General features: G+C 34.8%; 1 non-coding gene across 1 annotated transcript; it reads left to right on the top strand.

The window, feature by feature from the left end:
• The first annotated feature begins 39,148 nt into the window (after window positions 1–39,148).
• LOC131178940 (small nucleolar RNA R71) lies at window positions 39,149–39,255 on the top strand. Its single transcript, XR_009147947.1, has one exon. It is a non-coding gene; the product is annotated as a small nucleolar RNA R71 (small nucleolar RNA).
• The last annotated feature ends 32,834 nt before the right edge of the window (window positions 39,256–72,089 follow it).

Genomic DNA, 72,089 nt, shown 5'->3' with positions numbered 1-72,089 from the left:
TATCAAACTATGCATAATTTAAAGGGCGTTGCCAACAATTCACACAGTTGAACCCATGACCCAAAATTCAAATAGATGTCGTGTTGTACACCACGGCATTTCACACTCTCCCAATAACCGAGGCTAAAAGAGAGGAATAAAGACTAGCTAGTATATATGAGTACTCATTCAAACTCTTCCCCAACTGGCAAGCCAGAGAGGAAGGAACTCGCCCCATCTAGTGGAGGAGATATCTCACTAGACAAGCTAATGAGAATTCACAACAAATTTTGTCATGTCGACTGTGGTTTCAAATCATATTCAAAACAATTTCTATTTACAAAGTATTTACAAATCATCGACATATTTAATCATCATAAATTCATGCTCAAGGTTGGCAATACATCAAACTTAAAATTTACAATCCTCAAAACCATGAAATAAATCCTTAAATGCATAAGAAAATTTACATTTAATTTATACAATTTCATGCAACAAACTATAATTCTCAACACATCAAAATTTATAAATCATAAAATAAACTTGTTCAAATCGATTTAGAAGTAAAAATATAACAAAAGAGTTAGTTGTGCACAAACCTTAAGCGAGTTGCCTCTTGGCCTTGACTCGATTCCTCGGGTTCTTTCCCGGTGTTCTTTTTCACTAAAACACACAGTTTCATAGTGTTTTAGTATCATAACTTAGCATAAATCCAAAAATAAATTTACATTCACTTATACCTAGCTCTAATGTGCTAAACTTGATATTTTTTAAATTTTGTGTTTTGGGGTTACTATTCACTATACTATTCAAGTTAATTTGTTGACTTTCTAAGGTTTAATAGGTATGGGAATTCCAACTTCACCCACATACCACATTTTGGTCATTAAATTTGTTGGTTTTGGTTGTTTACTCAAATTCTAAGTCTTTTAGACAAATTTGCAAATTTTCAGTTTTGGTGTCTTAAGTTACACTGTTCCATTGGTCATTTTTCTGTTAGAATTTGGCAAAACTTCCTTCACAGAAAATGTTCCCTATTGTCTTAAGTTTATTCTACTTTTTGACGCACTCCAATTGGAGTTTTGTAGCTTAAGTTATAACCATTTGAATCATGGCTTCTGGATTGGACTTAACCCAGATTTTCTGGGCAAATTTTGGTTCTGGCAATTTTAGGTCACCAACTTTGGGTGGCCAAATGACTTGGTTAATGGCATAATTTGGGTTTGTGTTCTTCATTAAAGTTTTAGGTCTATATCTCATCTGTCCACTGGTAAAAGTTCAGGTCATTTAGACTTGCCTAGCTCATGTTATGGCCAAATGAACGAACACTGTTCATTTGGTTAGTTTGTACAGGGCAGACTGAGAATTTCCGGATTTGGTCAATTTGTTCACTAGGTTTTGGTCACTTTTTGGGCATGGTTCCTGAATGAAAATTGTGTCATTTAGTGTATATTTTCATTCCCAATTGGTCTCACACCAATTGGACTTGTAAATTTTCAGTTTTGGTCCCTCAAAGGGACCTTGGTCCTGCTACTAGCAGGTTGCCCATAACCAATCCGAATTCAAGCCTAATTTTAACACTTCCAATATACCTCAATTGGTTACTAATGACCATTTTTCACCTCAAACAAGGTCAAACACACCATTTGACCATTCTTCCAATTTTTGGCTTCCAAAACCATCGGTGCCAAACCCTAGTTCACATTTATGTCACATTTACTTGATTCAAAGTATACCAACATCATTCCTCAACACAAGTAAGCTTCTTAACATATTTAATTCAATCAAAACACATGCATTTCCATCACAAACCCTAGCTGCCAGAATTTCTATCTAGTCCTCCAAATAAGTTTTCTTTTCATTTTATTTTAATTTCTAGGTTTATTCAACTATAAACACAATTAATTCAACTAGAAAATCAAATCTAGTTTACTAACCTTAGTGCAGAATTTTCTTTCCCTTCAAACCTCTTCCTTTCTTCTTCTTTTTGTTGTCAAGTTCTCTATCAAAGCTTGAAATCAAGATTTAATGTTGGAGGTTTCACTTTCTATGGTGGGATTTAGCGTTTGCTTAAGCTCAAAATGAGCTTTAATAGAGGTTTTGGTGAGGGAGAGGGAGAGAGAGATGGTTCACGTTTTTGGGAGAAGATGAAGTCTTTTTTTTCTTTCTTTCTTTTATGAATTTATCCTTTAGGAAGACCATAAATTAAATTAATTAAATTTTAATTATAATATTTATTGCATCATGCATGAGGTCATGCATGATGTCATCACTTTTTACTTTTTCTTTTTTTCTTTTTTTTATTTATTTTTCTATTAGTTCTTTAATTTAATTTTCGATCTTGAAATTTTCTTTTCTCCAATTTTATTTGACAGTTAGGTTAGGAGTCAGCTCTCGGAGTCAATTGCCCCTCGCCGGTTCAACCCGGTTTGCAAATAATTCAATATTTCTTCTGGCTCTCTGACCTAATTATTTGACTGGCTTAACAATTCTTTTTTGTGATTTTCTCTCTTCCACTGTGTTCGCAATAGTTCTAAGGACCGCGGTGTCACATTTTACAGTTCGAAATTTGAGTTTAAATCGACTTCGCAATCCTTCCTGAGAAGGTCACCCATCGCTGTGACTCACGTCTCATTTAACTTCTTATGTTCTGTTTTTCTTATTTATACTTAACTAATTGACAATTACTAATTATTTGTGTTTATGACTTATCTAGTTGTCTTAAGTGTGGTTCTAATCCCCTTAATTGTCCGGACTGACTCCGGTCACCGGAATAGTGAAATATACCAGGCTATACAAATAGGGGTGTTACAGACAATGCATTGACAAGAGTAAACTCCATGTGCTTGTGTTTCGCCTGGTTTTACAATCCCGCAAGTGCACGGATTGCTAACAAGTAATAAAGTGATAAGTAGAGTATCGTTCCCACGAGGAATTTTGTTTAGCAAGTACCAATCTACACAGTAATTTTGACTGTTTAGGTTATCGAATGCTTAGGGAATGAAGCCTGTTAACTTTAAACACTAAAATGGTAAACTTAAAACGAAATGGTGTATTTTGAAACAATTCTGGAATTAAGATTTCCTGCTTGAATCTTACTAGGGATGTTATCTCCTTTATTTACTGAATTGAGGAATCATTTTCCTTGATGAAAATCAGTCCTAAGTTATCCTAAATCCTCTCTCAAGGCACCTAGGGTGTATTCTAATTAACTCAAACCCTACTTTCGTGGTGATTAAATTAATTAAAATCCTTTAAGATTTTTGACCAATTTTGAAATTCCACAAAGGTATTAGCCTATGTCTAGGTCAGAATTCCTAGGTTCAAGATCTTGATTTTCTGATGTTATTCTTCACTTTTCAGTCCTTCAATTAACATCTACAATCATAGCTAAGTGGGTACCAGCACATAACTTGCATTAAGATCACAAGAAATTAAATCAAGAAACGAATATCAAATCCAATAAATAAAGCTTAGCGTTCATCCATAATAATAATTATAAGCATTACTCTCCCAAATCCATAATAAGAAAACTACTCACTCATGGTGAGTTCAGCAAACATCATGTTAAAAGGTAAAAACAGTAAAAAGAAAATCATGTAAAAGAAATAAAACAATAAAAATCTGTCTAGGGAGATGAAACGAAGGAACCGAAAAGAGTTGCAGCTTTGATCTTGTGGAGCTTTAACTGGAAAACCTCTTTTGGCACTGATGTTTCTCTCCTCGAGACGGCTGGATTTCTCCCCTTTCAAAAACTCCTCAAAAGTGCTGTCAAAAGATAAAAGAGAGACAGAGCCAGCCACCAAACCAATCTTAACAAAAAACCACTTTTTCTGATGTTTTCTTTTCTATTTATAGTTGTTGCTCTAGGGTTAGGTCATTTGTGAGTCCAAAAGGCTTTAGGAGTCTCGTTTGAATCTGGAAACAAGAGCGGGAATTCGAGTCAAAAACTGGCTGCTGCATAGTACATGGCCTGTGTGTCACTACACGGGTCTCGGCACGTCTGGCCGTGTAACTTGTTGGAGTGGGATTGCAGAGTCTTGCTTTGGCACGGAGAGTAAAACAGGTCTGCACCAACTACATAGGCCGTGTACTATTGTTCCTATAAGGTTCTTTAAGCTTTTACATGACTCGTGTACTTATGTTTCTCCATTGATTCTCTTGGCTTTCTTCTGGCAGAGAGTTACACGGGTCTGGGGCTTGGTTTAACACAACTCGTGTACTTTGTAAGCAGTAGCAATTCTGTCTCTTGACTTCTCCAAGCTTTCCTTTGCACTCATATGCTCTGAGGCTTCACCCAAACACCTGAAATGATACAGAAAACATGGATCTAAGGGCTTGATAATAGAAATTACAAAAACTAATGAAATCAACTACTATACATGAAAATACTTGCCTAAATGCTATGAGATAGTATGCAAATGTGCTTTAAAACATCTATATAATTCAAGTGTATCAAATACCCCCAAACTCGAACTTTTGCTTGTCCTCAAGCAAAGCAAAACTCTGTTTTAAAACACATTTCAGGGGATACTTAGGAATATAACCAATCAATTTAATAAGCATAGAATTGAACTCCTCCAACCTTCACACCAATTTCCCTCTTTCAAGGCATAAGGGTTCTAATAGCTGCCTGTTTAGAACTTCACCTCCTTTCATGGAGCTTCAACAAATTATTCCTCTATACAAGACTATTAATAAGCCACAAATAACCTGTTTTATCAAGAAAGATTTGAGAAACACTAACTCCCCCAAATTTGCCTCTTTTGTGAGTAATTGTGAAGAAGTAATTCAATTCCAACTCCATAGGCATATCTGAATTTTCTATCTCCACTAATATAGCATGCACTTTTCAAAAGATCAAAAGGTCTTTAAAAGAGTTGTAATGGGGCTAAAGGGATAATGACTTGGCTGTCAATGAAAGGTTTTTAGGGAATGCAAATATGAGGATAGCATGCATGCATAAAATCCAAGTGTACTAAGTTCGTTTCTACATATTTTGCATGGAGAAAAGGGGCTTTTGGCTTTTTATAGTGCCAAGCATGCTTCCATGATACTTATCTTGGGACTTCTTCTCTTTTTCCTTTTTGTCCTCTCCCCCAAACTCATTGCTTTTGTTGGGTTGGAAAGGTAAATTTTTCTTTGATTTCAATTGCACACTTGCATTCTTTCTTGAGTTCCACATCCTCTCTTCATTTTCCTTATGCATTTTGCTTCCTCAAAAGGGTATGGTAGGTGTTTTAGGCTAGGGGCTAGGTAAATAACATGGGTAAGCAATAAATTCTAAGGGATAAACATAGGCTTCAAGTTGGCTACAAGGGATATACTTTTTAATTAGGGATGGCTAAGGCTTAGTGAGGCTATATCAAAAAATGTCTTAATCATTTCTTTATCAAGCATATGCTAGGATTTCGCCTTGATAGGTCCAAGAGATATGTTCTAGAGCCAGTGAGGCATTTTTAGGTTTGCTTATATTTCAAAAATTGTTCTCCTAATTTTACAAGTTCAATGTGATAAATTAATAGTTATGAAAATGTTTAACTAGTCTAGTTCCATTAAAGAGATTAGTTTCTTCACAAGCAATATATTAGAATCCCTTTTTGCCTATCTAGATACGTTCATTCCTCTATCCTGTGGAGTCCAATTATTAGCTTACTAAAATTTGGTTATAGTGCTAAGTTTCATAATTTAAAGTCCAAAATTTTTCAAAAATTTTTAAGAATTTTCATACACAAGAATAATGTAGCTGAATTTAAACAATGTAATGATGTGGATGGAATGATATGTAATGCACTTGTATTCCCCCCACGCCCCCCCCCCCCCAAAAAAAAAAAAAAAAAAAAAACTCAAACCAAACATTGTCCTTAATGTTAAAATAATATGCAAAAGCAGAGAAAATGTATGAAGATTATGAGGAAGCATATTATTTATTAAGTATGGAAAATTTTTGGACATAAAGGAAATAAAAGAGACCTATTATTGCAGTTTAGGACTAAGGCATGTAAGATATTACAATAAAGATCCTATCCTATAGTCCTATCTCTAAAAGGTCTCTGATGATGATGATGGTGATGATGGTGATGCTGGCTCCTCTTCCTCTTCATCTAGCTTCTCCATTAGCATCTCCAATTTGTTGTGTGCTTCCTGGAGGCTGTCCTTGATAGCTTGCATCCTGTTGTTGATTGTGGTCTCCATGCGCTGTAGGTATGCGAGTATCGGATCTGTCGGTGGTGGTGTGTATGGAGGCACTTGAGAGGGGGATTCCTGAAACATTGGCTCTTGGCCTTCTTCTTGAAGCTGCGAAGTCTCGCCAGGTCCTTCGCGTGCTTCGTCTCTCCGAGGGATGGCGTTTCCTTCGGCATCTAGCACGTAGCATTTGTTACCCACCTTCTTACATATCCCCATTGATATGCAGATAGTGTGGTCTATTCTTGACATTCCAGTGACAAAGCGTAGTTTGTGATGTCCTGGAATGAAGCCGAAGTGGAGGGCAACTATTGTGACGAGGCCACCAAGCACGATATGCCCGGTAGACTGTTGACAGAGGCGTCGGAGATGGTTGCATAAAAAGAAGCCGGTGTTGCACCGCTATCTGGTGACCATACACCACAAGAAGAAGAGCTCGCTGGCGTTGAAAATGCCAAGGCTATCGCCATGGCCCATGATGGTGTGGGCAGCATGAAGGAGCGAAAGCATGAAAAACACAAGTTTAGATCATTGAAATTCAAAATTTTTCTTCTAGGGTCACATGCATCATGCAAGATTTATTTTTATCTATTTGATTTCAATGATAAACAGCATATTAAAACTCTTTTAATATATTTTTGGATCTACATTTGCCATTTAAGATTTTAGAATTAATAAATTAATTCATTAGAACCCTAGATTAGATCAAAAACAAGTGCACTAACCTGTTTGATGCACTGCAGTGTGTTTAGCACTTTTGGGATGCGCCTAGTACACCAGATGTTGTCCCTCTAGCTTGTCCACACCAAGATCACCAATGGTAGCCCTTTGAACAGCTTTTAAAGCTTTTCCAATCAATTAGAAAATCAGGTTTTGCCTTTTGAGAGATTACAGATGTAAACAGGATACTAGAAACGATTTCTAGTATTTTTAATTCAAGAGATTGCTGGGAAATCTCTTTGAATTGATGAGAGATAAAGAAGATGAAAGGAAGAGGTACTTTGGGGCGGTACCAATGAAACAAATGGCAGCTAGGTGTTTTTCTTTTCATCCTTTCCCCTATATAGCTAGGTCACCACTTAAAACCCTTGCCACATGTTACCTTCTGATTGGCTCTGGGTTTAATAGACCCAATCACATTGTGCCAAATGTTAAACCTATATTTAATCTTGACTTTAATCATCTTACATGATTAAAAGACATATGGAAAGCTTATATGTATCGCCATTTGTCACCATCTCATGGTGCCACATGTTACCCTGTGAAATGACCAAACTACTCCTGTGTCTTAATTTTGAGTTCTCAACCCAAAATAATTATTTCTCTTCTTCTAACCAATTTATATCAAATATAAATAAATTAATTAATCTCTATTAATTAATTTCTCATTAATTAAATTCATATTTAAACACTTTAAATATAAATTTAACTTATACTATACATCCAATAACCTAGATTTGGTTTCAAGCTATTCTAGGGACTTTGCAATCTAATTGTAAATCAAACCTATTTAATTAATTAATTAAACTCTTTAATTAATTAATTAAATCATATTTAATCTGGTGATTACTTGTGTATGTGTATGACTTACTAGGCTCATCACTAATTGGCAATGAGACACAATATCAACTCTTAATATCATCAGAACTCTTTCTTACCATAAATGATTTCTCTAAATCATTTTATGTACCTCATAGACCATGGTTAACACCTAGCATAGCATGCCATGGCCACCCAATCAGTAATAAGGTTTACCTTAAATGAACCTATAATCATATGTTACCATGCACTAGAATCTCTCTGTTACAAAATCTCAACTCAAGCTGGAGTCATGGCTTATGTCAAACCCCATTTGCTATGAATATTATGTTCTCTTTTAATTCTAGTTCTTGATTAAAAAGATTTTCTCATTAGAAACTCTTTTCTGAATAAATCTATGAGAAACTCTTTTCTGAATAAATCTATCTGTCTTGGCCAGGAACTTGAAACATCAAGAACAATTAAATAAACATAGGATTTTATCCCTATTTACTTAGAGGAATAGATTCCATCTTGATCAAAACCTACCTCCATATATAACTAGTAGGAGCCAACACATACCCATATACCCATACACAGTACAGGTATGAAAGCAGTATCAAACTTAAACCACCTATATACAAGATAACTATGCTATCTCAGATCTAAAGATTATATGCACTGATATGATTTATGACAATACATTGACAAGAGTAAACTTCATGTGCTTGTCATAAATGTCACTGGTTCGACCTACTTATCATGTATAAGTGACTATCATATTTGTTATATGGCATGAGACTCACCATTCCATCTTATTTACATTTCATATAAATAACTTGGGAACAAACATGATTACAATCTTTCTGGATAAGTCATGTTCTTATTGTGAAGTATCCTCGATTGTGAACCTATTTATGATACTTTGTGCTAGAAATACTGTCACTCATATTCTTAACAACTTAAGAATAGAATTTCTAACAAAATATCAATGGATCTTTTCTATTACACATAAATATATTATGTAAACGGAAAAGTGAAAATGCCTTTTATTAATAAAAACATGTACAAGATACATACTAAATAAAATGCTCTAGGGCATACTACTAACACAGCGAACCAATGCATATATTGCAGGGCTAGACTAGTGATGCCCGTGGATTTGGATTTGCTGGAGTTATATGGCTCTGTGCTCGGGGCAATGGAACTCCAGAAGTTGATGTTGTTGTAAAGCATGCAGTTCCTTGGGATCTCTTGGTGATCGGCGCTGTTAAAGCCAAAGATGGCATTGAACTCGTCTATGTTCATTACCCGGTCGACACCAAGGAGGCAAAATTCAATCTTGCTCTTGTCCTCCCTATCGGTAAGCCATAAGGTGGCCTTGAAACTGCCCAAAAATTCCAGCGTAGTGTCCTTGTATGCTGGAAATTGGAGTTGGGCAAACCTTGTCCACCCAATGCTATCAAGTAGGCCATTGATTTCATCTTGCAACTCGATTTTCTCTAACAGTGGAAAATTCATGTATTTGGTGGAGCTTATTTTTCGAGCATGAAGCCGAGTGCACATTGCCTTGTGGGCATTATCACAAAATCCCCAAGGAATGGAGATTTCAGGTTGTGGAGCGGGTTGTGCCTATGGTTGCGGTGGAGGCTGGGCTTATTGAGATGGTTGGGGAGTGGCTACCCTTGTTCTTGGGCGTTGGGGTGGAGGCTGAGGTGGAGAAGGTGAGGATTCTCCTCTTTGCCTTAAAGATAAGCTGATCTTTCCTGCAGATCTCTTTGCAGGAGCCATGGATGAGTTTTTAGGAAGGAGAAGAGTAGGGTTTTGGTGAAGGGAAATGAGATTTGAGAGGTTTTTATAGGCTAGGAAGGGAGGAGACGAAAGGTTTTGTGTTTAAAGGGTTTTAATGCTAGAGGTGCATTTAAAGAGTAGTTAGGACTCTTCATTTCGTGCATTTTGCACCCTAGGAGTTGCATCTGTGATGAAGTACAAGAGTCGTGTATCACTACACGGGTCCCAACATGTAGGGCCGTGTAAATTTCTACCCAAAAATTTCAAATTCTGTAGTAATACACGGCCCGTGTAAATGAGCTCTGGGACCCATGTAACTTTTTGTCTCTCGAATTTCTTTACTGGATATGTTACAAGGCCCATGTCAAATACTAGGAGACCCGTGTAAATTTATGGCTTTAAGTTATTCTGCTAGAGACATTACACGGCTCGTGTAAATTTGGCTATGGACCCGTGTAACTTTCTGTCTCTCTCAGAGTTAAAAATGTAAGAAATTTATGGACTTCTTGAAAGTTACACGGGGCGTGTAAAATGGTACATGGCCCGTGTAATATTCTGATTTTTCAAATTTTTGTCAAATGAAAAATTATTATTACCACAACACATGAAATGGATGTAGAGTTTTGCAATAGAGCTACTTCCCTGGTTTAGTCCAATTTTCCCTTTTGTGGTTTTGACTTGGTGTTTCCTTTCCTCTCTTGATCTCTATTCCCCTTTTCAAAAATCCTACAAGATGAAATGCTAATGAGTACAAAACAAAAAATCAATATGAAAGAAAAAGAAAAGAAGAAAAGTTCAGAAAAAAAACTTTGAGTTGCCTCCCAAAAAGCGCTTGTTTATAGTCTTTAGCTAGACTTTGCTTGTTTATGGTCTGTCGGTAGGATGTTCGAGAGTGCAATTGACTCCCGTTTCTATGGGTTCTCCCTGAAAGTAAGGCTTCAGCCTCTGCCCATTGACCTTAAATGCACCTGAGGTTTTGTTCCACACTTCTACTGCTCCATGTGGGAAGACTAGGGTGACCTTGAAAGGTCCAGACCATCTTGATTTCAGCTTCCCTGGAAAGAGTTTCAATCTAGAGTTAAATAATAGGACAAGATCTCCTTCTTTTATCTCTTCCTTGCTATGCGTTTGTCATGCCATCTTTTGGTTTTATCCTTGAAGATTTTGGCATTTTCATGTGCATCCTGTCGGATTTCTTCCAACTCATTCAGTTGTAGGAGCCTTTTTTCACCAGCAGCTTTAAGGTCAAAGTTTAGGATCTGAATTGCCCAGTAAGCTTTATGCTTAAGTTCAACAGGGAGATGGCATGATTTTCCATAAACCAATCAGAAGGGTGTTGTGCCAATTGGGGTTTTATATGCAGTGCGGTATACCCATAGTGCATCATCTAACTTCATGAACCAGTCTTTCCTGGATCTATTTACAGTTTTCTACAGAATCTGCTTCATTTCCCTGTTTGAGATTTCTACTTGACCACTAGTTTGAGGATGATAAGGTGTGGCTACCTTATGAGTCACTCCATACTTTTTTAGTTTTGAATTGTTGGTTACAGAAGTGACTTCCTCCATCACTAATTATTGCTCATGGTGTGCCAAATCTTGTGAAGATGTTCTTTTTAAGGAACCTTGTGACCACTCTAGCATCATTGGTTAGTATTGTAATTGCTTCTACCCATTTTGATACATAATCAACTCTAACCAGAATATATTGTTTCCATGGGAAGAGGGAAATGGGCCCATGAAGTCTATTCCCCATAAATCAAATAATTCTATCTCAAGTATACCATGCAGTGGCATTTCATTCCCTAAACAAATGTGGCCAGTAAAACCTGTTCTTTGGCATTGATCACAACCTAGCACAAATGATCTTACATCCTTAAACAAATGTGGCTAGTAAAACTTTGCTTGCAAAATTTTTGCTGCGGTTTTTGAGGTGCCAAAATGTCCTCCATATAGCGATGAATGGCAGTGATAAATGATACTTTCCATATCTTCCTCTGGTATGCATCTTCTTATCAGCCCATCATTACATCTCTTGTATAGTAGAGGTTCCTCTCATAAGTAATATCTCACATCATGTAGGAATTTCTTCCTTTGCTATAAGTCATGTTTGGAGGCAGTACCCTGCATACAAGAAAATTAACAAAGTCAACGTACCATGGAGCTTTAGAGAATGCAAGTAATTGTTCATCAGGAAATGAATCATCAATCGACAAATCTTTGAAGTCCTCCTTGTACTCCAATTTTAGTCTGGAAAAATGGTCAGCTACTACATTTTTGGATCCTTTCTTGTCCTTGATTTCATGGTCAAATTCTTGTAGGAGTAGAATCCATCGAATCAGCCTTGGTTTTGCTTCCTTCTTGTTCAAAAGGTATCGGATTGCAGCATGATCTGTGAATACAATGACTTTTAACCCAATGAGGTAAGATCTGAACTTGTCCATTGCAAACACCACTGCTAGGAATTCCTTCTCTATGGTGGCATAATTGATTTGCCCATTATCGAGTGTCTTGCTAGCATAATAAATAGCATGGAGCTTTTTTTTTTTTTTGCCCGAGTACTGCTCCAACTGTAAAGTCACTCACGTCGCACATCACCTCAAATGGTAGCTCCCAATTTGGTGGCTGCATTATTGGTGCTGATATCAGGGCTTCTTTGATCCTATTAAAGGAGACAAGGCAATTTTCATCGAAATCAAAGGGAACATCTTGACTTAATAAGTTAGTAAGTGGCTTAGCTATTTTGGAAAAGTCCTTGATGAATCTTCAGTAGAATCCTGCATGTCCCAAAAAACTTCGCACTCCCTTGACTGATGTTGGTGGTGGCATGTTTTCAATGATCTCAATTTTTGCTTTATCAACTTCAATTCCTCTTTCTGATATCAAATGTCCCAGAACTATGCCTTCCCTTACCATGAAATGGCATTTTTCACAATTTAGGACCAGGTTTGATTCTTCACATCTTTGTAACACTTTAGATAAATTAGCTAGGCAATCATCAAAACTAGTTCATAGATAGAAAAATCATCCATAAAAACTTCCATGATATCTTCAATATAATCAGAAAAGATAGCCATCATGCATCTTTGAAAGGTAGCAGGGGCATTACAAAGACCAAAAGGCATTCTTCTATATGAAAATGTTCCATAGGGATAAGTGAATGTTGTCTTTTCTTGGTCTTCTGGGTGGATAAGAATTTGAAAGAATCTCGAATACCCATCTAGATAACAGAAATAAGAGTGTTTCACTAACCTTTCTAACATTTGGTCGATGAAGGGGAGAGGGAAATGGTCTTTTCTGGTAGCACTGTTTAATTTCCTATAGTCTATGCACATTCGCCAACTAGTGACTACTCTAGTAGGGATTAGTTCATTGCTTGCATTTTGGATAACAGTTGTCCCACCTTTCTTAGGAACTACATGTATTGGACTAACCCATTTGCTATCAGAAATTGGGTATATGATATCTGCATCTAATAGTTTTAAGATTTCTTTCTTGACTACTTCTTTCATGTTTGGGTTAAGTCTTCTTTGATGTTCGATCGTGGGTTTACTATTTTCTTCCATGGGTATCCTATGCATGCAAATCGAAGGGTTGATTCCCTTTAGGTCTTCTATTTTATACCCTATGGCTTTGCTATGGATCCTAAGTTCTCTTAACAATTTTTCCTCTTCTAACGTAGACAGGCTAGCATTGATTATAATAGGATATTTAGAATTTGAGTCCAGAAATGCATACCTTAGTGAGGATGGGAGAGGTTTAAGCTCTACCTGTTTAGCATTTTCTTGGAGCTTACCTTTGGTTTGTTCCTCTTTTAACTTCTCCATCTCAGAAGCCTTAGCTAAGGGTAGGGGTGGATGAGCTGCTAACTGTTGTGCACAGGCTGCTATTTCTCTATTTTCATCATCCACTGTGTGTCTGTGCACAATACATGCTTCAAGAGGATCTTTAGGATGGGTCTTATGAAATTCCTTTTTAACATGTGCGTCAATTGTGTCAACCTTGAAGCATTCATCTGAAGGAGGAAAAGCATAAAAAACATAAGTTTAGATCATTGAATTCAAAAATTTTTCTTCTAGGGTCACATGCATCATGCAAGATTCATTTTTATCTATTTGATTTCAATGATAAACAGCATATTAAAACGCTTTTAATATATTTTTGGATCTACATTTGCCATTTAAGTTTTTAGAATTAACAGATTAATTCAATAAAACCCTAGATTAGATCAAGAAAAAGTGCACTAACCTTTTGATGCACTGCAATTGTGTTTGGCACCTTTAGGATGTGCCTAGGACACCACATATTGTCCCTCTAGCTTGTCCACATCAAGATTACCAATGGCAGCCCCTTGTACAGCTTCTCAAGCCTTTCCAATCAATTAGAAATTTAGGTTTTTTCTTTAGAGAGATTACAGATGCATACTGAAGGAACGGAAGCGTGAAAAACACAAGTTTATACCATTGAATTCAAAAATTTTCACCTAGGGTCACATGCATCATGCAAGATTTATTTTTATCTATTTGATTTCAATGATAAACAACATATTAAAACTCTTTTAATATGTTTTTGGATCTGTATTTGCCATTTAAGATTTTAAAATTAATCAGATTAATTTTAGAACCCTAGAATAAATCAAGAACGATTACACTAACCTCTTGATGCACTGCAGCGTGTCTGCGCTTTTGAGATTCATCTTCAAGACACCAGATGTTGTCCCTCTAACTTGTCCACACCAAGAACACCTATGGCAGCCCTTGAACAGCTTCTAAAGCCTTTTCTATTAATTAGAAATTCAAGTTCTGCCTTTTAAGAGATTAGAGATGTAAATAGGACACTAGAAACAATTCCTAGTGTTCTTAATTCAAGAGATTGATGGCTAATCTCTTTGAATTGATAAGAGATGAAGAAGAAGAGATAAAAACCCTCAAAGTGGCGTGACAAAGGAGTGTGGCTGCTGGTTGTGTTTTATTTTCTCATAACAACACTTAAATAGCTAGGTTAACACATTAAACCCTTGCCACATGTCACACTTTGATTAGCTCTAGGTTTAAGTGACCCAATCACATTGTGCCAAGTGTCAAACCTATATTTAATCTTGATTTTAATCATCTTACATGATTAAAAAACATTTGGCAAGCTTATGTGTTATGCCATGTGTCACCATCTCATGGTGCCACGTGTCACACTGCAAAATGACCAAAATGCCCCGGTGTCTTAATTTTGAGTTCTTAACCCAAAATAATTATTTTCTTCTTCTAATTAATTTATATCAAATATAAATTAATTAATTAATATCTATTAATTAATTTCTCATTAATTAAATTCATATTTAAACACTTTAAATATAAATTTAACTTATATTATACATCCAATAATCTAGATTTGGTTTCAAACCTATTTAATTAATGAATTTAAACTCTTTAATTAATTAATTAAATCATATTTAATTAGGTGATAACTTGTGTATGTGTGTGACTTACTAGGCTCATCACTAATTGGCAATGAGACATGATATCAACTCTTAATATCATCAGAACTCTTTCTTACCATAAATGATTTCTCTAAATCATTTTATGAACCTCATAGACCATGGTTAACACCTAGCATAGCATGCCATAGCCACCCAATTAGTAATAAGGTTTACCTTAAATGAACCTATAATCATATGTTACCATGCACTAGAATCTCTCTACATAAAATCCCAACTCAAGTTGGAGTCATGGTTTATGTCAAACTCCATTTGCTATGAATATTATGTTCTCTTTTAATTCCAGTTCTTGATTAAAAGATTTTCTCATCGAAACTCTTTTCGAATAAATCTATCTGTCTGCCAAGAACTTGAAACATCAAGAACAATTAAATGAACATAGGATTTTATCTCTATTTACTTAGAGGAACATATTCCATCTTGATCAACACCTACCTCCATATATAACTAGTAGGAGCCAACACATGCCCATATACCCAACACAAGTACAAGTATGAAAGCAGATCAAACTCAAACTACCTATATACAAGATAACTGTGCTATCTCGTGTCTAAAGATTATATGCACTGATATGATTTATGACAAAACATTGACAAGAATAAACTCCATGTGCTTGTCATAAGTGTCACCGGTTCGGCCTACTTATCATTTATAAGTGCCTATCATGTTTGTTATATGGCATGAGACTCACCATTCCATCTTATTTATATCTCATATATATAACTTGGGAACAAACATGAATACAATCTTTCCGATAAGTCATGTCCTTATTATGAAGTATCCTCGATTGTGAACCTATTTATGATACTTCGTGCTAGAAATATTGTCACTCATATTCTTAACAACTTAAGAATAATATTTCTAACAAAATATCAATGGACCTTTTCTATTACACATAAATATATTATGTAAATTGAAAAGTGGAAATGCCTTTTATTAATAAAATATGTACAAGATACATACTAAATGATATGCTCTAGGGCATACTACTAACAATCTCCCACTAGCACTAGAGCCATTCATTACAATATCTTAGACCTATCTTCTCAAGATGTCGGTCTAATTGAGTCTGTGACATAGGCTTAGTGAATGGATCAGCTGGATTTTTAGCTGATGCTATTTTCTACATGGCTACATCGCCGCCCAACTATTTCTCCGATAATGTGGTAGCGCTTTCTATGTGTTTGGATTTCGGTGAGACCTTGGTTCCTTAGCTGTATGATCGCTCCATTATTGTCACGTTGTAGTGGAACTGGCCGACTCAATGGAAGGAACTACTGTAAGTTCTCACACGAAGTTCTTTATCCAACAGCTTCTTTTGCAAAGATTCGATGCAAAGAATATACTCACTTTTGTAGTGAATCTGCAATCGTGCTCGCTTGGAACTCTTCCAACCGATTGCACCTCCATTACAAATGAACACATATCCAGAGGTAGACTTTCTATCATCGATATCCGATTGGAAATCGAATCGTGATAACCATCCAATTGCAAGTCTCCTCCTCCATAAATCAAGAATAAATCCTTAGTTCTTTTCAAGTACTTAAGGATATTCTTGACAGTTATCAGGTGTTCCAAACCTGGATTGGATTGATACCTGCTAGTCAAACTAACAGCATATGCGATATCCGGCCTAGTACACAACATTGCATACATTAAACTTCCAATAGCCGAAGCATATGGAATCCTGGCCATCTTATCTCTTTCTTCAGGTGTCTTTGGAGACATCTCTTTAGAAAGATGGATACCATGTCTCACTGGTAACAATCCTCTCTTGGAGTCAAGCATGTTAAACCTCTTTAACACCTTTTCCAAGTATAGACTTTGGGATAAACAAATTATTCTTTTCGCTCTATCTCTATAGATGCGAATCCCAAGAATATAGGTTGCCTCCCCTAAGTCTTTCATGGAGAATGTATTTGACAACCATACCTTTATAGTCGTCAACATACCTGTGTCATTACCCATCAACAGTATGTCATCCACATATAAGACAAGGAAAGTGATAGCACTGTCACTAACCTTCTTATATACACATGGCTCATCCTCATTTTTGATAAAACCAAAGGATTTAATGGCTTCATCAAAATGAATGTTCCAACTCCTCGAAGCTTGTTTCAACCCATAAATGGATCGCTTTAGCTTGCATACCTTGGAACCATCTTGGGATTCAAATCCCTTAGGTTGTTCCATGAAAATGTTTTCTTCAATGTATCCATTGAGAAAAGCTGTTTTGACATCCATCTGCCAAATCTCATAATCATAGTACTCAGCTATTGCTAATAAAATCCTAATTGATTTAAGCATGCAACAGGCGAGAAAGTCTCCTCATAGTCGATTCCTTGCCTTTGGCGAAACCCTTTCGCTACTAGCCTTGCCTTATAGGTCTCTACCTTTCCATCAGAACCAATTTTCTTCTTGAAAACCCATTTGTTCCCTATAGGTATAATACCTTGTGTGGGTCAACAAGATCCCAAACTTGATTCTTATACATGGAATCAATCTCGGATTTCATAACATCAATCCATTTTGAAGAGTCTATATCTGATATAGCTTCTTCATAGGTAAGTGGATCATCTCCATGATCTACTTCTTCATGAGTAGACAACTCTTGTTCTTCTTCATGAAGAAAACCATATCTCACTGGTGGGTGAGATACCCTGGTTGTTCTACGAGGAACAGCTGTAGATGTTTCATCAACGGGTATTGGTTGACTAGATGGATCTATATCCATCTGATGCATTGGTTGGTCGAATTCTCCAATTCTAACTCTATTTGCCTTCCTTTGCCTCCTTCTTGAACAAACCGTTGTTCAAGAAATGGGGCATCTCTACTTCTCCCACCCGTTTGTGAAGTAGGCAAATAAAAATAATATCCAAAACTATCTTTTGGATATCCAACAAATCGACCTTTTTCTGATCTGGTCTCCAATTTATCAGTGTTCAGCTTTTTGATATAAGCTGGACAACCCCAAATCTTAACATGCTTAAGACTTGGTTTTCTTCCATGCCATATCTCATAAGGTGGAAGAAACTGATTTTGATGGAATCCTATTCAGAATATACAAAGTTGATTCTAATGCAAATCCCCAAAAGGAGATTGGCATATCAGTATAGCTCATCATACTACGTACCATATCCAATAGGGTACGATTTCTCCTTTCAGATACACCATTCAGCTGTGGCGTTCCTGGAGGAGTCAGCTGAGAAACAATGCCATGCTCTCTCAAGTATTCATCAAATTCAGTACTCAAATATTCACCTCCACGATCTGATCGAAGAGCTTTAATATTCTTTCCTGTTTGATTTTCTACTTCAGATTTAAATTCTTTGAACTTTTCAAAAGATTCATGTTTGTATTTCATCAAATACAAATACCCAAACCTTGATTTATCATCAGTACAGGTAATAAAATAATGAAAACCCCTCTAGCCATTTCTTTAAATGGACCACATACATCACTATGTTTTAGCTCCAAATTATTTTCACTCTTAGCCTGTCCAACAAAGGGTGATCTAGTCATTTTGCCTCAAGGTAAGATTCACAAGTTGGACTAGTCTCAGAACCCAATGAGCATAGAATCCCCATTTTCTCCGCTTTGCAATCCTATCTTCTGCAACATGACATAACCTTAAGTGCCAAATATATTTTGAACTTGAGTTGGTTTTCACCATGGCATTGCATTCTTTTAGATCACTTGCATTCAATTTGTGTTTGTCATTATTATCCAAATAATAAAGACCATCATTCATATAACTCGAACCAACATATTTATTTCCAAAATAAATATTGCAAACATCATCTATGAATTGAAATTCATAGCCATTTCTAGTCAAACTAGATATAGAAATGATGTTCTTAAAAGCATCAGGTACATATAAAATATTATCCAAACACAAAACATGTCCAAACATGTAAAAAGATTTAGATCCTATGGCTAAAGCTTCAACAGTTGAGCCATTGCCAATCCGGACTCTAACATCTTGAGAACGCAAGCTGCTACTATTTGCTAGTTCCTGCATATCATTAGAAATGTGAGAACTGGCACCAGTATCTAAAACCCAAGCTGTAGATGAACTATGAGTATCATCAGAATCTAAATAACAAGATATGGACATACCTTCTGAAGGTGTATCCTTCTTGTCCTTCAGAGAAGCAAGATACTGCAGGCGCCTTTTCTAGTGCCCATCCTTTTGGCAGTGGAAACACTTTCCTTTGCCACCATCAGCTTTAGTCTTCCTTTTCTGTTTAGCTATTTTCTTGGAAGGACCAGGAATCTGAGGTTTCTTTTTCTTATTGCCCTTCTTCTTGTTGGACTTTCCAGTAGAAGAAGATGCAACCAAAGCTACCTCTTTTCCTTTATTGCCTGGCATATTCTTTTGGGCAATAACCAGCATGTTGAGTAAACCAGCTAAGGTGCATTCCTGTTTAGTCATATGGAAATTTGTCACAAAATTCCCAAAAGACTCAGGAAGGGACTGAAGGATCAAATCCGTTTGTAGTTGGAAATCCATGTTAAAGTCAAGATGTTCCAACTGCTCAATCAGCCGAATCATCTTGTGGACATGATCCCCAATATTCTGTCCCTCAGACATCCTCATACGGAATAGCTGTCTAGATATCTCATACCTAGCATTCCTGCTGTGCTCACCATACAACTCTTGTAGGTGAAGGAGGATCTCACTCGCACTCTGTATGTTCTCATGTTGCTTCTGTAACTCATTACTCATGGAAGCAAGCATGTAACACTTAGCTCTCATATCATGCTCCTTCCACTTGTCCAAAGTTTCATGTTCCTCTTGTGTGGCCTCTGGAGGTAAGGGACCAGGAACATTTGAATCTAGAACATATCCTATATGTTCAAGGTTCAGACAAGTTTCAAATTTCTTAGCCAATCGATAGATTAGGTCCTGTCAACCTATTGTGATCAAGTATGCTTGCAAGGATATTGGATGGTGGTGGTTGTTTTGTGCTCATTTTTATCGTAAAATTAATCGCAGAAAATAACCAGATTAATTAGTAAATGTATCATGTAATTAACCAAAATGATTATGGTCTTTTAATCAAATTGGTCCTCCCACTAACTTAGCGAATCCTACACTTCCAAAGTAGAAAACGGAAATCCTAGTTGGATGGATTTCTAATGGGTGATTGAATTCTTATAATTCTATTGATCATCCTCAGGTACATCCATTATTGGAATTACAATAAACTATAAGTGAGCAACTCTTTTCCCATCACATCTCATGTGAGGTTCAATCCTTTACCTAGCCCCTAATGCTCAAAATCTCAGGTACATCCATTATTGACTTATCTTGCATTAGTTAAGTTGATCCCATTGAGCCAGTAATTATGCAAATAATTTTAATGTCCTCAGGTACATCCAATATTGGCCACTAAACCATTTACATATTTACAACATCTCATGCTTAACAATTATTCTTAAGAAAATCTCTTAAATAAATTGCATCTTATGCAACTATTTAAAATTTCTTAAAATAATTGCCCCAATGGAGGGCCTATGTTATAATTACTTTAATTATAGCATTTCCAACTTAATCATTTGTTTGGAAGATTTTATGGTCATTCTATTTACTATTAAGGTCTCACTTTGCACATTATCCATTTAGCATGCATATATCATACAATTGCATACATTCCCATACATCTCATGCATTCATGGATAAGCAGTAAATATGGTATGATCATGGACTTTCTAAGGGATTGAATTCTGAGCCACCAAGAATTGAATCAGGGCATTCCTAGGTGCATTTCATTCATTCATTTTACAAGAGTTTCTGAAGGAGTACATAATCAACACTTGATCTTGAATTCCTCCCACTGGTCCCACCAATGCTCTTGACCTCCTTGAACTTCTTGCAATCCAATATTATATAGTAATCCTTGGCATACCAAGGCGAATTTACAAGAACTTAAATAAATGAAATTACAACCCAAAAATTATTACAAACTTAATAATACATGCCCAAAATAAATTAAAATAAATTAATTAATTTACAATCCCAAAGAAACATAAAAGAAATAAATCCAATCACATTGGTCTTTTATAGTCCATGATCATCCATCATGCATATCACTATTTAACAATTAAATAAAACATACATACTTAAATTAAATTGAATATCTCATATTCAACTTAAAAATCCAGATTTGAATATGATTCAAATAAATTTAAAAATTCAGATTTGAATCTCATTCAAACAAATTTAAAAATTCAGATTTGAATCACATTCAAACAACTTCAAAAATTCAGATTTGAATCACATTCAAACATTTTTTTAAAAAATCAGATTTGAATCACATTCAAACATTTTTTAAAAAATCAGATCTGAATTTAATTCAATCAATTTTAAAAAATCAGATTTAAATATGATTCAAACAACTTTAAAAATTCAGATTTGAATCACATTCAAACAACTTTTAAAATTCAGATTTGAATCATAATTTAATTGTGTGATAAGAACTACTAATTAAACACTTTAATTAGTCAAAGAATAGGCCTTAGATCATACAACAATTGCAGAATTAAAAGCCAAACCTTAAACCACCCATGGAAGCCAAACCATGCGCACCATTGATGGTGTTTTTCAAGTATGCCACCAACTTGCTTTGCAACCAGCAATGAACTCTTGATCTCATGATCAAACACACAATTAAATCATATAATCAACAATCTAAATGGCAAATATAGTGGCTCTGATACCAATTGAAGGAAGCGTGAAAAACACAAGTTTATACCATTGAATTCAAAAATTTTCACCTAGGGTCACATGCATCATGCAAGATTTATTTTTATCTATTTGATTTCAATGATAAACAACATATTAAAACTCTTTTAATATGTTTTTGGATCTGTATTTGCCATTTAAGATTTTAAAATTAATCAGATTAATTTTAGAACCCTAGATTAAATCAAGAACGATTACACTAACCTCTTGATGCACTGCAGCGTATGTCTGCGCTTTGAGATTCGTCTTGAGGACACGGATGTTGTCCCTCTAGCTTGTCCACACCAAGAACACCTATGGCAGCCCTTGAACAGCTTCTAAAGCCTTTTCTATTAATTAGAAATTCAAGTTCTGCCTTTTAAGAGATTAGAGATGTAAATAGGACACTAGAAACAATTCCTAGTGTTCTTAATTCAAGAGATTGATGGCTAATCTCTTTGAATTGATAAGAGATGAAGAAGAAGAGATAAAAACCCTCAAAGTGGCGTGACAAAGGAGTGTGGTTGCTGGTTGTGTTTTATTTTCTCATAACAACACTTAAATAGCTAGGTTAACACATTAAACCCTTGCCACATGTCACACTTTGATTAGCTCTAGGTTTAAGTGACCCAATCACATTGTGCCAAGTGTCAAACCTATATTTAATCTTGATTTTAATCATCTTACATGATTAAAAAACATTTGGCAAGCTTATGTGTTATGCCATGTGTCACCATCTCATGGTGCCACGTGTCACACTGCAAAATGACCAAAATGCCCCTGTGTCTTAATTTTGAGTTCTTAACCCAAAATAATTATTCTCTTCTTCTAATTAATTTATATCAAATATAAATTAATTAATTAATCTCTATTAATTAATTTCTCATTAATTAAATTCATATTTAAACACTTTAAATATAAATTTAACTTATATTATACATCCAATAATCTAGATTTGGTTTCAAGTCATGCTAGGGACTTTGCAATCTAATTGCAAACCAAACCTATTTAATTAATGAATTTAAACTCTTTAATTAATTAATTAAATCATATTTAATTAGGTGATAACTTGTGTATGTGTGTGACTTACTAGGCTCATCACTAATTGGCAATGAGACATGATATCAACTCTTAATATCATCAGAACTCTTTCTTACCATAAATGATTTCTCTAAATCATTTTATGAACCTCATAGACCATGGTTAACACCTAGCATAGCATGCCATAGCCACCCAATTAGTAATAAGGTTTACCTTAAATGAACCTATAATCATATGTTACCATGCACTAGAATCTCTCTGTTACAAAATCCCAACTCAAGCTGGAGTCATGGTTTATGTCAAACTCCATTTGCTATGAATATTATGTTCTCTTTTAATTCCAGTTCTTAATTAAAAAGATTTTCTCATCAGAAACTCTTTTCTGAATAAATCTATCTGTCCTGGCCAGGAACTTGAAACATCAAGAACAATTAAATGAACATAGGATTTTATCTCTATTTACTTAGAGGAACATATTCCATCTTGATCAACACCTACCTCCATATATAACTAGTAGGAGCCAACACATGCCCATATACCCATACACAGTACAAGTATGAAAGCAGTATCAAACTCAAACTACCTATATACAAGATAATTGTGCTATCTCAGTCTAAAGATTATATGCCTCGATATGATTTATGACAAAACATTGACAAGAATAAACTCCATGTGCTTGTCATAAGTGTCACTGGTTCGGCCTACTTATCATTTATAAGTGCCTATCATGTTTGTTATATGGCATGAGACTCACCATTCCATCTTATTTATATCTCATATATATAACTTGGGAACAAACATGAATACAATCTTTCTGGATAAGTCATGTCCTTATTATGAAGTATCCTCGATTGTGAACCTATTTATGATACTTCGTGCTAGAAATATTGTCACTCATATTCTTAACAACTTAAGAATAATATTTCTAACAAAATATCAATGGACCTTTTCTATTACACATAAATATATTATGTAAACGGAAAAGTGAAAATGCCTTTTATTAATAAAAATATGTACAAGATACATACTAAATGATATGCTCTAGGGCATACTACTAACACATACAGGACACTAGAAATGATTTCTAGTATTTTTAATTCAAGAGAATGTTGGCAATTCTCTTTGAATTGATAAGAGAAGAAGAATAAGAGAGGAAGTGCACTCCAAGGGTGGCAGCACATATGAAAGAAGTGGCAGTTTTTATTTTGTTCTTTCATCCTTTCCCTTATATAGCTAGGTCATCACTCAAAACATTTGCCACATGTCACCTTCCGATTGGCTCTAGGTTTGATTGACCCAATCACTTTGTGCCAAGTGTCAAACCTATATTTAATCTTGATTTTAATCATCTTACATGATTAAAAGACATATGGCAAGCTTATGTGTAGTGTAATGTGTCACCATCTCATGGTGCCACATGTCACCCTGTGAAATGACCAAAATACCCCTGTGTCTTAATTTTGAGTTCTCAACCCAAAATAATTATTTCTCTTCTTCTAATGAATTTATATCAAATATAAATTAATTAATTAATCTCTATTAATTAATTTCTCATTAATTAAATTCATATTTAAACACTTTAAATATAAATTTAACTTATACTATACATCCAATAACCTAGATTTGATTTCAAGCCATGCTAGGGACTTTGCAATCTAATTGTAAATCAAACCTATTTAATTAATCAATTAAACTCTTTAAATAATTAATTAAATCATATTTAATTTAGTGATTACTTGTGTATGTGTGTGACTTACTAGGCTCATCACTAATTGGCAATGAGACACGATATCAACTCTTAATATCATCAGAACTCTTTCTTACTATAAATGATTTCTCTAAATCATTTTATGCACCTCATAAACCATGGTTAACACCTAGCACAGTATGCTATGGCCACTTAATTAGTAATAAGGTTTACCTTAAATGAACCTATAATCATATGTTACCATGCAATAGAATCTCTCTGTTATAAAATCCCAATTCGAGCTGGTGTCATGGTTTATGTCAAACCCCATTTGCTATGAATATTATGTTTTCTTTTAATTCCAGTTCTTGATTAAAAGATTTTCTCATCAGAGACTCTTTTCTGATTAAATCTATCTGTCCTGGCCAGGAACTTGAAACATCAAGAATAATTAAATGAACATAGGATTTTATCCCTATTTACTTAGGGGAACAGATTCCATCTTGATCAACACCTACCTCCATATATAACTAGTAGGAGCCAACACATATGCATAGACCCATATACAATACAAGTATGAAAGCAGTATCAAACTCAAACCACCTATATACAAGTTAACTATGATATCTCAAGTCTAAAGATTATATGCACTGATATGATTTATGACAATGCATTGATAAGAGTAAACTCCATGTGCTTATCATAAATGTCACTGGTTTGGCCTACTTATCATGTATAAGTGCCTATCACGTTTGTTATATTGCATGAGACTTACCATTCCATCTTATTTACATCTTAAATAAATAATTTGGGAACAAACATGATTATAATGTTTCTGGATAAGTCATGTCGTTATTGTGAAGTATCTTCGATTGTGAACTTATTTATGATACTTTGTGCTAGAAATACTGTCACTCATATTCTTAACAACTTAAGAATAATATTTCTAACAAAATATCAATGGACCTTTTCTATTACACATAAATATATTATGTAAACGAAAAAGTGAAAATGCCTTTTATTAATAAAATATATACACGATACATACTAAATGATATGCTCTAGGGCATACTACTAACAATCTCCCACTAGCACTAGACCCATCTGCTTAAGATGTTGGTCTAACTGAGCTTGTGACAAAGGCTTAGTGAATGGATCAGCTGGATTTTCAATTGATGCTATTTTCTGCATGGCTGTATCGTCTTGCCCAACTATTTTTCTTATAATGTGGTAGTGCCTTTCTATGTGTTTGGATTTCTAGTGAGACCGAGGTTCCTTATATCCAAACAGTTTCCTTTATAGCATCTGATGCAGCAATATACTCAGCCTCGATAGTGGAATATGCAGTCGTACTCTGTTTGGAACTCTTCCAACTGACTGCACCTCCATTACAAATGAACACATACCCAGAGGTAGTCTTTCTATCATCAATATCTGATTGGAAATCAGAATCAGTATAACCATCCAATTACAAGTCACCATTTCCATAAATCAAGAATAAATCCTTTTAGTTCTTCTCAAGTACATAAAGATGTTCTTGACAGCTATCCAGTGTTCCAAACCTAGAATGGATTAATACCTGCTAGTCAAACTAATAGCATATGCAATATCCGGCCTAGTACACAACATACATTAAACTTCCAATAGTCGAAGCATATGGAATCCTGACCATTTTGTCTCTTTCTTCAAGTGTCTTTGGAGACATCTCTTTAGAAAGGTGGATACCATGTCTCACTGGTAACAATCCTCTCTTAGAATCAAGCATGTTAAACCTCTTTAACACCTTTTTCAAGTATAGACTTTGGGATAAACCAATTATTCTTTTCGCTCTATCTCTATAGATGCGAATCCCAAGAATATAGGTTGCCTCCCCTAAGTCTTTCATGGAGAATGTATTTGACAACCATATCTTCATAGTTGTCAACATACCTGTGTCATTACCTATCAACAGAATATTATCTATATATAAGACAAGGAAAGTGACAACCCTATCACTAACCTTCTTATATAGACATGGCTCATCCTCATTTTTGACAAAACCAAATTACTTACTGGCTTTATCAAAACTAATGTTCCAACTCCTTGAAGCTTGTTTTAACTCATAAATGGATCGCTTTAGCTTGCGCACTTTGGAACCATCTTGGGATTCAAAAACCCGTAGGTTATTCCATAAAAATGTTTTCTTCAATGTATCCATTGAGAAAAGCTGTTTTGACATCCATCTGCCAAATCTCATAATCATAGTATGCAGCTATTGCTAATAGAATCCTAATTGATTTAAGCATGACAATAGGCGAGAAAGTCTCCTCATAGTCGATTCCTTACCTTTGGCGAAACCCTTTCGCTACTAGCCTTACTTTATAGGTCTCTACCTTTCCATCAGAACCAATTTTCTTCTTGAAAACCCATTTGTTCCCTATAGATACAATACCTTCAGGTGGGTCAACAAGATCCCAAACTTGATTCTTATACATGGAATCAATCTCGGATTTCATAGCATCAATCCATTTTGAAGAGTCTATATTTGATATAGCTTCTTCATAGGTAATTGGATCATCTCCATGATCTACTTCTTCATGAGTAGACAACTCTTGTTCTTCTTCATGAAGGAAACCATATCTCACTGGTGGGTAAGATACCCTGGTTGTTCTACGAGGAACAGCTGTAGATGTTTCATCAATAGGTGTAGGTTGACTAGATATATCTATATCCATCTGATCTATTGGTTGGTCAGAATTCTCCAATTGCAACTCTATTTGCCTTCCTTTGCCTCCTTCTTGAACAAACTATTGTTCAAGAAATATGGCATCTCTAGTCACCACAACCTTTTGTGATGTAGGCAAATAAAAATAATATCCAAAACTATCTTTTAGATATTTAACAAATTGACCCTTTTCTGATCTGGTCTCTAATTTATAAGTGTTCAGCTTTTTGATATAAGCTGGACAATCCCAAAGACATGCTTAAGACTTAGTTTTCTTCCATACCATATCTCATAAGGTGTGGAAGATACTGATTTTAATGGAATCCTATTCAGAATATAAAAAGTCGATTCTAATGCAAATCCCCAAAAGGAGATTGGCATATCAGTATAGCTCATCACACTATGTACCGTATCCAATAGGGTACAATTTCTCCTTTCAGATACCCCATTTAGTTGTGGTGTTCCTGGAGGAGTCAACTGAGAAACAATACATGCTCTCTCAAATATTCATCAAATTTAGTACTTAACTATTCACCTCCACGATCTGATCGATGAGCTTTAATACTTTTTCCAGTTTGATTTTCAACTTCAAATTTAAATTCTTTGAACTTTTCAAAGCATTCATGTTTGTATTTCATCAAATGCAAATACCCAAAACTTGATTTATCATCAGTAAAGGTAATAAAATAATGAAAATCGCCTCTAGCCATTTCTTTAAATGGACCACATACATCACTATGTATTAGCTCCAAAATATTTTTAGCTCCTAGTCCTTGTCCAACAAAGGGTGATCTTGTCATTTTGCTTTGAAGGCAGGATTCACAAGTTGGAGTAGATCCAAAACCTAATGAGGATAAAATTCTCATTTTCTCCAGCTTTGCAATCCTATCTCTTGTAATATGACATAACCTTAAGTGCCAAATATATTTTGAACTTGAGTTGATTTTCATCATGGAATTGCATTCTTTTAGATTGCTTGCATTAGATTTGTATTTAACATTATTATCTAGATAATAAAGTCCATCATGCATATAACATGAACCAACATATTTATTTCCAAAATAAATATTGCTAACATTATTTATGAACTGAAATTCATAACCATCTCTAATTAAACTAGATATAGAAATGATGTTATTAAAAGGCATCAAGTACATGCAAAACCTTATTTAAATACAAAACATGTCCACACATGTATAAAGACTTAGATCCTATGGCTAAGGCTTCAACAGTTGAGCCATTGCCAACCTGGAGACTAATATCTTGTTACTGCAAGTTGGTACTACTTGCTATACTCTGGGCAGTTCTTGTTACTGTGCCCATTCTTCTGGCAGTAGAAACACTTTCCTTTGCCTCCATCAGCTTTAGTCTTCCCTTTCTGTTTAGCTATTTTCTTGGAAGGACCAAGAATTTGAGGTTTCTTTTTCTTATTGTCTTTCTTCTTATTGGACTTTCCAGCAGAAGAAGATGCAATCAAAGCTACTTCTTTTCCTTTATTGCCCGGTATATTCTTTTGGGCAATAACCAGCATGTTGAGCAAACCAGCCAAGGTACATTCCTACTTAGTCATATGGAAATTTGTCACAAAATTCCCAAAAGACTTAGGAAGGGACTAAAGGATCAAATTCGTCTGCAGTTGGAAATCTATGTTAAAGTCAAGATGTTACAACTACTCAATCAGCCGAATCTTTTTATGGACATGACCCCCAACATTCTATCCCTCAGACATCCTCATGCGGAATAGTTGTATAGATATCTCTTACCTAGTATTCCTGCTGTGCTCACCATACAACTCTTGTAGGTGAAGGAGGATCTCACTCGCACTTTGCATGTTCTCATGCTGCTTCTGTAACTCATTACTCATGGAAGCAAGCATGTAACACTTAGCTCTCATATCATGCTCCTTCCACTTGTCCAAAGTTTCATGTTCCTCTTAAGTAGCCTCTGGAGGTAAGGGACCAAGAACATTTGAGTCTAGAACATATCCTACATGTTCAAAGTTCAGGACAAGTTTCAAATTTCTTAGCCAATCAGACAGATTAGGTCCTGTCAACCTATTGTAATCAAGTATGCTTGCAAGGATATTGGATGGTGGTGGTTGTTCTGTGGTCATTATTATCAGAAAATTAATTTCAAAAAATAACCAGATTAATTAGTAAATGTATCATGTAATTAACCAAAATAATTATGGTCTTTTAATCAAATTGGTCCTCCCACTAACTTAGCGAATCCTATACTTCCAAAGTAGAAAACGAAAATCCCTGTTGGATGGATTTCTAGTGGGTGATTGAATTCTTATAATTCTATTGATCATCCTTAGGTACATCCATTATTGGAATTACAATAAACTATAAGTGAGCAATTCTTTGCCCATCACATCTTATGTGAGGTTCAATCCTTTACCTAGCCCCTAATGCTCAAAATCTCAAGTACATCCATTATTGACTTATCTTGCATTAGTTAAGTTGATCCCATTGAGCCAATAATTATGCAAATAATTTTAATGTCCTCAGGTACATCCAATATTGGGTACCAAACTGTTTACATATTTATAACATCTCATGCTTAATGATTATTCTTAAGAAAATCTCTTAAATTAATAGCATCATATGCAACTATTTAAAATTTTTTAAAATAATTGCCCCAATGGAGGGCCCATGTTATAATTACTTTAATTATATCATATCCAACTTAATTATTTGTTTGGAAGATTTTATGGTCATCCTAATTACTGTTAAGGTCTCACTTTGCACATTATCCAATTAGCATGCATATATCATATAATTGCATACATTCCCATACATCTCATGCATTCATGGATAATAATTAAATATGGTATGATCATGGACTTTTCTAAGGGATTCAATTCTGAGCCACCAAGAATTGAATCAGGGCATTCCTAGGTGCATTTCATTTATTCATTTTACAAGAGTTGCTGAAGGAGTACATAATCAACACTTGATCTTGAATTCCTCCCACTGGTCCCACTAATGCTCTTGACCTCCTTGATCTTATTGCAATCCAATTACAAAGTAAGCCTTGGCATACCAAGGCGAATTTACAAGAACTAAATGAATGAAATTATAACCCAAAAATTATTACAACCTTAATAATACATGCCCAAAATAAATTAAAATAAATTAATTAATTTACAACCCAAAGAAACATAAAAAAAATAAATTCAATCACATTGGTCTTTTATAGTCTATGATCATCTATCATGCATATCAACTCAACTCAACTAAGCCTTTATCCCAAAAATTTAGGGTCGGCTATATGGATTCGCTTTCTCCACTCTATCATGCATATCACTATTTAACAATTAAATAAAACATATATACTTAAATTAAATTGAATATCTCATTTTCAACTTAAAAATCTAGATTTGAATATGATTCAAACAAATTTAAAAATTCATATTTGAATCACATTCAAACAAATTTAAAAATTCAGATTTGAATCACATTTAAACAACCTTAAAAATTCAGATTTGAATCACATTTAAATAATTTTTAAAATTCAAATTTGAATTACATTCAAACAATTTTAAAAAATTTAAATTTGAATATGATTCAAACAACTTTAAAAATTCAAATTTGAATCACATTCAAACAACTTTAAAAATTCAGATTTGAATCATATTCAAACAACTTTTAAAATTCATATTTGAATCACATTCAAACAATTTTTAAAATTCTGATTTGAATCAAAATTTAATTGTGTGATTAAAACTGTAATTAAATAATTTAATTAGACATAGGATGAGCTTTTAGATCATACAACAATTACAAATTAAAAAACAAACCTTGAACACACCATTGGAGGCCACAAAGTGTGCGCACCAATGGTGTTGGTCACAAAGCCACCACCTTTCATTGCAACCAGCAATGGATCTATCATCTCATGATCATACCACACAATTAAATCATATAATCAATAATCTAAATGGCAAATATAGTGGCTCTGATACCAATTGAAGGAGAGAAAACATGAAAAACACAAGTTTATGTCATTGAATTCAAAAATTTTTCACCTAAGGTCACATGCATCATGCAAGATTTATTTTTATCTATTTAATCTCAATGATAAACAACATATTAAAACTCTTTTAATATGTTTTTGGATCTACATTTTCCATTTAAGATTTTAGAATTAATCAGATTAATTTTAAGAACCCTAGATTAGATCAAGAACAAGTGCACTAACCTCTTGATGCACTGCAGTGTGTTTGTCACCTTTGGGATGCATCTTTAGGACACCAGATGTTATCCCTTTAGCTTGTCCACACCAAGATCACCTATGCCAGCCCTTGAACAACTTCCAAAGCTTTTTTCTATGAATTAGAAAATCAAGTTTTGCCTTTTAAGAGATTACAGATGTAAACAGGACACTAGAAATAATTTCTAGAATTTTTAATTCAAGAGATTGTTTGCTAGTCTCTTTGAATTAATGAGAGATGAAGAAGCAGAGGGGAGAGGGCAGCCAAGAGTGGCGGCACAAAGAGAGAATAGCAGCCCACACCTTTTACTCTTTCATAACAACACTTATATAGCTAGGTCATCACTTAAAACCCTTACCATATGTCACCTTCTGATTGGCTCTAGGTTTAATTGACCTAATCACATTGTGCCCAGTGTCAAACCTATATTTAATCTTGATTTTAATCATCTTACATGATTAAAAGACATATGGCAAGCTTATGTGTAGTGCCATGTGTCACCATCTCATAGTGCCACATGTCATCCTGTGAAATGACCAAAATACCCCTGTGTCTTAATTTTGAGTTCTCAACCCAAAATAATTATTTCTCTTCTTCTAATCAATTTATATCAAATATAAATTAATTAATTAATCTCTATTAATTAATTTCCCATTAATTAAATTCATATTTAAACACTTTAAATATAAATTTAACTTATACTATACATTCAATAACCTAGATTTGGTTTCAAGCCATACTAGGGACTTTGCAATCTAATTGCAAACTAAACCTATTTAATTAATCAATTAAACTCTTTAATTAATTAATTAAATCATATTTAATTTGGTGATTACTTGTGTATGTGTGTGACTTACTAGGCTCATCACTAATTGGCAATGAGACATGATATCAACTCTTAATATCATCAGAACTCTTTCTTACTATAAATGATTTCTCTAAATCATTCTATGCACCTCATAGACCATAGTTAGCACCTAGCATAACATGCCATGACCACCCAATTAGTAATAAGATTTACCTTAAATGAACCTATAATCATATGTTACCATGCACTAGAATCTCTCTGTTACAAAATCCCAATTCGAGCTGGAGTCATGGTTTATGTCAAACCCCATTTGCTATGAATATTATGTTCTCTTTTAATTCCAGTTCTTGATTAAAAGATTTTCTCATCAGAAACTCTTTTCTGATTAAATCTATCTGTCATGGCCAGGAACTTGAAACATCAAGAACAATTAAATGAACATAGGATTTTATCCCTATTTACTTAGAGGAACAAATTCCATCTTGATCAACACCTACCTCCATATATAACTAGTAGGAGCCAACACATGCCCATATACCCATACACAGTACAAGTATGAAAGCAGTATCAAACTCAAACCACCTATATAAGTATCAAACTCAAACCACCTATTTACAAGATAACTGTGCTATCTTAGGTCTAAAGATTATATGCACTGGTATGATTTATGACAATGCATTGACAAGAGTAAACTCCATCTGCTTGTCATAAATGTCACTGGTTCGGCCTACTTATTATGTATTAGTACCCATCATGTTTGTTATATGGCATGAGACTCACCATTCATCTTATTTACATCTCATATAAATAACTTGGGAACAAACATAATTATAATCTTTCTGGATAAGTCATGTCCTTATTGTGAAGTATCCTCGATTGTGAACCTATTTATGATACTTTGTGCAAGAAATACTGTCACTCATATTCTTAACAACTTAAGAATAATATTTCTAATAAAATATCAATGGACCTTTTCTATTACACATAAATGTATTAAGTGAACGGAAAAGTGAAAATACCTTTTATTAATAAAATATATACAAGATACATACTAAATGATATGCTCTAGGGCATACTACTAACAATCGGCATATCAGTATAGCTCATCATACTACGTACCATATCCAATAGGGTACGATTTCTCCTTTCAGATACACCAATCAGTTGTGGTGTTTCTAGAGGAGTCAGCTAGGAAACAATGCCATGCTCTCTCAAGTATTCATCAAATTCAATACTCAAATATTCACCTCCACGATCTGATTGAAGAGCTTTAATACTTTTTCTTGTTTGATTTTCTACTTCAGATTTAAATTCTTTGAACTTTTCAAAGGATTCATGTTTGTATTTCATCAAATACAACTACCCAAACCTTGATTTATCATTAGTAAAGGTAATAAAATAATGAAAATCGCCTCTAGCCATTTCTTTAAATGGACCACATAAATCACTATGTATTAGCTCCAAAATATTTTCAGCTCTTAGCCATTGTCCAACAAAGGGTGATCGAGTCATTTTGCCCTAAAGGCAGGATTCACAGATTGGAGTAGGTTTAGAACCCAATGAGGATATAATCCCCATTTTCTCTAGTTTTGCAATCCTATCTTCTGCAACATGACCTAACCTTAAGTGCCAAATATACTTTCAACTTGAGTTGATTTTCACCATGGCATTTCATTCTTTAGATTGCTATACTCTAGGCAGTTCCTTTTCCAGTGCCCATCCTGCTGGCAGCGGAAACACTTTCCTTTTCCTACATCAGCTTTAGTCTTTCCTTTTTGTTTAGCTATTTTCTTGGAAGGACCAAGAATTTGAGGTTTCTTTTTCTTATTGCCCTTCTTCTTGTTGGACTTTCCAGAAGAAGAAGATGCAATCAAAGCTACCTTTTTTCCTTTATTACCCGGCATATTCTTTTGGGTAATAACCAGCATGTTAAGTAGACTAGCCAAGGTGTATTCCTGCTTAGTCATATGGAAATTTGTCATAAAATTCCCAAATAACTCAGGAAGGGACTGAAGGATCAAATCCATTTGCAGTTGGAAATCCATGCTAAAGTCAAGATGTTCCAGCTGCTCAATCAGCCGAATCATCTTGTGGACATGATCCCCAACATTCTGTCCCTCAGACATCTTTATGCGGAACAACTGCCTAGATATCTCATACCTAGCATTCCTACTGTGCTCACCATACAACTCTTGTAGGTAAAGGCGGATCTCACTCGCACTCTGCATGTTCTCATGCTGCTTCTGTAACTCATTACTCATGGAAGCAAACATGTAACACTTAGCTCTCATATCATGCTCCTTCCACTTGTCCAAAGTTTCATGTTCCTCTTGAGTGGCCTCTGGAGGTAAGGGACCAGGAACATTTGAATCTAGAACATATCCTATATGTTCAAGGTTCAGGACAAGTTTCAAATTTCTTAGCCAATCAGAGAGATTAGGTCCTATCAACCTATTGTGATCAAGTATGCTTGCAAAGATATTGGATGGTGGTGGTTGTTTTGTGCTCATTATTATAAGAAAATTAACTGCAGAAAATAACTAGATTAATTAGTAAATGTATCAAGTAATTAACCAAAATGATTATGGTCTTTTAATCAAATTGGTCCTCCCACTAACTTAGTGAATCCTACACTTCCAAAGTAGAAAACGGAAATCCTAGTTGGATGGATTTCTAGTGGGTGATTGAATTCTTATAATTCTATTGATCATCCTCAGGTACATTTGTTATTTGAATTACAATAAACTATAAGTGAGCAACTCCTTGCCCATCACATCTCATGTGAGGTTCAATCCTTTACCTAGCCCCTAATGCTCAAAATCTCAGGTACATCCATTATTGACTTATCTTGCATTAGTTAAGTTGAGCCCATTGAGCCAGTAATTATGCAAATAATTTTAATGTCCTCAGGTATATCCAATATTGGGCACCAAACCATTTACGTATTTACAACATCTCATGCTTAACAATTATTCTTAAGAAAATCTCTTAAATTAATTGCATCTTATGCAACTATTTAAAATTACTTAAAATAATTGCCCTAATGGAGGGCCCATGTTATAATTACTTTAATTATAGCATTTCCAACTTAATCATTTGTTTGGAAGATTTTATAGTCATCCTAATTACTATTAAGGTCTCACTTTGCACATTATCTATTTAGCATGCATATATCATATAATTGCATACATTCCCATACATCTCATGCATTCATGGATAAGTAGTAAATATGGTATGATCATGGACTTTCTAAGGAATTCAATTCTGAGCCACCAAGAATTGAATCAAAGCATTCCTAGGTGCATTTCATTCATTTATTTTACAAAAGTTGCTGAAGGAGTACATAATCAACACTTGTTCTTGAATTCCTCCCACTGGTCCCACCAATGCTCTTGACCTCCTTAAACTTCTTGCAATCCAATATTACATAGTAATCCTTGGCATACCAAGGTGAATTTACAAGAACTTAAATAAATGAAATTACAGCAAAAAGTTATTACAAACTTAATAATACACGCCCAAATAAATTAAAATAAATTAATTAATTTACAATCCCAAAGAAACATAAAAGAAATAAATCCAATCACATTGGTCTTTTATAGTCCATGATCATCCATCATGCATATTACTATTTAACAATTAAATAAAACATACATACTTAAATTAAATTGAATATCTCATGTTTAACTTAAAAATCCAGATTTGAATATGATTCAAATAAATTTAAAAATTCATATTTGAATCTCATTCAAACAAATTTAAAAATGCAAATTTGAATCACATTCAAACAACCTTAAAAATTCAGATTTGAATCACATTCAAACAATTTTTAAAAAATCAGATTTGAATCACATTCAAACAATTTTTAAAAATTCAGATCTGAATATTATTCAAACAACTTCAAAAAATCAGATTTAGATATGATTCAAACAACTTTAAAAATTCATATTTGAATCACATTCAAACAACTTTTAAAATTCAGATTTGAATCACATTCAAACAATTTTTTTAAAATTCTGATTTGAATCAAAATTTAATTGTGTGATTAAAATTCTAGTTAAACAATTTAATTAGATATAGGATGAGCTTTTAGATCATACAACAATTGCAAATTAAAAAGCCAAACCTTTGCACCACCCATGAAGCCAAACCATGCGCACCATTGATGGTGTTCTTCAAGCTTGCCGCCACATATCCATTGCAACCAGCAATGGATAAATCATCTCATGATCAGACACACAATTAAATCATATAATTAACAATCTAAATGGCAAATATAGTGGCTCTGATACCAATTGAAGGAACGGAAGCGTGAAAAACACAAGTTTATGCCATTGAATTCAAAATTTTCACCTAGGGTCACATGCATCATGCAAGATTTATTTTTATCTATTTGATTTCAATGATAAACAACATATTAAAACTCTTTTAATATGTTTTTGGATCTGTATTTGCCATTTAAGATTTTTAAATTAATCAAATTAATTTTAGAACCCTAGATTAAATCAAGAATAAACACACTAACATCTTGATGCACTGCAGTATATTTGCGCCTTTGAGATGCGTCTTCAGGACACCAGATGTTGTCCCTCTAGCTTGTCCACACCAAGAACACCTATGGCAGCCCTTGAATAGCTTCTAAAGCTTTTTCTATTAATTAGAAAATCAAGTTCTGCTTTTTAAGAGATTAAAGATGTAAACAGGACATTAGAAATAATTTCTAGTATTTTTAATTCAAGAGATTGATGGCTAATCTCTTTGAATTGATGAGAGATGAAGAAGAATAGATGGAGAGCCTCAAAATGGCATGACAAAGGAGGAGTGGCTGCTGGTTGTCTTATTTTTAATTCATAACAATACTTATATAGCTAGGTCAACACATTAAACCCTTGCCACATGTCACCCTCTGATTGGTTCTAGGTTTAATTGACCTAATCACATTGTGCCAAGTGTCAAACCTATATTTAATCTTAATTTTAATCATCTTACATGATTAAAAGACATTTGGTAAGCTTATGTATAATGCCATGTGTCACCATCTCATGGTGCCACATGTCACCCTGTGAAATGACCAAAATGCCCCTATGTCTTAATTTTGAGTTCTTAACCCAAAATAATTATTTCTCTTTTTCTAATCAATTTATATCAAAAATAAATAAATTAATTAATCTCTATTAATTAATTTCTCATTAATTAAATTCATATTTAAACACTTTAAAGATAAATTTAACTTATACTATACATCCAATAATCTAGATTTGGTTTCAAGTCATGCTAGGGACTTTGCAATCTAATTGCAAACCAAACATATTTAATTAATCAATTAAACTCTTTAATTAATTAATTAAATCATATTTAATTAGGTGATAACTTGTGTATATGTGTGACTTACTAGGCTTATCACTAATTGGTAATGAGATATAATATCAACTCTTAATATCATCAGAACTCTTTCTTACCATAAATGATTTCTCTAAATCATTTTATGCACCTCATAGACCATGGTTAACACCTAGCATAGCATGCCATGGCCACCCAATTAGTAATAAGGTTTAGCTTAAATGAACCTATAATTATATGTTACCATGCACTGGAATCTCTCTGTTACAAAATCCCAACTCAAGCTGGAGTCATGGTTTATGTCAAACTCCATTTGCTATGAATATTATGTTCTCTTTTAATTCCAGTTCTTTATTAAAAAGATTTTCTTATCAGAAACTCTTTTCTGATTAAATCTATCTGTCCTGGCCAGGAACTTGAAACATCAAGAACAATTAAATGAACATAGGATTTTATCTCTATTTACTTAGAGGAACAAATTCCATCTTGATCAACACCTACCTCCATATATAACTAGTAGGAGCCAACACATGCCCATATACCCATACACAGTACAAGTATGAAAGCAGTATCAAACTCAAACTACCTATATACAAGATAACTGTGCTATCTCAGGTCTAAAGATTATATGCACTGATATGAGTTATGACAAAACATTGACAAGAGTAAACTCTATGTGCTTGTCATAAGTGTCACTGGTTCGGCCTACTTACAATTTATAAGTGCTTATCATGTTTGTCATATGGCATGAGACTCACCATTCCATCTTATTTATATCTCATATAAATAACTTAGAAACAAACATGAATACAATATTTCTGGATAAGTCATGTCCTTATTATGAAGTATCCTCGATTGTGAACCTATTTATGATACTTTGTACTAGAAATACTGTCACTCATATTCTTAACAACTTAAGAATAGAATTTCTAACAAAAGATCAATGGACCTTTTCTATTACACATAAATATCTTATGTAAACGAAAAAGTGGAAATGCCTTTTATTAATAAAAACATGTACAAGATACATACTAAATGATATGCTCTAGGGCATACTACTAATAATAGGTTATTGAGGTTGGAGAGGTAGTAATGGCTGTGAAAAGTTTTGACCTCTGTTCTGAAATCCAGGGGGTGCTGGTGGTTTGTATCCCTATTGCTTGTTTATTGGCTGGTTCTGCTAATTGGACCATGAGAAATTTGGGTGGTTCCTCCATCCAGGGTTGTAAGTATTTGAATATGGATTGTTGGGCTGCCTCTAGTTGAAGTTTCCTCCATTAGTCACATAGTTCATCTGTTCTGAGGAGGGTTCATTAAAATTGTTATATTCTGAATTCATGTATCCTCCTCCATAGTTGTCTTCATGTTGACTGTTTGTACCAACTGCGTTGGCTTGCATTCTTGCGAGTTTCCTTAGGAGCTGATCAAACTGAGCATTTATCATGCTTAGGGCATCTACTTCTAGGACCCCTGCAGTTTTCCTTGCATTTCCTCTTTCATTTGAGCACTCATAATTATGGTATGCTACCCTTTCTAGAAGTTCAAGTGCTTGTGGCACTGTTTTCTCCATTAGATCACCTTCTGCAGCTGAATCAACTGTACTCCTTATAGAGGGTAGCAACCCATTATATAAATTTTGCACTAAAGGCCAATCTTCTATACCATGGTGTGGAAATTCCCTTTGCAGGTCTTTGTATCTTTCCCATACGTCATAGAGTGATTCTCCTTACTTTTGTCTGAAGGTGTTGAGCTCAAGCCTCAGTTTTGTAGTCTTTACAGGTGAAAAGTACCTTGCTAGAAAAGATTGAGAGAGGTTTTCCCAAGTAGTGAATGTTCCAGCCGGTTGAGAAAGTAACCACTTCCTTGCTCTGTCCCGAAGGGAGAATGGGAATGCTCTGAGTTTTATTGCTTGATCAGACACTCCATTCATTTTGAATGTGTCACATAGGGCAAGAAAGCACTGGAGGTGATAGTGTGGGTCTTCTGTTGGTGAACCTGCAAACTGGCTTTGTTGAATCATTTGGAGCCACGCTGGTTTTAATTCAAAGTTGTTGGCTTCCACTGTGGGTCTAGTGACACTGGGCTGAAATCCATGGACAGATGGAGCTCCGTAATCTCTCAAGAGTCTTGGTTTGTCATTATTATCGGCCATGGTTGGAATTTCAGGATCTCCTTGATCGTGCACTTGATGTTTCCTTTCCCTCCTGATGGCTTTCAGAGTCCTGTCTTTCTATGGATCATAGTCCAAAAGTTCTTCTGGCCTTATTCTGGTCATATACCAGATCAGGCACTTGAGAGAAAAGAAGAGAAATATAATCAGTAAAATAAAATTATATAATAAATATAATTGCCTAAATCAGCTAAATTGCCTATCGCTTGATATTACTAAAACCAAAATTCCCCGGCAATGGTGCTAAAAACTTGTTTGGCCTGGTTTTACAATCCCGCAAGTGCACGGATCACTAACAAGTAATAAAGTGATAAGTAGAGTATCATTCCCATGAGGAATTTTGTTTAGCAAGTACCAATCTACATAGTAATTTTGACTGTCTAGGCTATCGAATACTTAGGGAATGAAGCTTGTTAACTTTAAACACTAAAATGGTAAACTTAAAACAAAATGGTTTATTTTGAAACAATTCTGGAATTAAGATTTCACACTTGAATCTTACTAGGGATGTTATCTCGTTTATTTACTAAATTGAGGAATCATTTTCCTTGATGGAAATCAGTCCTAAGTTATCATATATCCTCTCTCAAGGCACCTAGGGTGTATTCTAATTAACTCAAACCCTAATTTTGTGGTGATTAAATTAATTAAAATCCTTTAAGATTTTTGACCAATTTTGAAATTCCATAAAGTATCAGCCTATGTCTAGGTCAGAATTCCTAGGTTCAAGATCTTGATTTCTAATGTTAATCTTCACCTTTCAGTCTTTCAATTAACATCTACAATCATAGCTAAGTGGGTACTAGCACATAGCATACATTAAGATCACAAGAAATTAAATCAAGAAACGGATATCAAATCCAATAAATAAAACTTAGTGTTCATCCATAATAATAATTACAAGTGCTACTCTCCCAAATCCAGAATAAGAAAACTACTCACTCATGGTGAGTTCAGCAAACATCATGTTAAAAGGTAAAAACAGTAAAAAGAAAATCATGTTAAAAAAATAAAATAATAAAAATCTGTCTAGGGAGATGAAACGAAGGAACCGAAGAGGGTTGTAGCTTTGATCTTATAGAGCTTCAGTTGGAAAACCTCTTTTGGCACTAATGTTTCTCTCCTCGAGACGGCTGGATTTCTCCCCTTTCAAAAACTCCTCAAAAGTGCTGTCAAAATATAAAAGAGAGAGCAAGCCAGCCACCAAACCAATCTTAACAAAAAACCACTTTTTCTGATGTTTTCTTTTCTATTTATAGTTGTTGCTCTAGGGTTAGGTCATTTGTGAGTCCAAAAGGCTTTAGGAGTATCATTTGAATAAGGAAACAAGAGCAGGAATTCGAGTCAAAAATTGGCTGCCGCATAGTACAGGGCCCGTGTGTCACTACATAGGTCCTAGCACATCGGGCCGTGTAACTTACTGGAGTGGGATTATGGAGTCTTGCTTTGGCACAGAGAGTTACACGGGTCTGCGCCAACTACACGGGCCTGGTTACATGGGCCGTGTACTATTGTTCCTATAAGGTTCTTCAAGCTTGTCCCCAACAAAGACTTACACGGGTCCCTGCAAATTACATGGGTCTAATTACACGACCCGTGTACTTGTGTTTCTCCATTGATTCTCTTGGCTTTCTTCTGGCAAAGAGTTACACGAGTCTGGGGCTTGGTTTACACGACTCGTGTACTTTGTATCAGCAGCAATTCTCTGTCTCTTGACTTCTCCAAGCTTTCCTTTGCACTCCTATGCTCTGGGACTTCACCCAAACACCTGAAATGATGCAGAAAACATGGATTTAAGGGCTTGACAATAGAAATTACAAAAACTAATGAAATCAACTACTATACATGAAAATACTTGCCTAAATGCTATGGGATAGTATACAAATGTGCTTAAAAACATCTATACAATTCAAGTGTATCAGCTTGTCATATACGCCACTGGTTTGGCCTACTTATCATGTATAAGTGCCTATCATGTTTGTTATGTGACATGAGACTCACCACTCCATCTTATTTATTTATATCTCATATAAATACCTTGGGAACAAACATGATTACAATCTTTTTGGATAAGTCATGTCCTGTGTGAAGTATCCTCAATTATGAACCTATTTAAGATACTTTATGCTAGAAATACTGTCACTCATATTCTTAACAACTTAAGAATAGAATTTCTAACAAAATATCTATGGACCTTTTCTATTACACATAAATACATTATGTAAACGAAAAAGTGAAATTACCTTTTATTAATAAAATATGTACAAGATACATACTAAACGATATGCTCTAGGGCATCCTACTAACAATCTCACACTTACACTAGAGCCATTCATTACAATATCTTATACCCATCTTCTCAAGATGTCGGTCTAACTGATGCTATTTTCTACATGGCTACATCGTCTTGCCCAACTATCTCTCTGATAATGTGGTAGCGCTTTTCTATGTGTTTGGATTTATGGTGAGACCGAGGTTCCTTATGTCCAAACAGCCTTTTTTGCAGCATCTGATGCAGCAATGTACTCGGCCTTTATAGTGGAATCAGCAGTCGTACTCTGTTTGGAATTCTTCCAACTAACTGCACCTCCATTACAAATGAACACAAACCCAGAGGTAGACTTTCTATCATCGATATCTAATTGAAAATCAGAATCAGTATAACCATCCAATTGCAAGTCACCACCTCAATAAATCAAGAATAAACCCTTAGTTCTTCTCAAGTACTTAAAGATATTCTTGACAGCTATCCAGTGTTTCAAACCTGGATTGGATTGAAACCTGTTAGTCAAACTAACAGCATATATGATATCCGGCCTAGTACACATAATTGCATACATCAAACTTCTAATAGTTGAAGCATATAAAATCCTGGCCATTTTATCTCTTTTTTCAGGTGTCTTTGGAGACATCTCTTTAGAAAGGTGGATACCATGTCTTACTGATAACAATCCTCTCTTAGAATCAAACATGTTATACCTCTTTAACACCTTTTTCAAGTATAGACTTTGGGATAAACAAATTATTCTTTTCGCTCTATCTCTATAGATGCGAATTCCAAGAATATAGGTTGCCTCCCCTAATTCTTTCATGGAGAATGTATTTGACAATCATACCTTGACAGTTGTCAACATACCTATGTCATTACCTATTAACAGAATGTCATCCACATATAAGACAAGGAAAGTGATAGCACTATTACTAACCTTCTTATATACACATGGTTATAAAACTGAATGACTTAATGGCTTCATCAAAATGGATGTTCCAACTCCTCGAAGCTTGTTTCAACCCATAAATGGATCGCTTTAAACCATCTTCGAATTCAAAACCCCTAGGTTGTTCCATGAAAATGTTTTCTTTAATGTATCCATTGAGAAAAGCTGTTTTGACATCCATATGCCAAATCTCATAATCATAGTATGCAGCTATTGCTAATAGAATCCTAATTGATTTAAGCATGGCAACAGGTGAGAAAGTCTCCTCATAGTCGATTCCTTACCTTTGGTAAAATCCTTTCGCTACTAGCCTTGCTTTATAGGGTTTTACCTTTCCTTCAGAACCAATTTTCTTCTTGAAAACCCATTTATTCCCTATAGGTGCAATACCTTCAGGTGGGTCAACAAGGTCCCAAACTTGATTCTTATACATGGAATCAATTTCGGATTTCATAGCTTCAATCCATTTTGAAGAGTCTATATCTGATATAGCTTCTTCATAGGTAAGTGGATCATCTCCATGATCTACTTCGTTATGAGTAAACAACTCTTGTTCATCTTCATGAAGAAAACCATATCTCACTGGTGGGTGAGATATCCTGGTTGATCAATGAGGAATTACTGTAGATGTTTCATCAATAGGTGTAGGTTGACTAGATGGATCTATATCCATTTGATCTATTGGTTGCTCAGAATTCTCCAATTCTAACTCTATTTGCCTTCATTTGCCCCCTTCTTAAATAAATTATTGTTCAAGAAATATGGCATCTCTGCTTACCTCAACCTTTTATGATGTAGGCAAATAAAAATAATATCAAAAACTTTCTTTTGGATATCCAACAAATCGACCTTTTTCTGATCTGGTTTTCAATTTATCAGTGTTCAACTTTTTGATATAAGCAGGACAACCCCAAATCTTAATATGCTTAAGACTTGGTTTTCTTCCATGCCATATCTCATAAGGTGTAGAAGAAACTGATTTTGATGGAATCCTATTCAGAATATGCAAAACTGATTCTAATGCAAATCCCCAAAAAGAGATTGGTATATCAGTATAGCTCATCATACTATGTACTATATCTAATAGGGTTCGATTTATCCTTTCAGAAACACCATTCAACCGTGGCATTCCTGGAGGAGTCAACTGGGAAACAATGCCATGCTCTTTCAAGTATTCATCAAATTCAGTACTTAAGTATTCATCTCCATGATCTGATCGAAGAGTTTCAATACTTTTTCCTGTTTGATTTTCTACTTCAGATTTAAATTCTTTGAACTTTTCAAAGGATTCGTGTTTGTATTTCATTAAATACAAATACCCAAACCTGGATTTATCATCAGTAAAGGTAATAAAGTAATGAAAACTGCCTCTAGCCATTTCCTTAAATGGATCACATACATCACTATGTATTAGCTCCAAAATATTTTCAGCTCTTAGTTCTTGTCCAACAAAGGGTGATCTAGTCATTTTGCTTTGAAGGTAGGATTCATAAGTTGGAGTAGGTTCAGAACCCAATGAGGATATAATCCCCATTTTCTCCAGTTTTGCAATCCTATCTTCTGCAACATGACCTAATCTTAAGTGCCAAAGATATTTTGAACTTGAGTTGATTTTCATCATGGCATTGCATTCTTTTAAATTGCTTGTGTTTATCATTATTATCTAAATAATAAAGTCCATCATGCATATAACCCGAGCCAACATATTTATTTCCAAAATAAATATTGCAAACATCATTTGTGAATAGAAATTCATAACCATTTATAGTCAAACTAGATATAGAAATGATGTTCTTAAAAGCATCAAGTACATACAAAATGTTATTCAAACACAAAACATATCCACACATGTAAAAAGATTTAGATCCTATGGCTAAACTTCAACAGTTGAGCCATCACCAATCCAGAGTCTAACATCTCTAGTATGCAAGTTGCTAGTGTTTGCTAGTTCCTGCATATCATAAGAAATGTGAGAACTGGCACCAGTATCTAAAACCTAAGCTGTAGATGAACTATGAGCATCATCAGCATTTAAGTAATAAGATATAGACATATCTTCTGAAGGTGTATCCTTTTTGTCCTTCAAAGTAGCAAGATACTCTGAGCAGTTCCTTTTCCAGTGCCCATCCTTCTAACAGTGGAAACACTTTCCTTTGCCTCCATCAGCTTTGGTCTTCCCTTTCTACCCAAACCTGGATTTATCATCAGTAAAGGTAATAAAGTAATGAAAACTGCCTCTAGCCATTTCCTTAAATGGATCACATACATCACTATGTATTAGCTCCAAAATATTTTCAGCTCTTAGTTCTTGTCCAACAAAGGGTGATCTAGTCATTTTGCTTTGAAGGTAGGATTCATAAGTTGGAGTAGGTTCAGAACCCAATGAGGATATAATCCCCATTTTCTCCAGTTTTGCAATCCTATCTTCTGCAACATGACCTAATCTTAAGTGCCAAAGATATTTTGAACTTGAGTTGATTTTCATCATGGCATTGCATTCTTTTAAATTGCTTGTGTTTATCATTATTATCTAAATAATAAAGTCCATCATGCATATAACCCGAGCCAACATATTTATTTCCAAAATAAATATTGCAAACATCATTTGTGAATAGAAATTCATAACCATTTATAGTCAAACTAGATATAGAAATGATGTTCTTAAAAGCATCAAGTACATACAAAATGTTATTCAAACACAAAACATATCCACACATGTAAAAAGATTTAGATCCTATGGCTAAACTTCAACAGTTGAGCCATCACCAATCCAGAGTCTAACATCTCTAGTATGCAAGTTGCTAGTGTTTGCTAGTTCCTGCATATCATAAGAAATGTGAGAACTGGCACCAGTATCTAAAACCTAAGCTGTAGATGAACTATGAGCATCATCAGCATTTAAGTAATAAGATATAGACATATCTTCTGAAGGTGTATCCTTTTTGTCCTTCAAAGAAGCAAGATACTCTGAGCAGTTCCTTTTCCAGTGCCCATCCTTCTAACAGTGGAAACACTTTCCTTTGCCTCCATTAGCTTTGGTCTTCCCTTTCTGTTTGGCTATCTTCTTGGAAGGTCCTGGAACTTGAGGTTTCTTTTTCTTATTGCCCTTCTTCTTCTTGGACTTTCCAGCATAAGAAGAAGATGCAATCAAAGCTACCTCTTTTTCTTTATTGCCCGGCATATTCTTTTGGGCAATAACCGGCATGTTAAATAAACCAGCCAAGGTGTATTCCTGCTTAGTCATATGGAAATTTATCACAAAATTCCCAAATGACTCAGGTAGGGACTGAAAGATCAAATCCATCTGCAGTTGGAAATCCATGTGAAAGTCAAGATGTTCTAACTGCTCAATAAGCCGAATCATCTTGTGGACATGATTTCCTACATTCTGTCCCTCAAACATCCTCATGTGGAATAGTTGTCTAGATATCTCATACCTAGCATTCCTGCTGTGCTCACCATATAACTTTTGCAGGTGAAGAAGGATCTCACTTGCACTCTGCATGTTCTCATGCTGCTTCTGTAACTCATTACTCATAGAAGCAAGCATGTAACATTTGGCTCTCATATCAAGCTCCTTCCACTTGTCCAAAGTATCATGTTCCTCTTGAGTGGCCTCTAGAGGTAAGGGACCAGGAACCTTTGAGTCTAGATGTAATGCTTTCGCCATAAGTAGTCCGTATATTTTACTATTCTGATGACTAATGTCTGTTTGGGCAGTCAAAATGTCTGGAATTACACCTAAACTATAGTGAGGAGGCATAAATTGATGGAATAAATGTTAAGAAAATATAGGAAAAATTTAGAGAAAATAAAATAAAATTTAGAGAATTTATTAATTGGTATAAAATAATAAAAGTAACCCGATTAGCACCATGAAGGGAATTTTGGTCATTTCACCCCCAGAGGTGAATTTTGACCTAAATGTCAAATTTAAAATTTTAGAGAATCAAAATAATTAATATGAATTAAAACTTATGAATTGAATTAGAAAAGAAAAGAAGAAGAAAAGAAAAAGAAAACAAAGAAGAAAGGAAAAGAAAATAAAAAGGGCTTATGGAAATTTAAAAAAATTAAAGTACAAAAACAAAAATATAAATATACACATAAGACAAAAGCCACCAACCTCCATCTTCTTCTCCACTCCTTCTCTCTCTTTCTCACTCTTTTGGCCGGCTGCCCTTGTTCTTCTTTCCACCATTTTTGTGCAAACTTTGAGCTTAAATCTTCCCTCACTGACTCACTAAAACCATCAGCTCACTTCACAAAAAATACTCCCCACTCCATAAGGAAGCCATAGATAGTAGTAAGAAGCAAGAAAGTAGAAGTTTGGGAAGCTCAAGTAAGGTTAGTGCACTAATCCATCTTTTTCTCTTCATTAAGCATGAAAAGCATGTTTAGCCAAGTATGAAATTCATGAAAATAAAAAGAAAATCTCGAGGAAAAACCCCTTGAATTTTTGGCAGCCATGGAACCTTGAGGTTTGTTGCTTTCAAGTGATGAAAAATGGTTCTATGAGAATGTTTGATAAGTTGATATGTTTGGGAGTTTGATTGTGTAGTGTTTGTGTAAATTTGAAACTTTGAAAACTAGGGTTCATGTAAATGCTTGAGGACTATATGTAAATGCTTGAAATTGACCTATTGAGTTGAGATTGTTCCTTATAGAAGTGTTATGCATGCAAATTGAAGTAAGGAAGTTGGAGGAGATTGAATTTTGGAAGTATCAATTTTCTGTAGGTTGGGACTCAATGAGTCCAGTGGATTTGTGGAACCATAACTGAAAATAAGTGACTCCAATTGGTATGAGGCCAATTGGAGGTGAAATTAGACTCAAAATAGCCCATTTTTTCATGTAGAAAACATGCTCAAATTTTGTCAAAATCTTGACCTAAACACTACCCAAATCCAGATTACCCTGCCTATAAATGACAAAATGAACAGTACATGTTCATTTGGTCATAACTCCCTCTATACTGGTCCAAATGACCTGAATTTGATACCATTGGAAAGCTTAGATATAGGGCTAAAATTTTCATGAAGACCATTAAACCTAGAAATGCCAAACACCAAACCAAATTGCTGGCTCAAGTTGGGTCACAAAACTGCCCAGGATTAGGTTGTCCAGAAACTGCTTGACATAAAATTACCCGATCAGTTTTGGTAAAATGGCCATAACTTGGTCTACAAGAACTCAAATGTAATAAAACTAGTGGAAAAATGTCTACAAGATACAGACTTGCAAAATTGGTATGTTGACCAAAACCTAGAAATCAAGAGAACTAGGTCAAATAGTTAGAACAAGTTATTGCATCAAAACCTGGAATCTGACCAAACTTCACTTGACACCAGAACAGTCTTTTAGTCATTACTCCCACTAGAAAAATCCAATTGAGATGAGCCATACCTTTCTAGAAACCTGAGAAACAGGGATACAGCTTTGTTGCAAAAACCTAGCTCAAATTATGAATGAAAGAACCTCAAAAAGTGACCTGTAGTCACTAACCTGAAATGATCACCTGTTAGCATAGGGTACATGAGCCTAGGTCAGTTAATTAGCCATAAATAATTCCAAAAAACTTAAAAAATTGTGATACATATTTGTCAATGATCATAAGACATAGGGCAACAAATTTTATGCAGATCACCATGCCTAAAAGTGACTGCAACCTGTTCCATTAATTAGGTAAATTTTAAGTCCAAAAGTTGCCTAGTTAAGGAACTAGAATATGGAAATGAGTCAGTTATAATTTTCTGACCATAACTTGAGTTTTAAAAATCAAATTGACATGATTTAAAAGGGAAAATAAAGATAAGACATAGAGGAACAACTTCCATGAAGGAAGTATGGCCAAACAGTGGCTATAAACTGATTATATGGATAGGTAAAGGTAAGACACAAAAATTAAAACTAAAGAAAGGTCCATGAGATAAATTATCTTATGGTAGGGAATTTAACCCTTACAAGCTATTAAACACTAAACCACATGAAAGAGGTATGTGGGACCTCTTTTCCCATTATAAAGTGATACAAACATTCAAATGAATATGTAATAATGTGTAATTGCCCATAGTATACCTAGACTTATTTATTTAGTTTGGATCGATTGGTATACCAGTTAGGGACTACAAATAGCAGTAATGCCTACTGAGAAAATCATGAACTGACAATATATGTCTGGTTTGATTGTTCTATAGGCTATATGCCTACTAACTGGCCATTATGCCAAACTTTATTCTGGGTTTACAAGCCTGACAGCGGGCCTCATGCCTGACAGCTGGCCTCATGCCTTACAGATGTATACTGGATAGACATATGACTGCCTAACTAGTATACTCCTGTGTATCCACCTTTGATAATTTGTTATAGGTTTCTTGGGCACTGATAATAATTAATTAAGACTAAATATACAATAAGTAAATAGAAAAGATCCTAATAATTTAAATTATTTCCAAAGTGAAATGAAAATGTAAAATACCTAGAAATTATGAAATTGCCATGTATAGAATTATTATTTAAATTGTTTAGTTATTGTTATTATAAATTATGCACCACTAAGCGTTATGCTTAGCACGTTGGTTTTCCATCACGTAGGTATTGGAGAGCAGTCCGAGCAGCCATAGCAGTAGCACTAGTAGTGCCCTGACAGAGCTCTGACTAGATCTGCCACTGTCTAGAGTCACCTCACCAGTCTTTTTATATTTTGGTAGGGCCCATGTATAGACTAGTATTTTGGTTCATTATGTCTAATCATGATGTAATTACTAGTTATGATGTATTTCATTTTGGACTTGTAATTAAACTTTGAGATTGAAATAAAAACTTGTAATTTATTATCTATGAATTTCCATATAAATGCAATAGATGATACTTTTGAGATCTCATAAATAATTGTGAATGATATGATAAAAGAGAATATGATATGGAAATGTGTGAAATGAATATGAACATGTTAACAGGTAACTAGTGGAACCCGCCAGATGCTAATAAAACAGAGGAGGCTCTGTCCGGGACTCCACAGAAATAAGTTATATATATATATATATAAAATTCTACACATGGATTACCTTTTTTAAATGATATTAAAAATTCACAATGGATATGATAAGACAAGATAGGGTGCTCCGGCACTGAATGTGGCACTTCTTGCTCGGCTATACAGTAGACGGGTAAAGGGCATCACACTAGAACATATCCAATACGTTCTAGGTTCAGGACAAGTTTTAAATTTCTTCGCCAATCAGAAAGATTAGGTCCCATCAACCTATTGTGATCAAGTATGCTCTCAAGTATATTGGATGGTGGTGGTTGTTGTGTGCTCATTATTATCAGAAGAATAACTATAGAAAATAACTAGATTAATTAGTAAATGTATCAAGTAATTAACCAAAATAATTATGGTCTTTTAATCAAATTGGTCCTCCCACTAACTTGGCAAATCCTACACTTTGAAAGTAGGAAATGGAAATCCTAGTTGGATGGATTTCTAGTGGGTGATTGAATTCTTATAGTCTTATTGATCATCCTTAGGCACATCCATTATTGGATTTACAATAAACTATAAGTGAGCAACTCCTTGCCCATCACATCTCATGTGAGGTTCAATCATTTATCTAGCCCCTAATGCTCAAAATCTCAGGCACATCCATTATTGATTCATCTTGTAACACCCCTATGTTCAGTAGTGCGTTCTACTGTTTCGATGACTAGTGTTGTTCGGACAGCTAGGGTGCCTAGAACTACATTTAAAAGAAGTGGGGAGACATAAAATAATGAAATAAAAGAAAAGAAAATACAAGAAAAACAAAGGAAAAATAATAGCAATGAAATGTAACCAAGTTAAACTAGCCGAGAACCATAGCGATGGGTGACCGCACCGGTAAGTTACGGCGTGGACCATTGAGTAGCCCTGGACCGCAGAAAACCCTGAAAAATATTTTTAAGACTTCAATAAATATCTATTGAAGTATAAATGTTATTATAAATATTAAAGAAAAATTAATTAATTAGTACAAAGAAAAACGAGAAATCGAGAAAACGATAAAACTCGGTGTTACCGAAAAATCGAGAATGCAACCCGAATAGGGATATTGTGGTCATTTGATATCCTGAGTTGCCTTTTGACCTAAATTTACATTAAAAATAAATGATATTACACTTTGGAAATGTCATGAAAAATTAAAATGGTGGTACATAATCTAAATAGTAAAAGAAAAGAGGTTAAATGTGAAAAATTGGAAACTTTGGATTAAACAAATCATAAACTCATCTTAGTGCTCCACTAACATCACCTAAGCGGACCTTTAATCAGTTTTGGAATAGAAAATTCTGTCATCTTCAACCTTGGGACATCCAGCCGAAATCAACATTGAGAGAAAACTCCATAGCCGTCCATGGTGAGAGCTCCATGCAAGCATGCTCTAGCCACTTTTTCCATTAGGTTCCTTCATTAACTTTGCTCCTCACCTTGAAAGGAAGAGTTTCATAGTAATTTTAAGAAGTTTAGTAAGGTTTTGATCAAGCTTCAAAAGTGGTAAGTGAGTGTTTTCAATTCTTGTTTCATTAAAAGTGTAACCAAGGTTGCGGGTAGTTGTTTCGTGGAAGAGATTTTGATGTTTGATAAATTATTGGAGTTGAGCCATTTTGGCAGCCATGGGAACTCACCATATGTTGCTTGTTTTCATTTGTAAAGGGTAGTTTAAGATGTTGGTATAAGTGTTTATGTGTATAGGAATGATTTAGACAATGTATACTAAGTGTATGTGTAATGGTGCAATTGGTTTTGGAAGCTTGAAAGCAAATTTGAAGGAGATGTGTTCATGAGGTGATTCAACAACTTTAAAGTGTAATTTAAAATGTGTTGTTTCATGGTTTGGTTTATATTCATGTTGTTATTGATGGCAGCATGTATATGTGTATAATGGTTTGGAATTGGGTATGTAAATGGGGTATGTTCATGTGGTTAAATGGTGTAAATGGACTTTGGAAAATTCTGTGTTATAGTGTGCATATTGAGAATAGTTATAAGCTGTCCAAAATGACCAAAATGTGTTGTTAAATGTGTTAATTGTAAGGTACAAACCAGAATTGGCATGAAGGAAGTAATTTGGTAAGTGTTGAATATGTAATCGGTAAGTGATGAGGAGTGTGTAGTAGGGAAGTGTATATTTTGGCTTAGAACCTTAAGTGTATGACTCCAATTGGTATGAGGCCAATTAGAGGTGAAACTAGGCACAAAAAGTGCCAGCTTTCATGGAGAAAGTTTACCAAAATTCTGCCTAGATGATGACTTGAAAAATGACCAAATCCGGATTAGTGACTTGAAAGCCTGAAAATTGACCAATTGGGCAGTAGTTAGTGTTTTGACCATAACTTACTCAAAACAAATCCAATTGACCTGAAATTTTTACCATGAATAGTTTAGACATATATCTACAATTCTTATGAAGATACCAAAGCCCATAAATGGCCAGAACCAAGCCAAATAGCTTGCACAAATACAGGTACCAAAACTGGCCAAACCAAAAGTGACCTAAAAATGACCTAAACCTACCATTTTGGTGTATTCTGTCCAGCATTGGTAAATTGACCATATCTTGGTCTACACAACTCAGAATGACCTGAAATTTTGCCCCGCGTGCAATAAGAATAGACCTACAAGTTTGTAGTTTGGACCGAAACCCGAAAACCGAGGGAACTAGGTCATTTGACTGGGTCAAAATAGTATACCGAAATCCGGCAAATTGCAATAAAATGCAATTTACTTGAAAATGAATTTGGTAACATGTACCAACACTAAAAGACTATAAAATGTGACATATTGGTAACATTAAACCTAATTCACCTAGAGTGCATCGAGGGTCAACATTTTAGGTTGACTAAGGAAAATAATAGAATTCAATAAATTAATTATTAAGCCTTATAGTTAGAGACAGTTTAAATGAGTACTGAAACACTTCAAATTGTGTGTTTCAATTAGCAAAGACTTAAGGAAGGGGAAAGAAACACTGAGTCAGGGCCAAAGACATTTACCAGAGGTTTGTGCACAACAGTTATTTCTTTTGACTTTTCAATTGAAATAAATTATGAGAATTTTGTATGTTATTGTTTTGAATTGTGAAAAATTGTTTGAATGGAAATTTGATGGATACTTATTATTTGAAAAACATTGTAAATGGTTTGAAATCACAGCTATCATGTATATTGATTGAATTGCTCGCTAGCTTGTCTAGTGGGACGAATTGACTTTGAATTCCCTCTTTGGCTGAAGTGTTGAGGTGTGTGCCTGTTGAGGACGAATAGAATGAGTACTCATATTATTGCTAGCTAGCTATGTTATTCCTTACTAGCCATCGGCTTTTGGGATGAATTGGACTTTGAAACATGATTAAGCTATGTGTGTGATTTATTGATAATTATTGTGATATTGTGAAATGGAGTTTAAATTCTTTATGACATTCACTGTCTTTGAATTTAACTATGATTTTAAGTATCCACTGTTTATATGATTTATGGCTTATGATTTAAAGTTGCATTTTGTTAATGTTCTGCACCACTGAGACATTGGCTCAGCGATAGCTTTTCATTGTTGTCGCAGGTAGACAGACTGACAGGACAGCAGACTAGGCTGCTAGTGCTATATTGAGAGTTTATCGGGTATATTGAGTATACCATAGTTTGCATTTTGTATTATAATGTATGTTCACTGTATGTATATATTGTTCTTGGTTTTGAGCAGTTGTAAATTAAAATTGCACATTAAAATTGTACATTAAAGTTGTAAACTAAATTTGTAAATTATTTTGGCTTGTAAATATTGTGATAGATTTCTTTTATATCAGCTTTTGAAAACACTGGAAAATTATTGTAGATTTGAGTTGGCAAATGTTGAGAAACTTATTGTGTTGATTGGTTATTGGAGTTTGAGATTGAGGAAAATATTGGAAGTGCTTTTTACAAGTTTTTGAAGAATTGTTTTATTCAAAATACAGATGGCACTCTGCCAAAATTTTTACAGAAATTATTAATACTTCAAATGAGTTATTTGGTTTCACTTTAGTTAAAAGAATTTTTAACACCTATAAATAGTGCTCACCATTGTAAAAAGAAGTAAGAAAAGGTTTAAAATAAAAGGTTTAAAATCCCTTGTAGTGTATTTAATGGGTTATCAGTAGACGAAGTTTGGTAATTCATTAGGTATACTACGAGATCATGTTATGCCTTACAGAGGGGTAGGATGTGACATGTTTAAGTGGTATCAGAGCTAGTTTTTAAATTCTGTTTTCACCTGTAATTTGCATATTCTTTCTTCATAGTACAACTGCTCAATGTCATTGTTTGATACATACAGTACATTACATTATAAATATGCACTAACAAGAGGAAATCTCCTTATGTTATTTGTTCAGGAGGTTTAAGATCCTTAAATTGACTATGGAAGAAGGGGATCATTCAGTCAATCAATCTATAGAGGCTGAGGTGCAAGGGGATGCCCCAGCCCTACACAATTTCAGTGGATCAGCTACACCAGCCCCCTCAGTACTGCAGTTTCCTGCTCAGTTTGCACAGCAGATGGCTGCAATGTTCCAACAGATGGCTAGTAATATGCCTACTCAAGTCCCACTACAAACACCAGTGGTACAACCACAGTCTTCAGCTAAGCAGTATGACAAGCTAATTAAATATGGGGCTACTGAGTTCAAGAGGACATTAGATCCTCTAGAGGCAGAACAATGGTTAGAAAGAATGGATAGGGTGTTCAAGAAGCTATATTGTACAGAGGAGCTCAGATTTGAATATTCAGTGTCTCTGCTACAGGGGGATGCATATGACTGGTGGAAAATCATTCCCCATAGTCTGGTAGAACCTTTAGTGCTAACATGGAATGACTTTCTACAGGAGTTCAGACAAAAATATGTCCCTGATGCTTATATGGACCAGAAGCTGCAAGAGTTCCTAAGTCTGAAACAGGGGAGTAGATCAGTGGCAGAGTATGAAAGGGAATTTTCCCGCTTGACCCATTATGCAGTAAGTCTACTTTCTACCAGTAGGGAGAGATGTAAGAGGTTTGAAACTGGCTTGAAGCCCAGTATCAGATTACAAGTGGTCAGATTCAAACATAACAACTTCTCTGAGCTTATTTCTCAAGCACTAGAATTAGAAAGAATTGAATCTGAAGCGGCCCCTGAGAAAAAGAAACTAGAGAAGATAGAAAAAGAGGGAAAGTCAATAGAACAGAGTTCTAGTGGTCCTACTGGAAAGAGGAAGAACCATGGGGGACATAGCAGAGGTGATAAGAAGTACGGTAGGGGAAGATTTTCAGGACAGAAACCTCCTGCATCTGGTCAGCAGATTACCAGAAGTTTATACCCTCCCCGCCAATGTGAAACTTGTGGTAGAAGCCATGGTGGGGTATGCTACAAGGCCATAGGAACCTGTTATAACTATGGAGGCATAGGACACTTTGCCATGGACTACACCAGTGCCCGTAGAGTTGGGCCACCTCCTATTACTGCTGAAGGGTCATTTCAGAATCCTGTCACCGGAGGTTCACAACCACCTAGCAGAGGTAGAGGCAGGGGTAGAAGTAGTCCAGCAGGTAGCCAAGGCACAGTGAATCAATCAGAGCAAGGCAGTGCTCCAGTCAGAGTCTACATAGTGAGACAGAGAGAAGAGGCTGAGACATCTAATACTATGGCTGGTACCTTCTCAACTTTTAACCAAGATGTGTTTGTGTTATTTGATCCCGGTTCTACCCATTCCTATGTGATTACTAGCATCATTGATTGCATTGTTGTTCCGTGTGGGAAAATGGACTTTGAGGTGCTAGTAACAAGTCCTCTAGGACAGGAGGTCAGGGTCAAGAGAATGTATAGGGATTGTCCTTTGGTGATCCAAGGACACACTTTTCTGTCTGATCTCATTTAAATGCCCTTCAGAGATTATGATATCATCTTGGACATGGATTGGTTAGCCAGGCATCACGCCATGATTAACTGTAGACTGAAGACTATCACTTTTGGTCTCCTTCAGTACAGTGATGTGGTAATACATGGGGAGAGACAATTATTGCCATCAAACATCATTTTGGCTGCACTAGCAAGAAAAATGATCAGAAAGGGGTGTGAAGGATACTTGGCACATGTGGTAGACACCCAAGTGGAGAGTCTAGCATTGAGGGACATCCCTACAGTATATGACTTTCCAGATGTGTTTCCTGATGAATTACTAGGATTACCTCCAGAAAAAGAGGTGCAGTTTGAAATTAATGTTACGCCTGGTGTGGATCTAATCTCCATAACACCATACAGAATGGCACCAGCATAGTTGAAGGAGTTAAAGGTACAATTGCAAGTACTACTTGTAAAGGGCTTCATCCGCCCTGGTGTGTCACCTTGGGGAGCACCAGTATTGTTTGTTAAGAAGAAGGATGACACTCTTTGCTTATGTATTGACTACTAGAAGTTGAATAAGGTGACAATAAAGAACAGATATCCATTGCCTTGCATTGATGATCTACTTGATCAGTTGAAGGGTGCAGCTGTATTCTCCAAATTTGATTTGCGATCTGGTTATTATCAGTTGAAAGTGCAAGAGCAGAGTATTCCAAAGACTGCTTTCAGAACTCAATATGGCCACCATGAGTTTCTAGTAATGCCATTCAGGTTAACTAATGCTCTAGCTACTTTTATGGATTTGATAAATACTATGACTATATCTCGACTAGTTTGTGGTAGTGTTTATTGATGATATTTTGATATATTTGAGGAATGCAGAGGAGCATGACAGATATCTGCAGATTGTACTGCAGACTTTAAAGGAGAAGCAGCTATATGCCAAATTGTCAAAATGTGAATTTTGGCTGAAAGAAATCTCTTTTGTGGGACATGTTGTGTCAACTGAAGGGATCAAGGTAGATTCCAACAAGGTAGAAGCTATCCTTAATCGGAAGCCATCCAGGAATATCACAGAAATTCGCAGTTTTCTGGGTTTAGCTGGATATTACCGTCGATTTGTGAAAGGGTTTTCTATGTTAGCTTCTCCACTGACCAAGCTACTTCAGAAAGATGTAAAATTTTAGTGGACAGATAAATGCCAGCAAAGTTTTGATGAGTTAAAGAGGTGTTTAACTAAAGCTCCAGTCCTTACTTTACCTGCCCCGAGTAAAGAATATACAGTTTATAGTGGTGCCTCTCACAATGGCTTAGGCTATGTACTGATGCAAGATCGGAATGTCATTGCTTATGCATCACGCCAGCTAAAACGGCATGAAAGGAACTACCCAACACATGATTTAGAGCTAGTAGCTATTGTTTTTACTCTAAAGATCTGGAGTCACTATTTGTATGGGGAGAAATGCTACATTTACACAGATCACAAGAGCTTGAAGTACTTGGGCACTCAGAAGGAATTGAATTTGAGGCAGAGGAGATGGTTAGAACTAATTAAAGACTATGATTGCTTAATAGACTATCAGCCAGGGAAAGCAAATGTGGTGGCTGATGCCTTAAGTCACAAGACTATGGCAAGTCTCAGAGTTTCTCTTTTTTCCATGGTATATGAGTTAAAAGTATAGCATGCCAGTTTGGAGATTGATGATGAGGGACAGACAGTAGTTGCATGGCATGTACAGCCAGTGTTGATTGATCAGATCAGAATGGCTGCTCAGAGTGATAATAAATATCAGAAGCTACTAAAAGAAGTCCAGCAAGGCAAGAAACCTGAATTTTCTGTGAGAGATGATGGTTTACTACTACATCAGGGCAGAATGTCTGTTTCTAATGATGTTGACTTGAGACAGATCATTATGAAGGAAGCACATGAGTCTCCTTTTACTCTGCATCCTGATGGAACTAAAATGTACAGAGGGCTGAAAGAGCATTACTGGTGGATGGGTATGAAGAGGGATATAGCTTAATTTGTTTCCAAATGCCTAACTTGTCAGCAAGTAAAGGTAGAACATCAAGTTCCAGCTGGTTTGTTACATCCATTGCCAGTATCAGAGTGGAAATGGGAACGGATAACTATGGATTTTGTGATGGGACTTCCGAGGACACAGAATAGTCATGATGCAGTATGGGTTATAGTTGATAGACTGACCAAGTTTGCTCACTTTTTGCCTATCTGGATGGACTATAGCCTGGAGAGATTGGCCAGATTGTACATAAATGAGATTGTAAGACTGCATGGAGTGCCAGTATTGATTTTATCTAATAGAGATCCTAGGTTCACTTCTAGATTCTGGGGTAGTCTTCAGAGAGCCCTAGGAACTAGATTGAACTTCAGCACAGCATTCCACCCACAGATAGATGGCCAGTCTGAGAGGGTAATTTAGATATTGGAGGATATGCTACGGGCTTGTGTGATTGAGTTTGAAGGTAGTTGGGATACACACTTGCCTTTGATGGAGTTTGCTTATAACAACAGCTACCAATCAAGCATTGGGATGCCTCCATATGAAGCTTTGTATGGCAGGAAGTGCAGAACTCCCCTATGTTGGGATGAAGTACGTGAAAGAAAGATGATTGGGCCAAAAATTGTTCAGCAAACAGAGGAAAAGATCAGATTGATCAGAGATCGACTCAAGGCTGCATCAGACAGTCAGAAGTGCTATGTTGATCTGAAGAGAAGAGATATTGAATATGCAGTGGGTGATAAGGTATTCCTCAAAGTTTCTCCTTGGAAGAGAATTATGAGATTTGGCAGAAAGGGGAAACTGAGTCGTCTTTTCATCCAACCATATGAGATTCTGGAGAGAGCGGGTCCTTTGGCATACCGGTTGGCATTACCTCCAGAGCTAGAAAGGATACACAGTGTCTTCCATGTGTCCATGTTAAGGAGGTACAGATTTGACCCATCTCATGTACTATCAGTTGAAGAGATTGAGGTAAATCTAGAACTCTCATATAAGAAAGAACCCATAGAAATTCTGGCATATGAGGTGAAGCAGCTGAGGAACAAACAGATACACCTGGTTAAAGTGCTGTGGAACCATCATTCAGGCCAGGAAGCTACTTGGGAACGTGAAGAGAATATGAGGAGACAGCACCCGCAACTGTTCAGAAACTGATGCTAGGTAAAATTTTGAGACGAAATTTATTTTAAGAGGGGAGAATTGTAACACCCCTATGTTCGGTAGTGCGTTCTACTGTTCCGATGACTAGTATTGTCTGGACAGCTAGGATACCTAGAACTACATTTAAAAGTAGTGAGGAGACATAAAATAATGAAATACAAGAAAATAAAATACAAGAAAAACAAAGGAAAAATAATAACAATGAAATGTAACCAAGTTAAACGAGCCGAGAACCATAGCGATGGGTGACCGCATCGGGAAGTTGTGGCGTGGACCGTTGACTAGCCCTGGACCACGGGGAACCCTGAAAAATATTTTTAAGACTTAAATAAATATCTATTGAAGTATAAATTTCATTAGAAATATCAAAGAAAAATTAATTAATTAGTACAAAGAAAAACGAGAAATTGAGAAAACGACAAAAATCGGTGTTACCGAAAAATCGGGAATGCAACTTGAATAGGGACATTGTGGTCATTTGACATCCAGAGTTGCCTTTTGACCTAAATTTACATTAAAAATAAATAATATTACACTTTGGAAATGTCATGAAAAATTAAAATGGTGGTACGTAATCTAAATAGTAAAAGAAAAAGGTTAAATGTGGGAAATTGGAAACTTTGGATTAAACAAATAATAAACTCATCTTAGTGCTCCACTAACATCACCTAAGTGGACCTTTAATCAGTTTTGGGACTGAAAATTCTGTCATCTTCAACCTTGGGACATCCAGCCGAAATCAACATTGAGAGAAAACTCCATAGCTGTCCATGGTGAGAGCTTCATGCAAGCATGTTCTAGCCACTTTTTCCATTAGGTTCCTTCATTAACTTTGCTCCTCACCTTGCAAGGAAGAGTTTCATAGCAATTTTAAGAAGTTTAGTGAGGTTTTGATCAAGATTCAAAAGTGGAAAGTGAGTGTTTTCAATTCTTGTTTCATTAAAAGTGTAACCAAGGTTGTGGATAGTTGTTTTGTGAAAGAGATTTTGATGTTTGATAAATTATTGGAGTTGAACCATTTTGGCAGCCATGGGAACTCACCATATGTTGCTTGTTTTCATTTGTAAAGGGTAGTTTAAGATGTTGGTATAAGTGTTTATGTGTATAGGAATGATTTAGACAATGTATACTAAGTGTATGTGTAATGGTGCAATTGGTTTTGGAATATTGAAAGCAAATTTGAAGGAGATGTGTTCATTAGGTGATTCAACAACTTTAAAGTGTAATTTAAAATGTGTTGTTTCATGGTTTGGTTTATTGAATTATGTTGTTATTGATGGCAGCATATATATGTGTATAATGGTTTGAAATTGGGTATGTAAATGGGGTATGTTCATGTGGTTTGGTTTGCAATTAGATTGCAAAGTCCCTAGCATGACTTGAAACCAAATCTAGATTATTGGATGTATAATATAAGTTAAATTTATATTTAAAGTGTTTAAATATGAATTTAATTAATGAGAAATTAATTAATAAAGATTAATTAATTAATTTATATTTGATAGAAATTGATTAGAATAAGAGAAATAATTATTTTGGGTTAAGAACTCAAAATTAAGACACAGGGGCATTTTGGTCATTTCATAGGGTGACATGTGGCACCATGAGATGGTGACACATGGCATTACACATAAGCTTTCCAAATGTCTTTTAATCATGTAAGATGATTAAAATTACGATTAAATATAGATTTGACACTTGGCACAATGTGATTGGGTCAATTAAACCTAGAACTAATCAGAGGGTGACATGTGGCAAGGGTTTAATGTGTTGACCTAGCTATATAAGTGTTGTTATGAACTAAAAATAAGACAACTAGCAGCCACACTCCTTTGTCACACCATTTTGAAGCTCTCCCTCTCTTCCTCTTCATCTCTCATCAATTCAAAGAGATTAGCCATCAATCTCTTGAATTTTAATACTAGAAATTGTTTCTAGTATCCTGTTTACATCTCTAATCTTTTAAAAGGTAGAACTTAAATTTCTAATTAATAAAAAAAGCTTTAGAAGCTATTCAAGGGCTGCCGTAGGTGTTCTTGGTGTGGACAAGCTAGAGGGACAACATTTGGTGTCCTGAAAATGAATCTCAAAGGCGCAAATACACTGCAGTGCATCAAGAGGTTAGTGTGTTTGTTCTTGATTTAATCTAGGGTTCTAAAATTAATCTGATTAATTTAAAAATCTTAAATGGCAAATACAGATCCAAAAACATATTAAAAGAGTTTTAATATGTTGTTTATCATTGAAATCAAATGGATAAAAATAAATCATGCATGACGCATGTGACCTAGGTAAAAATTTTTGAATTCAATGGTATAAACTTGTGTTTTTCACGCTTCCGTTCCTTCAATTGGTATCAGAGCCACTATATTTGCCATTTAGATTGTTGATTATATGATTTAATTGTGTGTTTTGATCATGAGATGATTTATCCATTGCTGGTTGCAATGGAGGTGTGGCAGCATGCTTGAAAAACACCATCAATGGTGCGCATGATGTTAGTAGTATGCCCTAGAGCATATCATTTAGTATGTATCTTGTACATAATTTTATTAAAAGGCATTTCCACTTTTCCGTTTACATAATATATTTATGTGTAATAGAAAAGGTCCATTGATATTTTGTTAGAAATATTATTCTTAAGTTGTTAAGAATATGAGTGACAATATTTCTAGCACGAAGTATCATAAATAGGTTCACAATCGAGGATACTTCATAATAAGGACATGACTTATCCAGAAAGATTGTATTCATGTTTGTTCCCAAGTTATTTGTATGAGATATAAATAAGATGGAATGGTGAATCTCATGCCATATAACAAATATGATAGGCACTTATAAATGATAAGTAGGCCGAACCAGTGACGCTTATGACAAGCACATGGAGTTTACTCTTGTCAATGTTTTGTCATAAATCATATCAGTGCATATAATCTTTAGACTGAGATAGCATGATTATCTTGTATATAGGTAGTTTGAGTTTGATACTGCTTTCATACTTGTACTATGTATGGGTATATGGGCATGTGTTGGCTCCTGCTAGTTATATATGGAGGTAGGTGTTGATCAAGATGGAATCTGTTCCTCTAAGTAAATAGAGATAAAATCCTATGTTCATTTAATTGTTCTTGATGTTTCAAGTTCTGGCCAGACAGATAGATTTATTCAGAAAAGAGTTTCTGATGAGAAAAATCTTTTAATCAAGAACTGGAATTAAAAGAGAACATAATATTCATAGCAAATGGAGTTTGACATAAACCATGACTCCAGCTTGAGTTGGGATTTTGTAACAAAGAGATTCTAGTGCATGGTAACATATGATTATAGGTTCATTTAAGGTAAATCTTATTACTAATTGGGTGGCCATGGCATGCTATGCTAGGTGTTAACCATGGTCTATGAGGTTCATAAAATGATTTAGAGAAATCATTTATGGTAAGAAAGAGTTCTGATGATATTAAGAGTTGATATCATGTCTCATTGCCAATTAGTGATGAGCCTAGTAAGTCACACACATACACAAGTTATCACCTATTTAAATATGATTTAATTAATTAATTAAGGAGTTTAATTGATTAATTAAATAGGTTTGGTTTGCAATTAGATTGCAAAGTCCCTAGCATGACTTGAAACCAAATCTAGATTGTTGGATGTATAATATAAGTTAAATTTATATTTAAAGTGTTTAAATATGAATTTAATTAATGAGAAATTAATTAATAGAGATTAATTAATTAATTTATATTTGATATAAATTAATTAGAAGAAGAAAAATAATTATTTTGGGTTGAGAACTCAAAATTAAGACACAAGGGCATTTTGGTCATTTTGCAGTGTGACATGTGGCACCATGAGATGGTGACACATGGCATAACACATAAGCTTGCCAAATGTTTTTTAATCATGTAAGATGATTAAAATCAAGATTAAATATAGGTTTGACACTTGGCACAATGTGATTGGGTCACTTAAACCTAGAGCTAATCAAAGGGTGACATGTGGCAAGGGTTTAATGTGTTAACCTAGCTATTTAAGTGTGGTTATGAAAAGAAAAATAACCAGCAGCCTCTCCTCTCATTTGTCACGCCACTTTGAGCCTCTCCAGCTATTTCTCTTCATCTCTCATCAATTCAAAGAGATTAGCCATCAATCTCTTGAATTAAGAAAACTAGAAATTGTTTCTAGTGTCCTGTTTACATCTCTAATCTCTTAAAAGGCAGAACTTGAATTTCTAATTAATAGAAAAAGCTTTAGAGGCTGTTCAAGGGCTGCCATAGGTGTTCTTGGTGTGGACAAGCTAGAGGGACAACATCTGGTGTCCTGAAGACGAATCTCAAAGGCGCAGACACGCTGCAGCACATCAAGAGGTTAGTGTAATCGTTCTTGATTTAATATAGGGTTCTAAAATTAATCTGATTAATTTTAAAATCTTAAATGGCAAATACAGATCCAAAAACATATTAAAAGAGTTTTAATATGTTGTTTATCATTGAAATCAAATAGATAAAAATAAATCTTGCATGATGCATGTGACCCTAGGTGAAAATTTTTGAATTCAATGGTATAAACTTGTGTTTTTCACGCTTCCGTTCCTTCAATTGGTATCAGAGCCACTATATTTGCCATTTAGATTGTTGATTATATGATTTAATTGTGTGATTTGATCATGAGATGATTGATTCATTGCTGGTTGGATCAAGAGGTGTGGCGGCACACATGGTGAAGCCACCATTGGTGGCGGCAACTATGGTTCCATGGGTGGTTCAAGGTTTGGCTTTTAATTCTGCAATTGTTGTATGATCTAAGGCCTATTCTTTGACTAATTAAAGTGTTTAATTAGTTGTTTTAGTCACACAATTAAATTATGATTCAAATCAGAATTTTAAAAATTGTTTGAATGTGATTCAAATCTGAATTTTAAAAGTTGTTTGAATGTGATTCAAATCTGAATTTTTAAAGTTGTTTGAATCATATTTAAATCTGATTTTTTAAAATTGATTCAATAAAATTCAGATCTGATTTTTTAAAAAATATTTGAATGTGATTCAAATCTGATTTTTTAAAAAATGTTTGAATGTGATTCAAATATGAATTTTTGAAGTTGTTTGAATGTGATTCAAATCTGAATTTTTAAATTTATTTGAATGAGATTCAAATCTGAATTTTTAAATTTATTTGAATCATATTCAAATCTGGATTTTTAAGTTGAATATGAGATATTCGATTTAATATAAGTATGTATGTTTTATTTAATTGTTAAATAGTGATATGCATGATGGATGATCATGGACTATAAAAGACCAATGTGATTGGATTTATTTCTTTTATGTTTCTTTGGGATTGTAAATTAATTAATTTATTTTAATTTATTTTGGGCATGTATTATTAAGTTTGTAATATTTTTGGGTTGTAATTTCATTTATTTAAATTCTTGTAAATTCGCCTTGGTATGCCAAGGATTACTATGTAATATTGGATTGCAAGAAGTTCAAGGAGGTCAAGAGCATTGGTGGGACCAGTGGGAGGAATTCAATATCAAGTGTTGATTATGTACTCCTTCAGCAACTCTTGTAAAATGAATGAATGAAATGCACCTAGGAATGCTGATTCAATTCTTGGTGGCTCAGAATTGAATCCCTTAGAAAGTCCATGATCATACCATATTTACTGCTTATCCATGAATGCATGAGATGTATGGGAATGTATGCAATTATATGATATATGCATGCTAAATGGATAATGTGCAAAGTGAGACCTTAATAGTAATAAGGATGGCTATAAAATCTTCCAAACAAATGATTAAGTTGGAAATGCTATAATTAAAGTAATTATAACATAAGCCCTCCACTGGGGCAATTATTTTAAGAAATTTTAAATAGTTGCATGAGATGCAATTAATTTAAGAGATTTTCTTAAGAATAATTGTTAAGCATGAGATGTTGTAAATATGTAAATGGTTTGGTGGCCAATATTCGATGTACCTGAGGACATTAAAATTATTTGCATAATTACTGACTCAATGGGATCAACTTAACTAATGCAAGATAAGTCAATAATGGATGTACCTGAGATTTTGAGCATTAGGGGCTAGGTAAAGGATTGAACCTCACATGAGATGTGATGGGCAAGGAGTTGCTCACTTATAGTTTATTGTAATTCCAATAATGGATGTACCTGAGGATGATCAATAGAATTATAAGAATTCAATCACCCACTAGAAAATCCATCCAACTAGGATTTCCGTTTCCTACTTTGGAAGTGTAGGATTCGCTAAGTTAGTGGGAGGACCAATTTGATTAAAAGACCATAATCATTTTGGTTAATTACATTATACATTTACTAATTAATCTGGTTATTTTCTGCAGTTAATTTTCTGATAAAAATGAGCATAAAACAACCACCACCATCCAATATCCTTGCAAGCATACTTGATCACAGAGTTGACGGGACCTAATCATGCGATTGGCTAAGAAATTTGAAACTTGTCCTGAACCTTGAACAAATAGGATATGTTCTAGATTCAAATGTTCCTGGTCCCTTACCTCTAGAGGCCACACAAGAGGAACATGAAACTTTGGACAAGTGGAAGGAGCATGATATGAGAGCTAAGTATTACATGCTTGCTTCCATGAGTAATGAGTTACAGAAATAACATGAGAACATGCAGAGTGCGAGTGAGATCCTCCTTCACCTACAAGAGTTGTATGGTGAGCACAGCAGGAATGCTAGGTATGAGATATCTAGACAGCTATTCCGTATGAGGATGTCTGAGGGACAGAATGTTGGGGATCATATCCACAAGATGATTCGGCTGATTGAGCAGTTGGAACATCTTGACTTCAACATGGATTTCCAACTACAAACGGATTTGATCCTTCAGTCCCTTCCTGAGTCTTTTGGGAATTTTGTGACAAATTTTCATATGACTCAACAGGAATGCACCTTAGTTGGTTTGCTCAACATGCTGGTTACTGCCCAAAAGAATATGCCAGGCAATAAAGGAAAAGAGGTAGCTTTGGTTGCATCTTCTTCTGCTGGAAAGTCCAACAAGAAGAAGGGCAATAAGAAAAAGAAACCTCAGATTCCTGGTCCTTCTAAGAAAATAGCTAAACAGAAAAGGAAGACTAAAGCTGATGAAGGCAAAGGAAAGTGTTTCCACTGCCAATAGGAAAGTGTTTCCATTGCCAGTAAGAAAGTGTTTCCACTGGCCAGAGTATAGCAATCTAAATGAATGCAATGCCGTGGTGAAAACCAACTCAAGTTCAAAATATATTTGGCACTTAAGGTTATGTCATGTTGCAGAAGATAGGATTGCAAAATTGGAGAAAATGGGGATTCTATCCTCATTGGGCTCTGAGCCTACTCCAACTTGTGAATCTTGCCTTCAAGGCAAAATGACTAGATCACCCTTTGTTGGACAAGGGCTAAGAGCTGAAAATATTTTGGAATTAATACATAGTGATGTATGTGGTCCATTTAAAGAAATGGCTAGAGGGAGCTTTCATTATTTTATTACCTTTACTGATGATAAATCAAGGTTTGGGTATTTGTATTTGATGAAATACAAATATGAATCTTTTGACAAGTTCAAAGAATTTAAATCTGAAGTAGAAAATCAAACAGGAAAGAATATTAAAGTTCTTCGATCAGATCGTGGAGGTGAATATTTGAGTACTGAATTTGATGAATACTTGAGAGAGCATGGCATTGTTTCTCAGCTGACTCCTCCAGAACGCATACAACCGAATGGTGTATCCGAAGGATATATCTGACCCTATTGGATATGGTACGTAGTATGATGAGCTATACTGATATGCCAATCTTCTTTTGGGGATTTGCATTAGAATTAGCTTTGTATATTCTGAATAGGATTCCATCAAAATCAGTTTCTTCCACACCTTATGAGATATGGCATGGAAGAAAACCAAGTCTTAAGCATGTTAAGATTTGGGGTTGTCCAGCTTATGTCAAAAAGCTGAACACTGATAAATTGGAGACGGATCGAGAAAAGGTCGATTTGTTGGATATCCAAAAGATAGTTTTGGATATTATTTTTATTTGCCTACTTCACAAAAGGTTGTGATAAGTAGAGATGCCACATTTCTTGAACAACAGTTTGTTCAAGAAGGAGGCAAAGGAAGGCAAATAGAGTTAGAATTGGAGAATTCTGACCAACCAACAGATCAGATGGATATAGATCCATCTAGTCAACCTATACCCGTTAATGAAACATCTACAGCTGTTCCTCGTAGAACAACCATGGTATCTCACCCACCAGTGAGATATGGTTTTCTTCATGAAGAAGAACAAGAGTTGTCTACTCATGAAGAAGTAGATCACGGAGATGATCCACTTACCTATGAAGAAGCTATATCAGATATAGACTCTTCAAAATGGATTGAAGCTATGAAATCCAAGATTGATTCCATGTATAAGAATCAAGTTTGGGATCTTGTTGACCCACCTGAAGGTATTATACCTATAGGGAACAAATGGGTTTTCAAGAAGAAAATTGGTTCTGATGGAAAGGTAGAGACCTATAAGGCAAGGCTAGTAGCGAAAGGGTTTCGCCAAAGGCAAGGAATAGACTATGAGGAGACTTTCTCGCCTGTTGCCATGCTTAAATCAATTAGGATTTTATTAGCAATAGCTGCATACTATGATTATGAGATTTGGCAGATGGATGTCAAAACAGCTTTTCTCAATGGATACATTGAAGAAAACATTTTCATGGAACAACCTAGGGGATTTGAATCCCAAGATGGTTCCAAGGTATGCAAGCTAAAGCGATCCATTTATGGGTTGAAACAAGCTTCGAGGAGTTGGAACATCCATTTTGATGAAGCCATTAAATCCTTTGGTTTTATCAAAAATGAGGATGAGCCATGTGTATATAAGAAGGTTAGTGACAGAGCTATCACTTTCCTTGTCTTATATGTGGATGACATCGTTGATAGGTAATGACACAGGTATGTTGACAACTATAAAGGTATGGTTGTCAAATACATTCTCCATGAAAGACTTAGGGGAGGCAACCTATATTCTTGGGATTCGCATCTATAGAGATAGAGCGAAACGAATAATTGGTTTATCCCAAAGTCTATACTTGGAAAAGGTGTTAAAGAGGTTTAACATGCTTGATTCCATGAGAGGATTGTTACCAGTGAGACATGGTATCCATCTTTCTAAAGAGATGTCTCCAAAGACACCTGAAGAAAGAGATAAGATGGCCAGGATTCCATATGCTTCGGCTATTGGAAGTTTAATGTATGCAATGTTGTGTACTAGGCCGGATATCGCATATTCTGTTAGTTTGACTATCAGGAATCAATCAAATACAGTTTGGAACATCTGGATAGTCACAAGAATATCCTTAAGTACTTGAGAAGAACTAAGGATTTATTCTTGATTTATGGAGGTGGAGACTTACAATTGGATGGTTATACTGATTCTGATTTCCAATCAGATATTGATGATAGAAAGTCTACCTCTGGATATGTGTTCATTTGTAATGGAGGTGCAGGCAGTTGGAAGAGTTCCAAGCAGAGCACGACGCAGATTCCACTACAGAGGTCGAGTATATTCTCGCATCGATGTCTGCAAAGGAAGTTGTTTGGATAAAGAAGTTCGTGATGTAACTTACAATAGTTCCTTCCATTGAGTCAGCAGATCCACAACACATTGACAATAAAGGAGCATTCATACCGCCTAAGGACCCAATGTCTCACCAGAAATCCGAAAACATATAAAAGCGCTACCAAATAATCAGAGAAAAAGTTGGGCGATGTAGCCATGCAGAAAATAGCATCGGTGAAAATCCGGTGATCCATTCACTAAGCCTATGTCACAGACTCAGTTAGACCGACATCTTGAGAAGATAGGTCTAAGATATTGTAATGAATGGCTCTAGTGCTAGTGGGAGATTGTTAGTAGTATGCCCTAGAGCATATCATTTAGTATGTATCTTGTACATAATTTTATTAAAAGGCATTTCCACTTTTCCGTTTACATAATATATTTATGTGTAATAGAAAAGGTCCATTGATATTTTGTTAGAAATATTATTCTTAAGTTGTTAAGAATATGAGTGACAATATTTCTAGCACGAAGTATCATAAATAGGTTCACAATCGAGGATACTTCATAATAAGGACATGACTTATCCAGAAAGATTGTATTCATGTTTGTTCCCAAGTTATTTATATGAGATATAAATAAGATGGAATGGTGAGTCTCATGCCATATAACAAATATGATAGGCACTTATAAATGATAAGTAGGCCGAACCAGTGATGCTTATGACAAGCACATGGAGTTTACTCTTGTCAATGTTTTGTCATAAATCATATCAGTGCATATAATCTTTAGACCTGAGATAGCACAGTTATCTTGTATATAGGTAGTTTGAGTTTGATACTGCTTTCATACTTGTACTATGTATGGGTATATGGGCATGTGTTGGCTCCTGCTAGTTATATATGGAGGTAGGTGTTGATCAAGATGGAATCTGTTCCTCTAAGTAAATAGAGATAAAATCCTATGTTCATTTAATTGTTCTTGATGTTTCAAGTTCTGGCCAGACAGATAGATTTATTCGTAAAAGAGTTTCTGATGAGAAAAATCTTTTTAATCAAGAACTGAAATTAAAAGAGAACATAATATTCATAGCAAATGGAGTTTGACATAAACCATGACTCCAGCTTGAGTTGGGATTTTGTAACAGAGAGATTCTAGTGCATGGTAACATATGATTTTAGGTTCATTTAAGGTAAATCTTATTACTAATAGGGTGGCCATGGCATGCTATGCTAGGTGTTAACCATGGTCTATGAGGTTCATAAAATGATTTAGAGAAATCATTTATGGTAAGAAAGAGTTCTGATGATATTAAGAGTTGATATCATGTCTCATTGCCAATTAGTGATGAGCCTAGTAAGTCACACACATACACAAGTTATCACCTATTTAAATATGATTTAATTAATTAATTAAGGAGTTTAATTGATTAATTAAATAGGTTTGGTTTGCAATTAGATTGCAAAGTCCCTAGCATGACTTGAAACCAAATCTAGATTGTTGGATGTATAATATAAGTTAAATTTATATTTAAAGTGTTTAAATATGAATTTAATTAATGAGAAATTAATTAATATAGATTAATTAATTAATTTATATTTGATATAAATTAATTAGAAGAAGAAAAATAATTATTTTGGGTTGAGAACTCAAAATTAAGACACAGGGGCATTTTGGTCATTTTGCAGTGTGACACGTGGCACCATGAGATGGTGACACATGGCATAACACATAAGCTTGCCAAATGTTTTTTAATCATGTAAGATGATTAAAATCAAGATTAAATATAGGTTTGACACTTGGCACAATGTGATTGGGTCACTTAAACCTAGAGCTAATCAAAGGGTGACATGTGGCAAGGGTTTAATGTGTTAACCTAGCTATTTAAGTGTGGTTATGAAAAAAAAAATAACCAGCAGCCTCTCCTCTCATTTGTCACGCCACTTTGAGCCTCTCCAGCTATTTCTCTTCATCTCTCTTCAATTCAAAGAGATTAGCCATCAATCTCTTGAATTAAGAACACTAGAAATTGTTTCTAGTGTCCTGTTTACATCTCTAATCTCTTAAAAGGCAGAACTTGAATTTCTAATTAATAGAAAAAGCTTTAGAGGCTGTTCAAGGGCTGCCATAGGTGTTCTTGGTGTGGACAAGCTAGAGGGACAACATCTGGTGTCCTAAAGACGAATCTCAAAGGCGCAGACACGCTGCAGCACATCAAGTGGTTAGTGTAATCGTTCTTGATTTAATATAGGGTTCTAAAATTAATCTGATTAATTTTAAAATCTTAAATAGCAAATACAGATCCAAAAACATATTAAAAGAGTTTTAATATGTTGTTTATCATTGAAATCAAATAGATAAAAATAAATCTTGCATGATGCATGTGACCCTAGGTGAAAATTTTTGAATTCAATGGTATAAACTTGTATTTCTCACGCTTCCGTTCCTTCACATGGTTTGGCTTCTATGGGTGGTTCAAGGTTTGGCTTTTAATTCTGTAATTGTTGTATGATCTAAGGCCTATTCTTTGACTAATTACAATGTTTAATTAGTAGTTTTAATCACACAATTAAATTTTGATTCAAATCAGAATTTTAAAAATTGTTTGAATGTGATTCAAATCTGAATTTTAAAAGTTGTTTGAATGTGATTCAAATCTGAATTTTTAAAGTTGTTTGAATCATATTTGAATCTGATTTTTTAAAGTTGTTTGAATAATATTCAGATCTGAATTTTTAAAAATTGTTTGAATGTGATTCAAATCTGATTTTTTAAAAATTGTTTGAATGTGATTCAAATCTGAATTTTTAAGGTTGTTTGAATGTGATTCAAATCTGAATTTTTAAATTTGTTTGAATAAGATTCAAATATGAATTTTTAAATTTATTTGAATCATATTCAAATCTGGATTTTTAAGTTGAATATGAGATATTCAATTTAATTTAAGTATGTATATTTTATTTAATTGTTAAATAGAGATATGCATGATGGATGATCATGGACTATAAAAGACTAATGTGATTGAATTTATTTCTTTTATGTTTCTTTGGGATTGTAAATTAATTAATTTATTTTAATTTATTTTGGGCATGTATTATTAAGTTTGTAATAATTTTTGGGTTGTAATTTCATTTATTTAATTTCTTGTAAATTTGCCTTGGTATGCCAAGGATTACTATGTAATAATGGATTGCAAGAAGTTCAAGGAGGTCAAGAGCATTGGTGGGACCAGTGGGAGGAATTTAAGATCAAGTGTTGATTATGTACTCCTTCAGCAACTCTTATAAAATGAATGAATGAAATGCACCTAGGAATGCCCTGATTCAATTCTTGGTGGCTTAGAATTGAATCCCTTAGAAGGTCCATGATCATACCATATTTACTGCTTATCCATGAATGCATGAGATGTATGGGAATGTATGCAATTATATGGTATATGCATGCTAAATGCATAATGTGCAAAGTGAGACCTTAATAGTAATTAGGAAGACTATAAAATCTTCCAAACAAATGATTAAGTTGGAAATGCTATAATTATAGTAATTATAACATGGGCCCTC

The sequence above is a fragment of the Hevea brasiliensis genome, chromosome 3 (assembly GCF_030052815.1).
Source record: "Hevea brasiliensis isolate MT/VB/25A 57/8 chromosome 3, ASM3005281v1, whole genome shotgun sequence".
In the NCBI taxonomy this organism is placed as follows: Eukaryota; Viridiplantae; Streptophyta; class Magnoliopsida; order Malpighiales; family Euphorbiaceae; genus Hevea; species Hevea brasiliensis.
This window is presented reverse-complemented; position numbering and strand designations above follow the sequence as displayed.